The sequence below is a fragment of the Salvia splendens genome, chromosome 3, assembly GCF_004379255.2.
Source record: "Salvia splendens isolate huo1 chromosome 3, SspV2, whole genome shotgun sequence".
NCBI classification, from domain to species: Eukaryota; Viridiplantae; Streptophyta; class Magnoliopsida; order Lamiales; family Lamiaceae; genus Salvia; species Salvia splendens.
Window position 1 is genome coordinate 1,195,793 of NC_056034.1, and position 55,985 is coordinate 1,251,777.

A 55,985-nucleotide genomic window follows, 5' to 3' on the forward strand; every position below is an offset into this window, starting at 1 on the left:
CTTGGTCGTCCTAATTCGGCGAGGTTTATCGCGTGGATCGGACTTTCCCTTATTGCAGTTCGTTTCAGACGAAGTGCTTATTTCTTAAGCCGAATTGTGGTCTTGTATCTTCCTGAGAAGCTTGGACTCACAATCGTTGGCTTATTGCAGTTCGTTTCAGACGAAGTGCTTGTTAAGCTGAATTGCGGTCTTGTATCCTCCTTGGAAGCTTGGACTCACAATCGTTGGCTTATTGCAGTTCGTTTCAGACGGACTGCTTGTTAAGCTGAATTGTGGTCTTATATCCTCCTTAGAAGCTTGGACTCACAATAGTCTTTAATAATCGATCTAAAAAGGGGATCAGTCTTTAAAGAACGATATACCTTGGTACCATTTGTAAGAGACGACAAGCACATAGAGACAAAACACATAGAGAAAAAATGAAAAAGACGAAAGAAAAAAAACTTTAAACTTTTTATAAAACGACAAGTAAAAGGTACAAGTAAAAACAAACAAATAAAAACATGTACCCCTATGACCGAACTAGACACAAGACAGACTGACCGGACTTTGTCTCTTACAAGTGGAACTTCTTGAGGTTGGAGACGTGCCATGTTCGGGGTACTTGTTCTCCTGACATGTGAGTCAATTTATAAGACCCTTTGCCGAGGACTTCTGACACCCGATACGGACCCTCCCATGTGGGCTCGAGTTTGCCCAGCTTTTCTGCTCGGCTTACTTCGTTGTTTCTCAAGACGAGATCTCCCACTTGAAATTGAAGCTTTTTCACCCTTTGGTTATAATACCGGGCTACTTGCTCCTTATACTTGGCTGCTTTTATGCACGCCAATTCTCTTCTTTCTTCGGCGAGATCTAGTTCTGCTCTCAGTCCGTCGTCATTCATTTCTGAGGAGAAATTTAGAGTTCGGGGACTGGGTACGCCGATCTCCACCGGAATTACGGCTTCAGTGCCGTACACCAGACTATACGGAGTTTCACCGTTGGAGGTTTTGGGTGTAGTTCGATAGGACCATAGGACTTGAGGGAGATTTTCTACCCATTGTCCTTTGGCTTGTTCTAACCGAGCTTTTAACCCTTTCACCAGAATCCGGTTCGTTACTTCCGTTTGTCCGTTTGCTTGGGGATGGGAGACCGAAGTGAACCGCTGTTGAATGTTCAGCTCTTGGCACCAATTCTTGAACGTCTTGTCGGTGAACTGAGTCCCATTATCCGAGATGAGGATGTGAGGTATGCCAAATCGGCACACTATGTTCTTCCAGACGAAGTCCAATGCCTTTGAGCTCGTTATCGTAGCTAATGGTTCCGCCTCCACCCACTTCGTGAAGTAGTCCACGGCAACGATAAGGAATTTCATTTGCCGAGGAGCTTGAGGAAGTGGTCCCACTATGTCTATGCCCCATTGCATGAAAGGCCAAGGGCTTTGCATAGTGTATAGATCGGTCTGCGGCATCCTTGGGACATTTGCATGAATTTGGCACTTCGTACACTTCTTGACGAGCTGCACTGCCTCTTGTACCATGGTTGGCCAATAATATCCCCATCTCAGAACTTTTTTAGCTAAAGCTCTGGCTCCGATGTGGCTACCGCACGATCCTTCATGAACTTCTCTGAGGATGTAGTCCGTCTCTTCTGGTCCTACGCACCGCAATAACGGCTGGAGGTAAGACTTTCTAAAGAGGACTCCTTCATGAAGTTCGTACCGAAGTGCTCGGCACGTGACCTTCCGAGCTTCTCTCTTATCCTCGGGCAATTGTCCTTGATCCAGATACTGCAAGATCGGCGTCATCCAGTTCGGCGAGCTGGATACTGAATGTACCTCGGCTTCATCAATGCTTCGATGCATTAATTCTTCCGCCTTTGAGCTCGGATCTGAGGCCAACTTACTTAAGGTATCTGCTCGGCTATTTTCCGCTCTGGGAATGCGGATTATCCGAAAATAGGAGAAACTTCGGCTGATGCTTTGCGCTTTGTCCAAATACTTCTTCATTCTCTCGTCACGAGCTTCACTTGTACCCAACATGTGATTTACTATGACTTGTGAATCACAATGGACTTTGAGAGATTTGACGAGCAGACTTTGCGCTAGCTGGAGTCCGGCCAGGAGGGCTTCGTACTCGGCTTCATTATTAGTAGTGGGGAATAGGAACCGAAGTGAGTAGGTTACCTCGTGTCCGTCGGGAGCGACAAGTAAAATACCAGCTCCACTTCCCATCTTGTTTGAAGCTCCATCTACGAATCCGCTCCAGCAGTCCGGCGGCTCTACTTCGGATTCCAAGGGCTGTGCTAGTTCGGCATATGCAGAATCCTTCTGTTCGGCAATAACAGGAATTGTTTGATCGAACTTTGCCTCTGCAAGAAAATCTGCCAAGGCTTGTCCCTTGATGGCTTTCCGAGGTAGATATTCAATTGTGTGCTCTCCCAACTCTATAGCCCACTTGGCGATTCTGCCTGATGCTTCTGGTTTGGTCAACACTTGCCGAAGTGGCAGATCAGTTAAGACGCATACCTTGTGAGCATAGAAGTATGGCCGCAGTCTCCTTGCTGCATTTACTAATGCCAGAGCAATCTTTTCCAGAGGTTGATACCTGGTTTCTGGACCTCTTAATGCTCGGCTTGTAAAATAGATGGGAAGCTGCTTTAGGCCTTCTTCTCGTACAAGCACCGCGCTGATGGTTTGATCCGATGCCGCTAAGTATAAGAATATTACTTCGGCTTCGGTTGGAGCAGAGAGAAGAGGAAGCTCGGCTAGATAACTTTTGAGCTCGTCAAAGGCCTTTTTCTGCTCGGCTCCCCACTCGAACTTTGGTGCCTTTTTCAACACCTTGAAGAACGGCAGTTGCTTTTCGGCTGCTTGGGAAAGGAATCGATTCAGTGCGGCTAGACATCCGGTTAGCCTTTGCACGTCATGTATGGACTTCGGCATTGCCATGTTCTGAACGATTTGAACTTTTGAGGGGTTTGCCTTGAGTCCGTCCTTTGAAACCCAACAACCCAGAAACTTTCCCGAATCTACCAAAAAGGTACACTTTTGGGGATTAAGTTTGAGGTTGGCTTTCTTGAGCACGTTGAGAGTGGACTTGAGGTTGTGCTCGTACTCCGAAGTGCTTTTGCTTTTGACGACTATATCGTCAACATACACTTCGACCTCCTTTCCAATCAGGTGCCGAAAAAGCTTGTCTACCATCCTTTGATAAGTGGCTCCGGCATTCTTTAAACCGAATGGCATCTTTTTATAAGCGAAAATGCCGAAATCAGTAATGAAGGCCGTTTTTGAAGCGTCAATCTCATCCATTAAAACTTGATGGTATCCTTTGTACAGATCAAGAAAACAAAAAATTTCAAAGCCTATCAAAGCTTCTACTTTTTTATCTATGTTCGGAAGGGGATAGCAATCTTTGGGACAGTGCTTATTTAGATCGGTGAAATCTATGCACATCCGCCATCCTCCTTCCTTTTTCTTGATCATGACAGGATTGGCCACCCACGAAGGATACTTCACTTCGAATAACACATCCGCCTTCAATAATTGACGGACTTCGTCATGGATGACTTGACTTCGTTCTGCCGCAAAGAGTCTTTGCTTCTGTTTTATCGGCCGGACTGAAGGATCAATATTTAACCGATGAGTGATTACCTCGGGGGGCACTCCGGTCATGTCCAACGGAGACCATGCAAAGACGTCTTTATACTCCTTGAGGAGCTGGATGGTTTTTTCCCGAAGTAGGGGCGTTCCCGCGAAGCCGATCTTAACCGTTCTGGATGGATCGTCTTCGTACAGCTGAACTGTCATCGAGTTCGGCTCCGGTATGACTTCGGTCATCGCCTCTGACTCCGGCTGCTGTGATTGCTATGCTTGGTGGTGCCGATCTGACTGCTCGGCACTTCTAAGCGCAATTTGCAGACATTCCTTTGCTCTCTTTTGGTCACCTCGGATGACCGCTATCCCTCCTTTAGTAGGGATCTTGATGGTGAGGTGATAGGTGGAGCAAACGGCCCGAACTGTGTTGAGCCAGTCTCTTCCCAGGATGACGTTGTACGGGAACCGAGCTTTCACCACGAAAAACTCAATCATCGTACTGGAGCTAGTAGGCGCTTTCCCCACCGTGATCGGAAGGCTGATAATACCTTCAGGGCGGGTGTCCTCCTGGGTGAAGCTCTTCAGGGGAAGCGGAGCCGGACTGAGCCGAGCTGGGTCCACTTCTAGTTTGTCGAAGCACTCTTTAAAAAGAATGCTAACCGACGCTCCTGTATCCACAAACACCCTGTGGATCAGTTTGTTTGCCACTCCGGCTTGGATGACAATGGCGTCTTGGTGAGGAGAGATGGCCGGGACGGGATCAGCAGCCGAGAACGTAATCACTTCGTCCTGCTTCAGCCTTTTATGCGTTGGCTCCTCTCGATTGGAGCCTCTGCGTTCTGACTTTAGGGACGACTTGGTCTTCCCGGCAGGGAGCGCGTCAATAGTCTGGATTACTCCATCATATTGCGGCTCGTCATCGTCTTCGGGATCCGGCTGCCTTTTCGGATCCTGAGGAGCGCAGTTCGCACCACTCTGCTTTTTATTCTTCTTTGGCTGCTTGCTTCGGTATTTTTTCAATGTCCCTGCCTTCACAAGAACATCGATACCTGCAGCCAAGTTTCTGCACTCCTCAGTATCGTGACCGTGGTCTTGATGGTAGGAGCAGTAGCTATCCTGTGGTCGGCGCGCGGCTGATTTCGTCATCCGCTTTGGCTTTTCGAATAGGTCAGAGTGCAGTTCGAAAATTTCCGCTCTCGGCTTGTTCAGCGGTACGAACTGAGCGGGCGACTTCTCGGGATTGAGACGAGGTCCCAATCTGTCTTGCACCGGAGCCCTTTGAATTCTTTCAAATGGAGTCCGGCGAGGATGCCCCTGATCGCTATGATCGGGCTTCCTTCTGTCTCCTCGGGTCGATGAGCTGTCTAACGACCGTTTGCGACGGTCTGCCTCATCGGCCCGGGAGTACTGGTCCGCAATGTCCCACATTTCCTGAGCTGTCTGCGGACCGCACTCAACGAGCTTCCTGTAGAGAGCTCCGGGCAGGATTCCATTTTGGAATGCCGAGATGACAAGCAGATCGTTGAGATCGTCTACTTGCAGGCATTCCTTGTGGAATCTTGTCATAAAGTCGCTGATTTTTTCGTCGCGACCTTGACGAATGGAAAGCAGCTGAGCCGAAGTGATTCGGGCTTCCGCTTTCTGAAAAAACCTCCTGTGGAAGGCATCCATTAGATCTCGGTAAGATCTGATGCTGCCCTGGGGGAGGCTATCGAACCACCTTCTCGCGTTCCCGATGAGCAGCTCGGGAAACAGCTTGCACATGTGGACCTCGTTGAGACCCTGGTTCGCCATGTTATATTGATAGCGCCCCAAGAAATCGTGAGGGTCCACGAGCCCGTCGTAAGTCATCGACGGAGTTCGGTAGTTCTGTGGTAGGGGAGTTCGGGTGATGTCGTCCGAGAACGGAGTCTTCAGTGCTCCGTACACGGCGAATCCGATATCTCGTCGGTATGGAGGAGATTGAGTTCTCCTGTGATTCCGGTACCGAGGAAGAACTGGAACATGTGGGGGACGGGGATTCTTTCTCTTGGGAGATGCGACACTACTGCGGTAGTGACTTTCTTGTGCGGAGGGAGAAGGAGAATCCGCCGTTTTCGTCTCCGGCTGCTTTTGGCTTTTTCGCAGGAAGGTTAAGAATTCCTCCTGCTTCGCCTCCAAAAACTGCTTGACAGCCTCATTCAAATCGGGCTGCTGGGAAGACTCAGTGGGACGATTTTTGGAGCGGCTTGTTCCTTCGCCATGAGAACTGGTGGTGGATTTATCCCTAGGCTGTTTTCCAGACCTATGGGATGGATTGGCTTCCTCCTGGTTCTCACGGGCAGGAATACGGGTACTCTGCGATCTGGTATGCATTTTTTGGGCGGAAAAAATGGATCAAAAATTCGCTTTATCACAAATTTTGTTCTCTGGTTCCCACAGACGGCGCCAGTGATGAATCCGCGAATTATTGGGGATGATGAATGCTCGTAAAAATAAATTACGACACGGAAATTTTACGTGGTTCGATTTACTGAGGTAAATCTACGTCCACGGGGAGAAATGGGGGCAGGTTTGTATTGCTTGATCTGCGAATTACAGCTTACAACACAGACTTGCTATATGATTTTTTCTCTAGAGAGATTCTAACTCTTTTCTATCTGATCTAAGTTCTATTTATACATTGAACTAAGGTCGTGGTTTGCAGCCCCACTAACAAGATCGTGGGTGAGCAATAACTGCTCAATAACTGCTTCGTACCACTAAATAGATCGTGGGTATAGCGGAGGTCGTGGAGGCCTTTCATGAGTCCACTAACTCCTAGTTCGGTCGAATGCTGAGACCGAACTGCTGGACTTTACCGATCAGCTCTTGCCGATCTGAGAGGAGAGCTTGACTGGTCGGCTTTTACCGAGCTGTAGGCTGAGTCCGAACTCTTTGGTCGTGCCGAACTCTTTGGTGCCGAACAGATACTCTTTCTTGGGCTCTGGGCTGATGGGCCGTCACTGTTATTGGGCTTGCCATTAGGGTTTAGTTCGTACCCCATCAAATTATTAGGGATAACTTTTAAATATGTACATTGCTACGTGTAAGAGTTTCAAATGCCCAACAAATAAAGTTAGTGTATGTCGTGTATCGGTTTGAAGAGCCAAGCTAATCAAGTTGTACATGTTAGTATAATAATAATTCACCTAATGAAATGGAGGGAAAAAAAATAGAAGGGGCCGAGAGGAAGAGTGTTTTTGGAGAGGGAGTGTGAAGATGTTATAATTACTTTTAGTATTAATTTGAGAGACATTTTTGTAAGATTTCCATATAAAGGAATAGAGACTGAGAAAAAAACAGTGCTCGAGCTAATGTTCAAGTTCATGATAGTAGATTACGTGTTCTGATAAGGTGTTGATAAGGTGCACACTTTTAATTTTACATATTTTATATGATCGATTGCTATGTGTTAAATTGGAGTGAATATATGAATTACATGAGCTTGAAATGATTATGTGTTATTTGATATTGATGGTGTAATATGATGCGGATATATGATTTGTGCAATGGATATATTTATCTATAGTATTAGAGTTAATTGATGGCATATATGGATATGTAATTGGTGCAATGGATATGTTTGATGTATAGTATTGGAAATATTCGAATCATGGGATTAAAGAGTATATGTGACGGTCTTGCTCTGGATCTGATATGCAATGGTTATAGACCTACGGGTCATATACAATGATAATAGACCTATGGGTCAAAGAAAATATGCAAAGAGAGACTTTCATGGAAAGGTCAAATCAAAGAGGGGCCTTCGTGAAAAGGTCAAAATGCAAAGAGAGACCTTCGTGGGAAGGTCAAATAAATAAAAGGGACCTTCGGGTCGTATACAATGGAAATCCCGGGTAGATACTAGGCTTGATCAGTCACATAATATTAAAAAGAATCATAAAGGCATATGCATATGGATGTGAAATTGCTTATGATATTTATTGTTCTTGGTTATATATATATATATATATATAGGGAGATGATCAAAATAAAAATGCATTTAAATCCAGAAATGCAGTTCAAATCTTGGCCCTAGAATTAGATGATCTAATGGTCAATAATTAACCAAAAACACGGAAGGTCATAATTAAACAATTTTAGGTCATATTATAATATTTGAGTTTAATGTCATGCTAAGATCATTTTAGGTCATGCTTTGTTAGCATGACCTAAAAATTAACTAACTATGACCTAAAAGTGCCCTACGTATGATATTGTTCTGCGTTTCTGTATTTAAATATAGTTTTGCATAGATCAAAACTCATATATATATATATATATATACACTGAGTTGTGGCTCATATAAACCACTAATATTTTTCAGGCAAAGATATCGTTGATGTTTTGGTTGATATGAGTTTTAGAAACTCCACGTATTATCAAGGTCGACGGCTGATGCATTATAGCAACCTTCTCCTCCTCGTCATTTTGCATATAGACCAATGTATAACATATAGAGTGGTGAGAGAGTCTCAATACAATTTAAAATGTTTTGAAATATGAAACAGATTAATGTTGATTTCTGGGTTTATCTTATATGGGTGTTTTACAAATTTTTACATGTAGGTTATTTGCTAAACAATTTTCATATTTATATAATTAGAATATACGACAAAGGGGTTGGTTGGGGTGTGACACTATCAATCCGACAAAAGCAAAAACTAAATGAGCCTTCGTATTTACAGTTTTGCATATTTCGGAACCAGCATCGCTAACATTCTTGCACTACCAATATGGCTGTATGCAAAATGGGATCATGAGAGAGAGTAAAATGAGAATCGATACACTGAGAGTGAACCGAATGAAATACTTCATATTTCAAAATTAAAATTATTTTTACAATGTTGTGTGCTTATAATGCTATTTATAGGCGACCAATAAATTATTGTGCATTTTTATTCATTTCTAAAGATATTGATATTAATTATAGCATGATCACAACCCACGTGCTACTGATTATTTTAATTTGATAATTACTTTTCTATTTTGAAAAATTAAATTGGAGATATCAAATTTCAACGAGCATGTACATTTTTTATACAGTTGAAATCCACAATCTTATTCATAATACTTTATTAAGTAGAGTAACTAAAAAACCCGATATATTTCATTACTCTATCGACACATATTTTTCTTTCTTAGGTCTATTTCATAGTATAATATCGACACACGTATTATATAATTTATATACATTTATACTATTTAGAAATTAATTATTTGACTCTTTGTTGTTTTGAAATTCGACACTTGAATTTAAGAATAGTGTTAAGTTGATGGTGAATAAAGTATGAGAAAATAAAATAAGAGAAATGAAGAGAGAGAATTATTTTTTACTAAAAACGGAATTGACTCAATTATATTAAAACTTCTAAAAAAAAAGAAAATGATATGGAGTGAGTACTATTTAAAATACTTGTTTATGGGCCACGATTTAAAACTAGTTGAAATATCTACTCACGAATTCAAACAAAAATCATAGTACTATCAATTATATTGATGGTTTATTCCTTTTTTCATTAAAATTTTAATATTACACCTATTTCTCTTTGCAATATTCATTTTTTAATCAGCAATATAATGATTAATGATAGAACATGTATACGATGATATTTAAATTTGGAGGGATTGACGGGCCTTTGACCCAATAGCATATAAAACATTGGGCTTTGAATATTTCATGTCCCCATTTTGTATTTAACTAAATCCGGCCCAATAAATAAATTAACTCAAAAACCTAAAAGTAAATAACTAATAATAATAATAATCGTTCTCACTCTCTCTCAAGTCTCATCACTCCGTCTCTCTCCTTCTTCTCAAAATCTCCGGCGAAATTCACCGATCCACAGCCACTACCGCCGCCTCAGCTCCTGTTCTCTCCCCCATTCACTCGCGCCAGCACTACAGCTCACCACTGCTTCCACCGTGGAATTGTGCACGCTGCTCTCTTCTCCGCTCAGCAATATCGAAAAGCCCTAGTTCTATTTGTTCATCAGGTCAACTTCTTATTCAACGGTGTTGCATCTTCTTCTTTAGCCGCTTCTTGAGATTGATAATCAGCTCTTTCAAAAGATCGTTACTAGTAATTTGGATTTGTTGAATGCGGAACTTTCAGTGGAAATGGTGTTTACGGTGTTTGGAGCTTATAATGAATTGAATAACCGCAAAAATAGTTTGTGAATCTGTGTTGAAGGCTCGCTACTTTATGCTGTGACTCTTGATAAAGATCAATAGAAGGAATTATGTAGATCAGGTTAGCGCATAGATTTGATTGGAACTACTAGAAGATTTTAAATTGAATAATCATTATATGCTGAAAGCTTTAGTGAATGAGAATGATGCGAGCATTTCATTTATTTAGAGATGAGTTGGGATAAAAATTTGTTATAGCAATGGATTTTCTGGAAAATGCTAGTGATGAGTTGGATGTATGTGATTAGTATAATCATGAAGTGCTGATGAGAAAGAAACCTAGTCTGTCTGAGTTTGCAAAATGCCTATGTATTTGGAATGGATAAATATTATGGTGTGGAGAAATTGGCTTTAGAAGCTTAAATTGAGACTGAGTGAGGTAGTCATGACTCGTGATAACTGCTAGATTTCAATGTCTTTCATTGGTGGAACTGATCAGAAATTAGCTAATCTTCTTCCTGAATATGGCAAACATCTTGTTGTCCTATCTTCTTTTTTACTATCCAGTTGCATATAGTAGTTTATTCTTTGTTTTTGTGTGGCTGAGGTATAAATTATTGGATTGTTTGAATCTCATGGTATGATCAATAGCAAACAATGTTTCTTATTCTTGTCGATCTTGAGAATCATGTTGTCAATCTTCAATATATCACATTTTCAATACTGTTTTTTGTGGAACCAAAATAGGTGATTGTAGGTTCTAGTTAAATTGCCTAAATGTAGATTGAATGTTTGTGTGTGTGTGTGTTGGTTTAAGTCCCACCTCTTCAGTATCGTTCATTTACTAAATGGAACCATTTCTTGCTTGCGTTATATGCAAGCATGAACTAGTGCTTTTTTTGTAAAAGACTTCACCTGAGCTCTTGGCTAATGGACTGTTGAGATCTCAAAACAAGTGACCGAACCTAATCATTGCTTCTACTACTGGGCAATGCTGACTCAAAGAAAGACTGCCTGTGCCCACTTCATGTTATTGATTTTCACACACGAGTATTTTGGTCGAATTAGACAATTTCATGTTTGTAATACAAAATGATTCTCTCTTCCCTTCCCTTGAAAAAGTAATAGCTATATCTTCTTGTCCATGCTGAGTATTCTATACATGCTAGATGATCCTGGATGGTTACTACCGTTTCTTTAATCTTCAGATAATAGTATGGCCGGGGCTGAAGGTGACATCAGAGAACCAATGAACGAGCAAGCCATCGCAAATGTATATGCTTCCATGAGAAATGAAATCAACCAATTCTACTCCAAGATCACCGAGCTGGAAATGGAGGTCAGCGAGCACTCCCTTGTGATCAATGCCATAAAACCACTCGATCCGTCAAGGCGGTGCTACCGGATGATTGGAGGCGTCCTTGTTGAGAGAACAATCCGAGAAGTTCTGCCAGCTGTTCAGAGGAATAAGGAAGGTCTTGAAGAGGTGATTGCTCGGCTCAATGAAGCGTCCGAGAAGAAGAAAAAGGAGCTGGCTGAATTTGAGGCCAAGTACAAAATCAGAATCCGAAAGGGCGATGCTGAGATGAAGGACGAAAGCAAGAAGGAAGGGAACGCTCAGGGCGTCCTCGTTGGCCCTGCCGGTTCTAATTAACTGCAGTTGGAGTTTCTATGTTTCTATATCATCTTTTTTTCCTTTTTATATCTATGGTGGTGGTGCTCATTGTTAAGAAATATTGAAGCTTTTCTTGGTTAGGACATGACAACTTTGAACTTATTCTAGTGATTGAAAATTTGAAACCTTTTAAGTTGATAAATTCTGTTTTTTTGATGGGCATGTAAAAATTAATTAGACTCACAATTAACTGAAAAACAAAATAAAATAGAGAATACCCATATATCGTAAATGGGCCTGATTAGAAGTTTAGGCTAAATGGCCTTCTGAACTTTGGATTTTTAGCCCACCTTCAACCTGAAATTCCAACTATACCCCTGCAAAATTTTTAACCCCATACTTTTTTCAAACCATGCAAAATTTAGAAGGTTACGTTTTGATTATGATTCCATCAAAAAAGAAATAGTTGCCACTAAGACAATAGCCAATTGTACTTCACTTATTAAGAAGCTTCAATTTAATTCTTTGGAAGGACCACAGAAATTTCCATCTAAGTCAATATAAATACTAGTATTATGATTGCAAAATTGATGTATCATTAACAGCACAATCATTTTTTTTTTATCATAAACCCAAAAATATGAGGGGTAGTTTTGGAAATTGGAGCTAAGGACTATTGATTACCTCTCTATTTAATTTCCGTTTACGTGTTGTGATTTGAGCACTTTATTTTAACATTTCTTGCTCAATTTAGGAAATGCATTTATCTTATTGTTGCATGGTTTCCTTTGTTCTCTTCACAATGATGTAAAAAGTCAACCTTGTTTAATAATTATGCATGTCACTAAGATTGTTGTGTATTATTTCACTAAGTTTAATTTTATATCTAAGAAAACAAAGTATATAACGTAAATAGATTTAAAAATACATAAGACCATTAATTTATTTTTGAATTATTAAAAAAAATATAAGTGTATAGGAGTATTAACTTTTTTGGAAAAATGTCAGACCTACATTTTCTTTATAGGGGATAAATTTTGAATTCAGTCAGTATTCTCATCCTAGACTCGATTCTGGCTCTATGAGCATTGTATAATTCAAATTATGACCACAATTATTGAAAATGACATAAATTCCATTTCCTTGTCTTCATATATTTTGAATGTTTTTCTGAATATCCATAAAATGGAGAAAAAAACAAAAGTGATTTTCAGCCTTGTTCCCTTATGGCTCATCAAATAGAGCAATTGAGTTTGCTGCCATTAAATTAATACATGTGCAACAATTAGCTAGATCCATAGGATATCTTAATTTAGTGCTGTATATTTTTATTTCCATTTCATTGTTTTCATCTTTCATCACATGATAAGAAAGTACTGTATATATTAATTACATTGGTAATGTAATGTTAGCAATGGTGGTAGAAAAACTTTCTTGGCTAATCTATGACTAAAACTCTCTCTTTTCCAGTACTACTTAAAAGCCAAAGAGGCAAAATTTCAATTCAATGGGGACCAAAAAACACCTTGGCTAACAAACATATATATTCAAAACATGGCACAATAATCACTAATCATCATTATTCATTTTGCATTATTCTTGATGTTGATCCCATATTAATGTGAAACAATTAAGGGAAAAAAGGTGAGTTTAATGTGGTCCTTATCCCTAATCAATATATTTTTCTCCTTCCACAATTCAAGTCTTATTGCGGTATTTAATCTAATTAATCAGAAAGTCCATTTGTAGTATGCTGATTTATTTTCCACTATTGCAAAATCCATACGCTAAAAGGAATTTTTTTCAAAAAACAATAAACTTTTTGGTTCTTGTTTCGATCATATTCCAAACAGTTCCATACACAAAAACATATACACAACACTGTCAACACACACACATATACATATATGAATCTTGATGGGAAAATTCAAAAATTGAATGCTGTGATGAATGTATTTAAATGGCAAAAATTCCAAAATAAAAACCCTTCTTTTCATGTATCACATCTCTGCTAGATTCCTTAGCTAAAATTTTTTGTTCTGCAAATTTCAGAAAAATGATGAACACTTGCCAAAATTTCTTCATAAATGGAGCTACAAAAAGATTCCTCATCACAAGAATTTTTATTCTCATGATTACGATAAAAAGGACAGTCACTTTTAAAACCTTAAAACCAAGAAACAAGTAGAACTGAAGAAGAAAACATCTGCTGTATTTGGAGGGAGAATACATAGATGGACCACCTTGTACAACATAGACATACTTATTCATTTTGTAAGAAATCACCACTTATTTTGTGGCTAGCTTTTGGAGACTACCAAGTAAATATAAATCTAGCTTTTTTGTGTATTTCAGCTTGTTTATGTCGATTGTGATTGTACAAGGAATGATTATAATTTCAAAATTGGGCCAATGTAGAAAATTTAAATTTCAAGTCCCTTTGTCCATAGAGGTGAAGCCATTTGCAACGGCTTGTAAGATTCACTTCTTGAGCATACACTAACGCCAACGTGTAAGAGCACATCACTCCTCATTGCCTAATTATAGCCCGCCACGTGGCTTTATTTTAGTACTACTTGTGTTCAACTTCTTATATAGTGCTCAATGGTTGTGGGCAGTGTTCAACGTTGTAGATGTCTTGATAAATTCATTATTTTTCCAAGTGTAGTTAGTTGCAATGTAAGCTCAAAACATTGTTATAAAATCTACACATAATATCTTATCATCTTAAGTCAAACAAACTAAACGAAACTTTAATGCAAAACCAACCACATTTCTCTCTCTCTCTCTCTTAGCTATGTTTATGTGTGAGAAGAGGAAGAGCTATTTAGGTAAGTTACACACACTCAAACACACATAGACATACATATATATGTGTGCGTATGTATACATAGATATGCAGAAAAACTGCATGGATGGCTCGTGGACTATAAGCCAATTTCACAGCCCATAAAACCCTCACTATAAAACATCTTCAACGGTTCTTAGCAGCTTTTTCACCTCAAATTCACACTCTCTCTTCTCTCTCTCCACTTAAATTCCCTCTGCACTGTCAGCAGCAGCAGTTGGAGTTCGGAGCAATTAAGGATACAAATGTCGCATCACACCTGCTGCAATAAACAGAAAGTGAAGAGAGGGCTTTGGTCCCCCGAGGAAGATGAGAAACTCATCAACTACATCTCCACCTACGGCCATGGCTGCTGGAGCACCGTTCCTCGACTCGCAGGTTTTCTTCCTCCCTCTCTCTCTCTCTCATTGCATTTCATGTGAGAGATTATTTCATGTGTGTTTTTGCAGGATTGCAAAGATGTGGAAAAAGCTGTAGGTTGAGATGGATAAACTACCTTAGGCCTGATCTCAAGAGAGGCAATTTCACCCCACAAGAAGCTTCCCTCATCATTGAGCTCCACAGACTCTTAGGCAACAGGTCTTAATCCTCATCTTATCTGTTTTTTAAATGATGATTTACGTAGACATTTTGGAAAAAGTTGAGATTTTTTTCACAAAATGCTTAAAATTGGGGCACAAAATTAGGATTAGCCTTTTGATTGAATAGGAGAAGGGATAAAAATCAAATCTTTTTCTGTTTTGTGTAGATGGGCTCAAATAGCGAAGCATCTACCGGGAAGAACAGACAACGAGGTGAAGAATTTCTGGAACTCGAGCATCAAGAAGAAGATCATGGCCCATCACAACATGTCTTCAGCATTAATCTCTTCTTCCTCAAATCTCATGAGCGATTACATGGGCAACAATCTCATAATCGCAAATCCCCAAATCGAGCAAATAAACCCTAATTCCCAAATTGACCCTTTGATGAACTACGCCCCCAATTTAGCCCTAATTCACCACCGCCACCACACCCCAGCCTCAATTTCGCTCGATTCCGAGCTCCACTCTTGGCCGATCTCATGCAATCAAGCTACGAAACAGGATCACGGCGCTGCCGCGTTCGGATTCGAGGGTTACGATCATGATTCGGGGCTGCTGGATGCTCTGATGCCGGAGCTAGCTGAGATAGCGAAAGGGTTTGAATTTGGGGTTTCTGCAAATGCTGGTGATGTTATGCAAGATGGGCTTGATTCGGGCTTCGGGCCGCTGTATCCCAACCATATTAATAACATATCGTCTCTCATGGCCTCGTTCGTACCTCCGCCGCCGCCCTCAGCCGCGTCGCTGCCGCCGCTGCCGGGATGTTTTGCTTCATTTGAGATGGGGAATTAACCGTGATGATTAATGCAGCTAAGATTTTTTTTTAAAAAAATGTTAGCATTATGGCTGTATTAAATTGTTTAATGATTTTCGTAATTTATTGTTCATAATTATGTGTAAATTTATATGTTGAATTAATTGTTATTTTCTGCAGATGCTTCGTAATATACTGTTTCAAATATTTTTTTTGAAATTTGGTGGTTAATTATACATACGGTGTAAGTTGATGATTAATAAATTTACAAATTTGTAACGAGGATATGTAAATTTATGGTTTCAAGATTGTCCTTTTTTTAAAAAACAATAAAAAATTGTGCACGTTGTTATGTGCTTCAAGAAGCATGCATAAAGAATGTTCTACAAATGTATGGAGCACAAAACTAGAAAAAAAATATATGGAATTTATAAAAAGGAAACTCGGTTGGATTTAAAGTGTACTCTGAAAATGGTGATGTTATTTTTTGGATTGTATTATTGATTAATTATATATGTACAACTATAATAGGTAGAGAAATTTTATGCTAGATATCTTACAAATATAATATATTTGTGAACATCACTCTAATTTAATCTAGATCTATTATATTTGTTCTGTTTTATATATTCAGTTGAATTATAATATCTCAAAAAATATTGTTCACATTATTAATTGTATAAATTATGTGTAAAATCACAACATGATTTATTACTTTTGGCAGTAGTGAGTGAATCCTAAATTTGTAGTTCACATTTGTTTCACTTTACCTTTTCCCCTTTATTATATGGTCCTTTAATTAAAAAATTTGCCAAATGCCATTCAATTTAAAACTCTTAATCAGCCAGAGGAAATATATGACCCAACTACTTTTTTCTCACCTTCAATACTTAAAAGTCAAATCTAATTTTCTAATATATTCCATAACTTGGAACCCACTAATCATATAATTAAGTTGACCCCAACATCACATTATTACATTGTAATACAAAGCAAAACATTCAAAACCCCTTTGAAATAGCAACTACTACTATAAACAGCTTAATGACAATATGCATGCAACAGCTCATTTCACACACAAAAATAAGTGATCATTATTCCCACTTTATAAATCTCCAAATTTTCATAATTACAAAAACTAATCACCAGATTACTAATTGCACAAAATTAGATACAGCAAACAACCAACATAAAAAAGCATGAGCAAATTAGTAGTCTTAATTTGGACTTAAATGTCAAAACATCATCACTAAATGTAAGAAAATTTCATTAACTAAAAACCCTATTCTTTCTGGTAAAGCAAACCAATACACCAACCTCAAAAAAACCAGAATTTGAGGATAAAAACCAAAAAAAACACAAGATCAAGAAACCAAAAAAATCCAACCTATGATCCATTTTTTAGTAGTAACTGTTAAAAATAATGGGAAAGAAACTAAGTTTCTGCAGAAGAAATGAGGGGGAAAATAAATTAATACTGCCACATGGTATTAGAAAATACATGTGACAGATGATCAAGCTTGAGGCTTCAAAATGTACAGATAAGTTCCGACAGCTCGTCTTCCTATTGTCCCGCTAGTACTGCAGAGCTTATCCAGTTCAAAGCTGCAGCATCGGTCTCTGAATCCGCGGAGGCGTAGAGTGGAGTGAGTGAAACCTGTTTCGAGATATGCAGAAACCGTTAGCTCCCAATAGTCCGATTCTATCACTGTTAGAAGAGATTTTGCAAGAAAACGTAGCAAGGCCAAACTTACAAAGCCATTCTCAACCGCCCTGAAATCCAGATCCTCACCGTCTTCCTTATTGTCCTTGTGGAGCATCTGAACAATAACATAGTCGAGTCATTCATCGAGCCAATCAACAAAACACTGCTCAGTATAAGAACATGGGAAACAAGAACTAGTTTGTATGATATCCAGATCTATGTGGCACATGATTCGAATTAGCTAAAGTAAAGATTAGTTTTTTATATGCCAATTAATAGATCTTTTCAAGAAAGTGAATTGATAAAGATTAGGCTAGGGAACTCATGCTAAAGATCACTAATCACGAGTTTAAAGCATAGAAAAGACTAATGACAGTGCTACACTTTCTATATCCGAACACATAAAATTTTACCTCTGCGCGGAAGTACTTGACTGTCCTTTTGAAGTCAGATTTCTCTGATGCACCAACTGATTCAACGACCTCGATATCCTTTTTCTGAGTGGTCAGACGCCGAGCAGCACCCTGGGGGAGAAAGCATCAAAGTAATTATCACAATGAACACTAGTAATAGATAAACAACATGTTTGAATGTCTAAAGACGACTCACAGCAGCAGATGCATCACGGCTGAGTTGGGCAATATTCAATCCCATGGGTGGCTGACCACCAGCGAAACGTGCAGTAGCCTGTGCCCTGGTGTTTGAAACGGCTTGCCAGTTAAGGTTGGACCTCCACTGGCTTCTCTTGGTGACTTTGATTCCCTGTTGAAATAATATTGCAATGATGCGCATATTTTGTACTCAAACAAATGATTCGATCAGTTTTTACTGTAAAACAGACCATAGTCATCAAAGTAATGCAAAATATAAGGAGTCAAGAACTGCAGTTAACTATTCACATGAGCTGCAAAAGACCGATTTTTTCTCAATCCCATAATGAAAAACTTTGAATCAACAACTTTCTCAAATGGTTTAGAGTAGCAAAAGGATTATGTATATTAGCACCCCACATCAATCCATTGTGCTTCAATGGGGCACATTTATAAACTCTAAAACGCTACTGTGATTAAGACATCACCCAATGAACCAGGTCTGTTGACGTCAAGTATCAAAAATCGAACATAGCATTAAGAATAGAAATACTTATGCAACTATTTCAGTAATACTTCATCCCAGCAAGCTTTATATTTTATGAAAGAAACAATTAACCAAGTAATGCTGATATAACTAACAGTTCAATGACGATATAATTTCAGCATGACCGAGCACCTTAATAATCCGTCCTATTGCATAAACTGTCCTAGTTTTTGTCACCTATGAAATGAAATGATACTAATACTGAACCTTGTTTGCAGAGGGTGCTCTCGGAAGTTCCAAGTCCAACGAGAAGCCTTTAGGAAAAAACCCCTTCTCGATATCTCTCATGGCTGCCTTTATTATCGGTAAGCACACAGCGACAGCATCCTTGAAGTCACTTTCCTGACTTTCATCCTGCCTGCAATTGTTTGCTATCTAAGCAACACACACTCAGGAAGTGAAATCACAAACTACTTGCAAGGACAAGAACAAACCAGTTAAGTGATATAGAAATGGATGGCACACCACAAACCAGTGCTTCCCTAGCTCCAGCAACGACACTCGAATAAAACCTAGATTACCAGATTATCCTTTTAGCATCATGGTTCTCACAAAATCAACGGAACACAAAAGATTGAGTACAAAGGCAGCAACATACATGTGATGTCCACAGCTCGAACCCTTGTTGATACCACTTATCACCTACACGAAAAGAAACAAGATGACATCTTTGGAGAGCCAAGAAACACCTAACTAACAAAACTGCCTTCCTTAGTTAGGATTCAAACAAATATACCAAAAGAGGCTTAGTCCATGAAAACAGTGCACCGGACAATGCTAGCGACACACAATCCACCGGAGTTCCTGAAAGTCGCATACAGCACAACGGTTGATTCAATATGACACAGCCACATAACTAAAATACAATCAACATACAAACAAATCAAACCGCACCAGAAATTTCATAAGCAGTGGCTCCCTTAACCTCAACTGGGGCAACCTCAATAGTCTCCTTAAGCGACACCGAATGCGCCGACGTCGTTTTATCCCTACATTTTCCCTCTAGAAGATCAGCAAAACCCCCAAAAATCAACATAGCATAAAAAGGAGATGTCTTTTTAGGCCACATCAATTCCACCCCCAAATAATGATGGAAAACGCAAACATCATTCAATCAAATTGAAACAAATTCATGGTGCAATGAATCAAAATTGCGTCAAAATAGCTGCGCAAAGAGAAGGATAATTAATTACGATTGAGGGGCAATGACATTGACACTGTAAGCGCCTTCGGTGACGAGAGCATCGAGGAGAAAAGAGAGCCCGGGAGATTCGATTCCGTCGCTGTTGGTGAGGAAAATCACGGGTTTCGACGAGTCATCGTCGCCCTCGGAGGAGAAGGGGCGGGCGGAATCGTCGTCGGCCTTGGACGAAACGGCGTCGTCTTCGTCCGGCTTGCGATTTGCGAGAGCTTGCTGGAGATTGGAGACGAGGCCGGGTGGGAGGAAGTTGTTGTTCAGCGCAGGAGTTGTCATTTTCAGAGTGAAAAGAGAAAAAGGAAGTGGAATCTGACTGGAATTATTACGATGGTGATGATGAAGAAAGCGGGGTAGGATTGGGAAAGGCGGATTTGAAAATCAAAGCTACTGTATTGAGAGAGGGAGAGAGATAATGAAGAAAGGGGAGAGAGAGGGAGCGCGATTCAAACGGTGGTAATGTGGCCTTTTTGGTGTTTGCAGAGAAGGAATTTGAGGGCTGCCATTGGCGCGTGGTGAGCAGTCGCTTGAGGAGGTGGTTGGGATTTAATTGATGAATTCGGTTGTTAAAAAAAAGAGAAATAGTAATTATTTTGACAGTTAAAAGCTGGAGTGGGTATAAAAAAATTTACCGCTAGGTCAAAATTCTATAATGGAGCTTATAATCCAATTTATTCTTGAGTCAACCTTCTTAGTCTTTATTGACTCGAAGCTCTTTAGTTTTTCTTCTCTTCTAGAAGAAATTAATTGAATATTTCATTATGTATGAATCAATTAGTATTGATAATTGAATATTTCATTATGTATGAATCAATTAGTATTGATGCTTTATTACACTGTCTTTTATGAGATGACTCATAGACCTTCCATATTGGAATTCTATATCATTGATATTCTTTTTCTCTCTTTCTCTCATCCTTCCATTTATCCACACCTTCTGAAATTTTGTTTTAAAAAATTTAAAGTGTAATTATTTCCGTTGCTACAAAGATATGACTTATTTAACATATCTTGACTGGTTCTTTAGATCCAGATAATATGAAGTGATGAATTGGTTTTCACACTATCGGGCCGGTCTTTTGTAACCCTAACCCTAAAAAAAACCAACGAGACGCACACTAAGCATAGCAATTATATCAAAAGGTCAATTGAATTTTTATTCAACCCTATTGAATTAAGAATTAGTTTGATTGGTAGAAAAAAGAATGAATGAGTTTCCCTTTGGCAGCGTAGAGCCATGGTGACCTTGAGGTCACGGGTTCAAACTCCGCCACCCGCTGGGGAACTTTTGGTCTTAATCCGCAAGCCCGGTCAAGTAGGATTAGTCGAGGTCACAGGTTCAAACCCCGCCACCCGCTGGGGGACTTTCGGCGGGTGGCGGACTTTCGGTCTTAATCTGCAAGCCCGGTCAATTAGGATTAGTCGAGGTCAAGGGCAAACCCCGCCACCCGCTGGGGGACTTTCGGCCTTAATCCGCAAGCCCGGTCAAGTGGGATTAGTTGAGGTCACGGGTTCAAACCCCGCCACCCGCTGGGGGACTTTCGGCGGGTGGCGGACTTTCGGCCTTAATCCGCAAGCCGGCGGGTGGCGAACTTTCGGCCTTAATCCGCAAGCCCGGTCAAGTAGGATTAGTCGAGGTCAGGGGTTCAAACCCCGCCACCCGCTGAAGGACTTTCGGCCTTAATCCGCAAGCCCGGTCAAGTGAGATTAATCGGATTCCGCCAAAAGGCAGATTCAGTACACCTTTGATTAAACCAAAAAAAATTAATAATAGTGTAAAAATTTATATTGCTAAATGATCAATTTTTAGAGAGAGCGTAATGTAGTACTACTCCATTTGCTAATCATCCAAAAAATGCATCTTTTCCTAATGTCCATTCTAAAATAATTTAAAATTAAGTGTGCTTAACCTGAAATAATCTAAAGATAGGTGATTCTGACCTTGATTTCATTGGGATGGGATCCTCTACTGTGCTGAAATGCACAGCAACCCGTGCAGTCTCTCATGATGCAATTAAATAACCATCAATCTAAAAATTGGATTAAAAAAGTTGGATTATTATAACTAATATCCCTTCGTCTCTTAAATATAAAGATCCAATTAAATAACCATCAATCTAAAAATTGGATTAAAAAGTTGGATAATTATTAATAATATCCCTTCGTCTCTTAAATATAAAAAGAATATGAACGAAGGATATAATATTATAATCACACCCTTAAATTAGTAGTACACAAGAAGTTTGGTAAAATATAAGTGTACGACTTATTTCGTACACAATGATAAGTGAGACAATGATATAATATAGTCTAACAAGGGGGCAAAATCATGTTATGTGGGCACAAATGTAGGGGTGGGTCGGTACGGTATACCGCATACCGTACCGGAAATTACGGTATGACAAAATTTCATACCGATACCGTACCGAATTCCCGGTATACCGGAATTCCGGTATACCGGAAATTCGGTATGATAATTTTTGATGCCGTTACCATACCGTTATTACGGTATACCGTACCATGTTTCGGTATACCGTAATAACGGTATGCGGTATGGTAACGGTATACCGCGGTATACCGTGGATTAGAAAATTCTATTTTTTAATTTTTTTTAAATATAATATATATAAATGTAATATATATATATATATATATATATATATATATATATATATATATATATATATATATATAAATGTATCGGTATACCGAATCCACGGTATATATATAAATGTATCGGTATACCGGTATACCGCGGTATACCGAATCCACGGTATACCGCGGTACAGAAAAATTGATACTGTTACCGTACCGAAACACTGCGGTACGGTATCATACCGTACCGGAAACTCCGGTATACCGAAAAATCGGTATTTTCGGTATTTTTCCGGTACGGTAAGTCCGGTATTTCGGTATAATTTCCCACCCCTACACAAATGTACCATAAGTTTGAGATTCATTACACTATTAATTACTCCCTCTCTTTTTATCATAAATTCTACGACATATACATTAAATATCACATCTTTCCAATTTATTTAGGACACCTAGGGAGTTTGTTTGTTGAACTAAATAAATAACATAGAGGGAAATGATCATTCAAATTGAGTATAAATCGTAACACATCATTATAAATTGAAAAGTACTATAAATGACTACATAAATTAGCACGTGCACGTTTGTAGTCTAACTTATCTAAAGCTCCAAATTTAATGAAACTTATTTTAGATCTAATTATTTTATGCACGAAGTTCTTTTAAAGTAAAATAGCAAATAATATAATTGACTAATTAACAAAAACAATAAAATTTGAAATGACTTATTACATACAAACATTAATAGTGAAACTGCTCCAACACTACTTATCTATCAAATTAAAATTCTATATCCACTCCAACTTGAGGCTGTCAAAATACAAAATCTATTTGTTGTAAGAAATTGTTTCTTCCTCAATCATGTCCCCCAATTTTAGGAAATCCAGGCAATATGGTATAGTTATTCCTTCTCCAAACATATTTAATTATTATATCTACAACCACTCCATTTATTTTTATATCTAATCTTAAAACAATTTAATACTACTAAATGTTTTTCCTTCAAAAAAGAAAAGGAAAAAGATAAAGAGGAAGGCTAATGGGCCCCCACCTCGAATCTATAGTTTACAAAATCACTTTTTGACTGGAGCGTGAATGCGAGCATTCATGGTGGCGCGTGAGTTTGTCAGAGATGTTTGGACAGGACACCACGTGCCAGAGGCCCATTGGGTGTCCTTTCTAATGATGTTTGCAGGGATTATCATAATAAATGATGTTTGCAGGGATTATCATAATAAATGTGTTACTAGTACTATAGTAATGTTTCTAGTAATATAAGGTGCATGTCCTAGTCATTGTCACCTCAGTATATTTCTTCTTTGTGCAATGGTGGATTTCTAGTGGGAGCCCCTGTCCTATCTATTATCCATATTTCATTTTAATTTTAATTTTATTATTTTTTAATTTTGTTTTTAATTACTAAAATACCAAAATATATTATATTAAACCCCACAATTTTTTTTTAAAAAAACTACATTACTTAATTAAAAAAAACTACATCATACTTAACCAAAAAAAAGTAGAGTAGAGAGTATTGGTGTGTGAAAAACGAATGAAGATTGGGTATTTATAGTAGTTTAATTAGGGTTTAAAGAATAAAAAAAATTAAAAATACAAAAACCGAAGTGATCGGGCTCGGGCTCGACGCTGCAATGGATGCCCGATCGGGCGCGAGATCGGGACGACCGATCTTTCGGTCTCGCGGCTCGGGCTTGGGCGCTTGCAGTGGATGCCTGAGGACGCCCGAGCCCGATCTTGGGCGATGGGGCATCCATTGTGGATGCTCTAAGGAAAATTTTGATTTACTTATTTTACCATGCTAGTAGCTGTAGTGGTTTGTGTCCATTTTTTCGCTACTCATCCTCCTTGACCTAAACCACTCAATTTATGAGTTGAATTTCTAGTAACATCAAATAAAATCATGAACTGAACGTTGGATTTTATAAAATTGTAAAATTAAAATGTTAATAACAATTCAGAGCACATATGTTGTGGATATTACTACAATTATGCATAATGTTACAATATTAACAAAATATAGTCGCTAAGGGAATTTTTTTCAGCAAATGCCCTCTATTTATTACAAGTACAACTTCAAATATAAAAAAGAGATAGGGAAATGTAAGAGTGAGAAAATGTGTTATTTTTTGCTAAAATAGGAGATGACTCAACTACTATAGAACATTCTAAAAAAATGACTCAACTATTATGGAACGGAGGGAATGATATTTATTGGGTGGAGTAAATATTTTAGATAGGTGATCTGGTAAAGTTAGTTGTTCACAAACTCACAAACTTTAGCCTAATATAGTATTTCCATAAACTTAAAATTTATTCAAAAATATCATAAACTTATACTCCCCTTCTAATGAATTTCTAATGAGTTGGGAAAAAAATTGTATGAATAAGAATAGAATCATGATTTTACTTTCATCATTATGAACTACTCCCAGATCAAGTTCCAGACAAACAGATCGAATTTTAAACCGACAAAACTTTAACAATGAAAATAGCACCCTCATTGGTGAGATTTTATGAGCAAATGGCCAAATTGAAATTTGTCATTGCTATGGGAGTCTATGCAATTACGAGGTGTTTATTACTGATTCTTATAGTACAAGTTTAGATAATTAATATCATAGTATAAATTAATACAATTATGTGACTCTTAAATTGATTGTTGGAAATTATGAGTTGTTGGATTTCAGACTCATCATCAAATAAACTTACTGAATTTCTGACTCATCATCAATTGCAAATATCTTGCAGAAATTCATACTTAATTTGTAGAAAATGAAGCACGATACAAAGCTTATGCTCCTATGAGAAGAAAAGAAATCTCAAAGCATAATTTATGAGCTCGATTTCTCCATAAATGAAATACGGAGTAGGAGTAATAGATTGGATTTTTATTTTTATTAAAATTGTAAAACTAAAATTAATTAAAATGTTAATATATTAGAATCAAACTAATTATATAAACAAAATAAATAACGCCAAATAGCACTAGTACTTTAGTGTGTGCATCCGATATTTAAAATAGGAGATTTGATAAAGTTATTTGGTTTATAAAATTACAAACATATATTCATTGAATTTAAAATTTGGTTGGAAAAATCATGAACTTATCTTTGTAATAAATTTTCCACAAGTTTAAAAAACTGATTTTGTGAAAAAAATCACTATAAAATCAAAGTTCATGATTTTTGTGACCAATTTTAAAATTTGTTAGAAACACCAAACTTCGTCATAACTTTTATTAGAGTATATCTATTCCACTACTGTTTTATTGTTGGAATATAATTTAACAGTAATTAGCTATAACCATTATTCATACCATTTTTTTAATTTATTTATGTAATGTTTTGGGACAATGATTTTGTGAATTGATGTGTATAACTATAATAGATAAAAGTTCAAACAAGGTTGAAAAAAACATCTGCAAACATGTTGTAAACGTAAGGTTAAAACAAAACATTTTCAAAAATACTGTAAACGTGTATATAGATTTTTATCTTATTCACAAAAGTGACATAAACTAAGAACAAGAATAATCTTATATAGATAACCATAGTCCATAGCCGTATTCACGTAGGTGGATATTCATACAAACTATGCATAAATATTTGAAATTTGTGTTGTGAATATAACAACCTTTCATTCAAGTTTATGAGGTTGATATATGTATAATTATAAAAACATCTAGTAAATTGCTTCAGTTGCAATTTTGCAATCATCTTGGAGAAATTTACATGATTTATAGCATGAATGCATGATATGCATCTCTAAGAAAAGAAATCTGATACAGAGAGATTCTGTATCTGAACGCCGATGACGGGAAAGACCAAGGGGGAGGTTCGTTCGCGGAGTCTTCCTCCGTCGAGCAGCCGCCAACGCCTAGGGTTTCACGTGATAGAGATGATATCTTGTGTGGAAAGAAAAGATACGATAAAATAAAGGGAAATTCTGGTAGATTGATTCTTGAGGTTTCAATGTACAGAATCCCTATTTATAATTCTACGGACCCTAGGTTTGGTTTGGTTCGACTCGATCATTCCGGGAAAGAACCAACAAGAAGAGGTGCCGCAAGTTAACATACCCATTCACATGATAACTCATGCATCTTTCGTCCTTGAAAGTACGAAATTTGTATGCATGTACTGTCCTCAACAATCCAATATTCCGACACGATGGAACTTTCCCATGCTCACAAATGATGGAACGAGCATTTGACATATGTTGAACGTCATCATCAACTGAAGTGTTCCTGCGTATAACAATACGTCGATGGCTATTTATGCTTCGAGGACTAGACTCTCCTATCACATGGTAAAACCCTTCTTTCTTGCCTTGGTTTAGGCTCAAGTATCTTACCAGATCATGAACTTTGACTCGTTTTATTTTTCCAGTACACCCTAATCGATCAACTAGAACGAGATTTCTGTCGACTAGGTCCTTTAATAACTCTTTTCCTATTGTTTCCAAACTTGTACCATCTATTGGTTTAAGAAATCCTTCTGAAACCCATAGCTTGATTAACGTTGAGACGCTAATTGCTTCATCTTCCTCGAACACACCCATGTATAAGAAACAAGGCTTCAAGTAGACTGGTAAATGATTATAGCTCTTTTTCAACAAACTTAAGCAATGCCTATTATTGTCTAAATTTACTACTGAAGTTAAGTTGTTTCTTATTGACTCCCAAATTTTTTGGGTGTGTTCCATATTTTTTAAAAGACCTCCCACTACAACAATTGATAGAGGAAGTCCTCGACAATTGTTTGTAATTTCCTTTCCAACTTTCTCCAATTCAAGAGGAAATTGTTCCTCTCCAAACACAGTTTTGGAGAACAAGACCCAACTACTACTCTCATCAAGAAATTCCATTTGATGGCTATATTGATTGTTCAACTGAGAACTCAATTGTGATAGCCTAGTCGTCACCATTATCCGACTGCAATTCCCATTGTTAGGAAAAAAGTGTTGTATCTCGTTCCAAGACTCAATATGCCACATATCATCCATTACGATTAGGAATCTCCTACCCCACAAACACTGATACAGCTCTAATCCTAATTCAGCTTCACTCCTTTCACTAAGTTGTTCCTTGTTTTTCTTAGTGGCTTGAGAAACAAGTTCAAATAGAATTTCTCTTGTGTTGTATTGTTCAGAAATAGTAGCCCAAGCACAAATATCAAACCGCTCCTTAATTAATCGTTTCGAATAAAGAGTTTGAGCAAGAGCGGTCTTACCTATCCCGCCCATTCCTGTGATCGGGATAACTTGGCAACTGCGTTCGTCTGAAACAAGCTTTTCCAGGATCCCGTGCATGACATGATCAGAGAACACCATCACGCCACTACTCTTTTTCCCAGTGGAAGAAGACGCAAATCTACACGGTTGATCACGCAGCATCACCACCTTCTCCGTGTTGGTCTGCATGGCCACTCTCTTGATCCGATCCATTTCTTCAATAACGTTTTGTACACCTTTTGACAAAGCATCTGATTTTAGTTGCTTTGATGGGAATTTTAGGATGCGTCCGATTTCGGTTGCTATGGATACACCGGGGAGAGTCTCGTTGCTAATATGAGATTCAATAAAATCTCCAGCAAGATTAGCTACATTCACCATGGATATAATGGGACGATTCTTTTCCACAATATCTTTAATGGGTCTACCGAACGGAACATTGTCGACTATACAATATTCGATAGCATCTTCAGCCGCGTAAGCTGCGTCAGCAATACGCATCTCCAATGGATCTGCTACGTCACTGTCAGAAAACGGGGGCTTGTAAGCTTGGAGAAATTCTTGCAGGAAGATAACATATTGAGTGAGAGACTGAATTTGGTGTTTGTGGGGAGAGATTGGTGGGGAGTGATGGTGGTCGATGTCTTCTATGAGATTCATTAGAGAAACCAAGGCTGCATAAGCTGCCATGATTCTAACCAAAATAGAGTGTTTTCAAAGAATGTTGGATAAGAATTTGAGAGAATAGCTACTTCAAACACAGTGATGATTGAAGAAGAACACACTTGTGAGTTATGAAAGTTGAAATGATGAATTATTCTAACATAGGTCATTGTTGCTGACTTTTCTTGCATGGTCAAGTTGTTTGCATTTAACACTCTCAACCACTATCGGTTATAATTCTCTCTCACATAAATATAAAATTTATAATTTCTCTCACCACTTAACACATAAAATAAAATCTCCTAAAATCCCGTGCCGTCTCACAAGTGTGACATCTTTTGTGGGACGGAGGGAGTACCGTAATTAGTATTTGTGCTCTCTTATTCAATCATTTCAGTGTGACCGACGGTGGTCAAAATTTGGTTTTGAACAAGTTCGAATTTGATTCCAGTGTAACATAGCATATCCAATTTTGTAACATGATTTTGGTCCGTTTCCATGTATCTCACTTTTAATGTATTGATAATTCCGTTTATTTACGCATGGTGAAATATGTTAGGAAAACGACACAAATAATTACAAACATAAATGAAATAAATTCAATAATTGTTTAAGTTATCGATATGATGTGCATCTACATCCGGATGATATCAACCTAGATATTTCACTATATAATTTTAGAGATAACGTATTACGTACAAAGCAATTAACATAACCCTAGTAACAATAAAAATCTGATTGGACCAAAATAGAGTATTTTCAAAGAATGTTGGATAAGAATTTGAGAGAATAGCTGCTGTAAACACAATGATGATTGAAGAAGAACACACTTATGAGTTATGAAAGTTGAAATGATGAATTATTCTAACATAGGTCATTGTTGCTGACTTTTCTTGCATGGTCAAGTTGTTTGCATTTAACACTCTCAACCACTATCGGTTATAATTTACTACTCCATCCCATTCGTCCTTTTTAGTTTGTCCCACTAAGAGTATCTATAGAGGTGCGGATATCCCGGCGGACATCCCCGCAAACATCCCAAAAACACCTCCTGCCACGTCATAAGGACTTCCCACTGCACAGTGGCGGACATACCCAAGGACATCCCGACTGACTTTCCACAATAATAGAATTTTCAGAAAAAATATAAAATAATCGGGACGTCCGCGCGGACGTCCGTGACGTCAATGCAATGGCGGACGTCCGCAAGGACGCCGCGACGGATGCCCCGGGAACACCACGGAACTCTGGCGTCCGCAGCGGACGTCCGTATCCGCGTCACCGCTGCGCAATGGCGGACGTCCCGCGCGGAACTCCGGCACGCCGGCCGGACGTCCGCCGGGATGGGCGCCATTGTGGATGCTCTAAAGATGTCACATTTCCACCTTTGGAAAAAATTCTCTCTCACATAAATATAAAATTTATAATTTCTCTCATCACTTAACACATAAAATAAAATCTCCTAAAATCTCATGCCGTCCCACAAGTGTGACATCTTTTGTGGGACGGAGGGAGTACAATAATTAGTATTTGTGCTATCTTATTCAATCATTTCAGTGTGACCGACAGTGGTCATAATTTGGTGTTGAATAGGTTTGAATTTGATTCCAGTGTAACATAGCGTATCCAATTTTGTAACATGATTTTGGTCCGTTTCCATTTATCTCACTTTTAATGTATTGATAATTCCATTTATTTACGCATGGTGAAATATGTTAGGAAAACGGCACAAATAATTACAAACATAGATGAAATAAATTCAATAATTGTTTAAGTTATCGATATGATGTGCATCTATATCTGGATGATATCAACCTAGATATTTCTCTATATAATTTTAGAGATAACTATTACGTACAAAGCAATTAACATAACCCTAGTAACAGTAAAAATCTGATTGGACCTAAATATATAGTATTTTACAAAAACCTAAACTATTGTTTCGTGGACGTGGACTAAGTCACTCCTCCATACTCCAACAAAATAAGATACCATTGTTTTTCAATACTGTGATACGGATTCTGTAGAAAATGTATAACATGGATTCATATGATCCAAGAAGAAAGGAAATTCAATCTTATTGATTGAGAAATTCAATTGATACAAAAGAGCTAGCTACTCTATTTATACAAGAGCTTAGACTAAAAATATCAGAGAAAATATCTTCTAACAACTCTCTAACTAACTTCTTAACAAACTTATTCACTAACTAACTTCCTCCAAAATATCTAAGCTGACATGGCAGTCACGGCTTGCACGAGGAGTGAATTATGAAGCTCTGTGTTGCTGGCTCGAACCTTGTGTGTACATAGAAGTTTCCACGTTGATTCTATCATGTGCATGAGTGAAACTTCACGTAGATTCCATCATCTTTTACATGCCTCTTCAAGATGAATTGTATAAGCTTTCAAAATTCATCTTGTCCAATATTGAATGAAAAGACAACGCTCCTAATGCTTTAGTGAAGATATCTGCCAAATGCAGATTGTTTCTTATATGTAGGGGCTTTATCATATTTTCCAAATACCTTTTTCTCACCGTATGACAATCAATCTCAATGTGTTTAGTTCTCTCGTGGAAAACTGGATTTGAACAAATGTGGATTGCGGATTGATTATCACAATATAATGGCACAACCTTTTCGACCTTTATTCCAAAGTCTTTGAGGAGAGCAATGGCCCATACTACTTCACACGTTCCTGAGCCATGGCTACATATTCAGCCTCGGCTGATGAATGAGCAATGGTGTTTTGCTTCTTTGCCTTCCACGAGATCAATGAAGAACTAATGAACAAGCAATAGCCAGTCATTGATTTTCTGGTGTCTGGGCATGCTGCCCAATCAGCATCAGAGAAGATGCTTAAGTTGATCTTGCTACTGCTTGAATAGAACAATCCATGACCTGGTGTACCCTTCAAATATCTAAGGATCTTCTCAGCAGCTTCCCAGTGCTCATCACTAGGATTTGAGACATACTTGCTGAGCTTATGTACAGCAAAAGTAACATATGGCCTTGTGATGCAGAGATAGAGTAGTCTTCCAATAAGTCTTCTATATTTTGAAGCATCTTTCAAAGGAGTTCCAGAATCCAATCTCAGCTTTTTAAGGGGATCCATGGGTACATTAGAGGGCTTGCAGCCAAGCAACCATGTATCTTTCAGCAAGTCTAATGTGTATTTTCTTTGAGAAACCAACAATACTTTCTTGTTTCTTGCAATCTCCAATCCCAGAAAGTATTTAGGTGCTCCAAGATCCTTGAATTTGAAGTATTGTGATAGAAATGACTTAAAATCCTCAGTCATGTCAGGATGAGTGGTGGCAACTAAAATGTCATCAACATATAAGACTATTCCAAAGAAGCCACTGCCACTGTTGTTGTTCTTGAAGAAAAAGGAGTGATCATAGGCAGACTGTTGCAAACCAAAGCCTTTCAATACTTCAGATAATTTTAGGTACCATTGCCTTGATGCTTGTTTTAGGCCATAGAGAGATTTCTTTAGCTTGCACACAAGGGTCGAATCTGAGTTTGCCCCTTCAACAGACTGCCAATCAACATCATATCCTGGAGGCAAGGTCATATAAATATCCTCTTTTAAATCACCATAGAGAAATGCATTGTTGATATCAAGGTGAGATAGGGACCAGCCTTGAACAGATGCTAAAGCAAGGAGCATCTTCACAGTAGTAAGTTTGGCTACTGGAGAGAATGTGTCCAGAAAATCCAAGCCTTCAAGTTGAGTGAAGCCTTTTGCAACTAGCCTTGCTTTATATCTTTCTACGGTTCCATCTGGATTAAATTTTACTTTGTAGACCCATTTACAATCAATGGGAATCTTGCCAGGTGGAAGCACAGTGACAAACCAAGTATCAGTTCTTGAAAAGGCTGCTAGTTCATCTTGCATTGCATGCTGTCACTCTTTGTATTGAGAGGCTTGTTTGTAAGTGGCAGGTTCATGAACAACGTACATGAGTATGGTGTATTTTAGGTAGGCAGGAGAGAGTTTGGATAGATTAAGATATGAAGATATTGGATATGGAGTAGATGATGCAACTATGTTGCAGATGAAGTCTGTGAGATGAGAGGGGGTTTTTATTGGTCTGCTATGGCTGGAAGTGATAGTTTTGTTTGAAGAAGGATTAGAGATATCAGGATTTGGAGTGGAAGAAGTATATGGAGGTGGTTGAGGAGAAGGCTGAGGTGGAGCAGAGATAGGAAGATCAGAGGGAGATAGGTGAGAAAAGGGAAAAATATCTTCATGGAAGGTGACATTTCTGGTGATAATTTCTTGCATAGACTCTAGATCAATGAGTTTGTACCCTTTATAGTCAAAAGGATATCCCAGTAGAGCACATTTGGTGGCTCTAGGTGAAAACTTATCCCTACCCCGTTCTAGAGTTGAAGCATAACAGAGGCAACCAATGACCTTCAAATGAGAATATGATGGGGGTTTTTGGAAAAGAACTTAAAAGGGAGTCTGATTGTTTGATAAAACAAATGAGAGGATTCTGTTTATCAAATAGGAAGCTGAGAGTATGCAATCACCCCAGAAATGAATGGGCAGAAAAGATTGAAATAACAACCTTCTAGCAACATTTAAAAGATGCTGGTGTTTTCTTTCTACCCGGGCATTTTGTTGGGGAGTTTCAAAACAAGAGTGTTGGATGATGGTTCTAAAAGATTAGAACAATGAATGAATGTTTAGTTCTGGAGCATTGTCACAACGAATGACTTTTATTTTTGTGGAAAATTGAGTGAGAACTGTGTTGAAAAACTGGGGAAGGATAGTTCCTACATCAGATTTGCTGTGCATAAGGAATGTCCATACAAATCTGGAGCAGTCATCAACAATAGTTAGGAAATATTTATAGCCTTGGGTAGTTGAGGGATTGAATGGACTCCAGACATCACAATGGATGTGATCAAAGCATTTGGTGACATGAGAGTCAGATTTAGAGAATGATAGGTGTTTTTGTTTGGCAAGTGGACAAATGTCACACAATGAATGAGATTTATTTAAAAATTTCAGAGTGTCAGACATGGTTTTAAGCTTCCCAAATGATACATGTCCTAACCTCTTATGCCAAATATCTATGCTAGTGACTGAATTAGCATAGGAAACATCAGGAGATATAGAAGATGAAGAAGGAATTATAGAACCTTCCACATGCTTTGGATCAGAAGAAACATCAAGTTTGTACAGGTTGCCCAATCTGCTACCCCTCCCAATCACAGTTTCATGAGAGGCTGCCTGAATTTCAATAGCATCATGAGTGAAAATGACAGTACAAGGCAAAGATGAAGTCAAGGAGCTCACAGAAATAAGGTTGAAGGAAAAGGTAGGCACATAAAGGACAGAGTAGAGAGTGATTGATTTGGTTAAATGCACAGATCCAATGTGTGTGACAGGAGCTGTAGCCCCATTAGGTAAGTTTACAGAGGCATTTTGTATAGGGGATGAAGAGGCATTTTGTATAGGGGATGAAGAATGAAACATGGAAAGATCACAACACACATGATGTGTGGCTCCGGTGTCTAATAACCAAACAGATGGAGACTTTGAAATGGAATTAATGAAAGGATTGGTGAAGAGAGTAGTACCTGAGAAAGGAGGAATGTGAGGAGATGAAGGCATGTTTGGTGCGGCAGAAAAGGATTGAGATGGAGAGGATGGAGTGAGAGTAGCAGCAGTAGCAAGTTGAGACTGAAGCAGACTGATCAATTGCTGACATTGCTGCTGAGTAGGCAGATTCAAGGATGGAGGAATACTGGATTTGTCACAAGAATCTTTGAGATTATCCTCCACAAAGTTTACAGACTTCATCTCGTTGCTGCTAGCACCAAACTTGCTTTTGTTTTTATCAAAGCCTGGTGGAAAACCGTGAAGAACAAAGCATTTATCCACAGTATGGTTAGTTTTACCATAGTGTGAGCAGACTCTTCCCTTATTATATGAATGAGAGGTTGCAACATTAGCTAAGTAAGGTTGCTCGCTCATAGGAGAAGAAATAACTGGAGAATATCCATCAATGTTCCTTTGTCTTTCTTCCTGCAAAACAAGTGAGAAAACTTTTGCTAGAGGAGGAATTGGAACCATAGAAAGGATATTAGATCGAAATTGAGAGAATGTAGGATTCAATCCAATCAGAAATTGCATTGTGCATTCTTGCTCCTAATACTCATGCCATTTCAAGGCACTATTGCATCTGCAAGTTGCACAAATGCACCAAGCAACCGGTTGAGAATGCTTGTACTCATCCCAGACAATGCGAAGGTTGGTGAAGTAGGCATTTGTATCATCTTTTCCTTGATTCAGAGACATTATTCGTTGCTTTAATTGATAAGCTCGAGCAGAATCAAGTTGAGAGAATCGAAGCCGTAGATCTGACCAGCTTTCATGAGCATCATCAAGGTACATGATACTAGAGCATATCTGAGGAGAGATAGAGTTTCTGAGCCATGAAACAACCATGCTGTTACATCGCAACCAAGCTGAGAATAACAGATCATCAGCATGAGGTCTGCGCAAGTCGCCATTGATGAAGGCAATTTTATTCTTCGCTATAAGAGCAGTGGTTACAGATCTACTCCAATGGATGAAGTTAGATCCGGTGAGTACATGAGGAACTAATTGCAGACTCAGATTATCACTTGGATGAAGATAATATGGACTGGAATTGTCTTCCATCGGTGAAGAATGAGTGATGTTTGCGTTGGAGTTTGAACTACTACCACGCACCATCATGAAAGTAAAAAGAAACAGAGAATGAAGAAGAAGATAAGGTGATTGAATCAGCGGAAGGAATTCAAATCATATCTGATACCATGTAGAAAATGTATAACATGGATTCATATAATCCAAGAAGGAAGGAAATTCAATCTTATTGATTGAGAAATTCAACTGATACAAAAGAGCTAGCTACTCTATTTATACAAGAGCTTAGACTAAAAATATCAGAGAAAATATCTTCTAACAACTCTCTAACTAACTTTTTAACCAACTTATTCACTAACTAACTTCCTCCAAAATATCTAAGCTGACATGACAGTCACGACTTGCACGAGGAGTGAATTATGAAGCTCTGTGTTACTGGCTCGAACCTTGTGTGTACATAGAAGTTTCCACGTTGATTCTATCATGTGCATGAGTGAAACTTCACGTAGATTCCATCATCTTTTACAGATTGCATAAATGTTTGAAACTTTGTTGTTCTTTGAATATAGCCAACCTCCATTCAATTTTACGAAATTGATATATTTGTAGTATTTGTTTGGACTCGGTTAATCTAGTTGTTCCTATCTCTGCTAGCACTGGATTTGGATGATGGGCCTGTTTTTGAAAACATTTATTGAGAGGGATTCGGGCCTCTTGGCCCAACATGCCTACTCATTGATAATAATAACTCAATACTTAATTGCTAACTATAATTAAATAATAATTATTAAATATTTAAATTAAGAGCTTAGATCATCAGTCTTGGAATGTCAATACGATCAACAAAAAACGTCAATAAGGATATTAATGTCAATTTACAACAAATTAGTTATAACTAACTTTTGAAAAATATCTCATAACTTTAAAACGCATATAACTTTCTCGATTCACGCACATCATATATCAAATTAAAAATAATTTCATAAGGATTCTAACGAGATCTCACCTGCATATGTTCCGATGTCAAAATTTGAATTTTTTTTTGAAAATTTTCAATTTTTTCGTAAAGCAACAAATGTCAACATAGTATATAAAATATGTCAATATAATACATGTAGAATGTCGACAAAGATTACTTATGGGCCAGGGAATTTAGAATAGTGAAATATAATTATTCTACATTTTACGGCATTGCCATATGTCCCTGGCTAACAAAATTAGGAATTTAGAATAATTAAGGGTATATTTGATAGAAAAAGTTAGCCATATATTAATTAAATTAAGTCACTGATCAAATATAATTAATTTTAGAAAATTTCAAACCCAACCTAAAAGGTTATAAAATTCTGTTAAAATTTATTTGAGATAACTTATTAAATCGAACTCAACTAATTTTCAACCATCAACGACGACTCACGAATTGATTTGAATTTTAGTACAAGTGTAGTGTAGAAAGATTAAAAAGTTAAGAACCAAGCATAAAATCCACGCAATATTTAATTACTATAATAAAATTCTGTTAGTAGAATAAATTTCCAGCTAATCCACAGCGGTCCAATTACAGCACCTTTTCCCCTCGTTAAATCTTCAATTTCCCCCTTTTTCTCTTTCTCTCTCTCTCTCTCTAGGTTTTCGTTTTCCATTCTTTTCTTCTCCTCTCTCTCTCCCCGCAGTCATGAGTAATCCAGAAAAAGACAGCTTCGATACTTCCGAGTTGGACGCATCTCTTCCCGCCACCGCCGCCGGTAATTCACTCTTCTCCCCGCCCTACTTTACTTCGTACTCAGTGTGCGTGTAGAGCTCGTGCGAATTCGTGACTAATTTTGTTTTCGATTTTTTATTTATCTGCAGCTTTGAGCGCCGAGGATCGCGCGGGCTTAGTAAATGCCCTTAAGGTTTGTGATTTTCTCGTTTTCCGTTTCGATTTCTGCTTCGTTTTTGAACAGTACAGCGCGATTGAAGCTTTTTTTTTTACTTCGTTATGTAGAATAAGCTGCACGATTTGGCTGAGCAGCACGTTGACGTGATGGAGTCGTTGCCGCCTAGAGTGCGCTCACGCGTCGAGGCGCTGAAGAGCATTCAGGTTTTTTGCCCGATTCTCTGTGTTTGTGTGTGTTTATACCGAAGTTTTTGTAGTTTGGTTTTTGTCATGCTTTTGTAGGCTCTGCTAATAATGAGTGTTTTTGTTTTCATCATTGGATTATTGGATATATGTTAGTGTTGACTAAAAATTGAAGTTTTAAGTTATCCATTGGTTGTTAGTAGGGGTGAATAATGTTATTTGATGTTTTTGTAGTAGTTCATTGTGCCACTAAGTTGTGATAACATTGTTTTTTCTTCTTCGTTGTGCTACTGATCAAGGTGTTAATCTAACATGGTTCGTAATTGCAGAGCCAACATGATGAGCTAGAGGCGAAGTTTATCGAGGAGAGAACAGCACTTGAAGCTAAATACCAGACACTTTATCAGCCGTTCTATACGAAAGTAGTCAATGTTTTTTAGCATTTTCTTAGCTTCTTCCGTGTGCGGTTGTGAAACTCCTATTAATCTCTTTTCTAAACATTCTACAGCGATTTGAGATTGTGAATGGTGTTGCGGAGGTTGAAGGAGTGGCTGCTGAATCCGAAGGTAAAGCAAGCTTTTGTTTCCCTAGTCAGTTCAGGGTTTGATTGTGCCGTGTTATTGTTCGGGACTGCTTTAGTTTTTCATGACCGGCTTAGCTAATAGTAGAACCTTCATCTCAGTTAAAGGTGTCCCAGACTTCTGGCTGATAGCAATGAAATCTAATGAGATATTGGGGGAGGAGGTTGGTATTTGTGTGGGAAGTTTATTAATCTGTCTGATAATTTACCTTCAGTTGAGCTCTAATTGACATGTCTGTTCAGATAACAGAACGGGATGAAGAGGCTCTAAAATATCTTAAGGATATTAAGTGGTCTAGGCTTGAAGATCCCAAAGGCTTCAAGCTTGAGTTCTTCTTTGATACCAATCCCTTTTTCAAGAATTCTGTTCTCACGAAAACATACCATATGATTGAAGAGGATGAGCCTATACTAGAGAAGGCAATAGGGTAATTTTGTTTATTCACCTTGCTAATCCTTTTTGGTTTATTGTCCACATTTTAGTCTGCAGTATTTTTCATCTGTTTATAAATTTCATACTGGATTCTTGCAGGACAGTGATTGAGTGGTATCCTGGCAAAGGCTTGACTCAAAAAGTTTTGAAGAAAAAGCCAAAGAAGGGGGCAAAAAATGCGAAGCCAATTATTAAGACTGAAAAGTGTGAAAGCTTTTTCAACTTCTTCAGTCCACCAGAGGTGCCAGATGAAGACGATGATATAGATGATGATAAGGTATGTATGGCCATTCCTTGTACGGCTTATCATCTGACCCTGAAGCTCTGTAATATCTTCAAACCATGCTCATGTTTTCTGCTATTATTTGCAATATGTCCCAATAGGCTGAAGAACTCCAAAATCTGATGGAGCAAGACTATGACATTGGGTAAGTTTTTATCCCGTTTAACTACAATTACGAACCCAGAAAATTATGAATTTGCCTCTGCCATGGATCGTTAGTAGCACATGCTTTCTCATGTACTATTTGGCAAAAAATATTTCTGTATGTGGGTACAACGTTTACCCATACTTTTACTCATTGCAGCTCCACGATTCGTGATAAAATCATCCCTCATGCTGTTTCCTGGTTTACTGGGGAGGCTGCGGAAGGTGAGGAACTCGAATTATCAGATGAGGAAGATGAGGACGATGATGATGAAGAAGATGACGAAGATGAAGAGGAAGACGAAGATGAAGATGAGGACGATGAAGAGGAAAAAGTGGAAGTGAAGAGCAGGAAGAAGGTGAACGACGCAACTTTAAAGATTAGAATATAAGTTTTGATTTCAGAATTCTTGCTCATATACTCATTTTATCCTTTGGTGCACTTGGTCGGCCTGCTGCACGTATGGAATGATCATAGTTTTGACTTTGTTTTGTGGTTTATTTTGGTTTACTTGATACAACTTACCTAGCAGTCGGATGTTTCTCTATTAACAGAAAGGAAGCCGAGCACCTGCTGGGGAAGGTCAACCAGGCGAACGCCCTCCAGAATGCAAGCAACAATAGAATGGCTGAGAACATCAAAATGACCATGAAACTGATATCTGCTCTCTTTGCAACCGTCTCCATCAATTTCAAGTTTTCGACTCATTTGCTTGCCTCTTTCTGTTTTTGTGGCCTTGGTATTGCTTAGTTAGGTGAAATCATTCAGTTTTCAGTTGTTACTTGAGGATGTATCTATATGGTTTTTGCTCATCTTCTGTAATACACTGGCCAACGGTATTTGCCGAAGGTTTATTTATTTATATACCAGTGGACTTTGCTTTCATCATATTTTGTCCCAATACTAAGAAACTTATACATTGTGTCTAAATATCCATTTTCTGTGATACTATTGTCTGGCTTTGTCTTGTGACGTTTTAAAAAGTGAAAGTTCATGTGAACTCGACTTCCCTTTTGGACGATGAGGGAAACTCATGGCCGTCGTGCTTGATTCTACCTTAGTTTCAATGCCGATGAATCTACTCATGTTCATGTTATAAGGAATCATGAAACATGAATGTACAGAAAAAAGTACTTATTTTATACCATCAAAATCTAATTGATTCGTCTGTAACAAATGGATAAGCTAAAGTTTATTCATTTATGGATTCATAAAATGGAGTGGAGGAATGACACATCACCACCTTTGCTTGTTATTCCATCAATTGATTTGAGCTGCCTTCATGCTCCAGGCAGCCAGTTTCGAGATCTTAACGCTGTCAGTCCCGTTGTTGAAGGCATACAAATGTGCTCCTCCATCAATGGCCAGTGAGGGATAAACTCTAGCTGTGATGCAAGCCTTCCCCTCCCCACCAAAACTTTCCACAATCGAACGATCAATCTGCAAAAATGTAAGCAATTATTTTTCGCAGAAATCCCATTAATGATCAAGCTCTTTCTCCATCCTCGCTAAACTAGAAAGGAAGAACTCACCAAAGTTCTCAGGGACAATTTCTCCTTCACAGGATCCACATCAACGAAAGCTCCATACATGGGCTTATCGTAATCTAGGTTCAACGAGGACCTACAAATCGAACCAAAAGAAAAATAAAACAAAATATAACTCAAATCTTGAAGTATATTATAGTAGATACATACCTGCTTTGGTCACTGCACATGAGCACAACATATCTGGTTTTGGCTTTGAAAACTCTAAAGTAAACTGCTGTGTATTCTTGAATATCCTTTGAAGCCAATACTAGTAGACCATATGGCCCCAACCCACCTTTGCTTGCTCCATGACTACAAATTTCATGTGGATCAGTCAAGCTTGGCTCCAGCACCTCTACATTCTTGAATGTAGAGATCTCAAATGAAATCTCCACATCAGCCTACAAGGTAAATATCATCATCACTTCATGTGTGTGTGTGTGAGAGAGAGAGAGAGAGAAAGAGAGAGAGAGAACCTGAGAGGCTGTCACTCCTGATATTTCAAGAACTGATCCTCCTCTGAGCTCTTTGGCAGAAGAGATCACTTTACCTTTTCTCAACTTTTCAATTTCTTTAACTGGCCATTGCACCAATTGGTTTCCTGATTTGTGAAGCCAGATCTTTCTAGGTATTGCCTAAACATGTGGGGAACTGGAACATTTGAAAACAGACTTGCAAAAATGAAACAAACTAATGGTATATAAAATCAAAACAAGAATCCACCTGAAGGCCAGACCAGCCCTTGCTGATATCAATGGCAGCATCTGTGGATTCATTGATCCAACCCCACAAGACCCTCCTCTTTGTTGAGCTATCAAAGAAGGTCTTTGAAGCATAGAACTTGCCATGATCATATCTCATCTTCGAGTCGAGCCTCAACGAGCCTTTCTCCGGGACAAACACATCTCTCCGAAGAGTGTAAGTCCCAATAGCATAAGAGTCAAACAATCCATCATTTATGCTAGCTTTCAGCACATGCTTGACCCCTTTCCCTACATTCGATGTGTCAACTCCATCCTCGCCTCTAGTCGAGACAGGATAGAAATCCGGGCACTCCCACATGCCGGTACCCCTCTTTGAGTACAACGGGTGCTTAGCTTGAGTCCAGTGAACAAAATCTCTACTCCTAAACAGAAGTGCTCTCCCCCTACGGCCAATCTTGTTCCCAACTATCAATCTCCACCGCCCATCACGGCCTAACCAGGCCGTGGTGGGGTCCCTAAACGAGCTGGGATTGATCAAGTTCTGCTGTGTTGGTGCCATGAGAGGATTATATGATGGCTTGATCCACTCTATGAGGTATGGATCAGAGAGATTCTTTGGCATTGCTAGATTCTGTAACTGCTGGTTCCGTGCATTGATACCTGTGTAGACAATGACTGGTTTGCCCTTGGAAAGGATCGTGGCTGAGCCCGACCAGCATCCGTTGATGTCGGATGGGGTGTCCGGGGAGATTGCTGCGGGGTGAGGCGTCCAGTTGATGAGATCCTTCGATGTGGAATGCCCCCAAACTATGTTTCCCCACACTGCCCCTTCAGGATTGTATTGGTAGAATAAGTGGTAGATTCCTTTGTATATCATTGGCCCTGTCATTAGTAGCTAGTTAGATTGCCACATACTTTGTTATTGCAACATAGTGTGTTAAGTTCCTATGTTGTGAAACTCACCATTAGGATCTGAGATTCCACAGTTGTCCATACAAAACATGTCCAAAAAAGATGAAGAAGATTAGCCAAAGATTAAAGAAGCATAAGTTTGTAGTGATGAAGAAAAGAGTTGTTACCATTCATCCAATTCTTGGGAGGTTGGAAGTGATATGCAGTTCTGTAGGGCTGATCATCTCCTTGAGTACTAACACAAGAGTGAAGTTCAAGAACTGATATGAAGCAAAATATCAGCCAAACATTTAGATAATATGCCATTTTTTTTCAAGTTATGCAACAATGAGCAATGAAGTCTATTTATTGCTCTCTCTCTCTCTCTGTATTTATTGTATAGATGCAAGCTTCATGACTTGGAATTGTCATCTCTAGTAAGAGTCAAGGTCAATGTGCATTCTTGAACCTTGGAATAGGAGATAAAAATATCATTTTTTTCATAGGGCTTATGTGTTGTGTAGGAGAGCTATTTTGGTTGGCCTGGGGTAGTTTTCATTCTTGTTTTTCCTCCTCTTCTAGCATGTGTAGAAATTTCAAAACATGCTAGAAGAGGAATAGTGTAGTGTAGGAAGACTAAAATGAAGTTGTAATTAATATTTTTGTTGTTTCTTGCTACACTTAACTCTATAAAATTCTGTGTCCCTAAAGAAAGTTCATTTGCAGTATCATTTTCATCACACTACACCACAATCTTAGTAGTATCTTTTTCTACCATATGATCCCATCATAGAGAAGAAAAAACTAGTTGGATGTATTAAATTGAGAGAGAGAAAAACGTTAAAATTGCTTTACTGTTTTAAAAATTAGTAATTTATTATTTTATTTGGGATAACATAAAACGGGAACTACGTATTATTTTTTTCAATTTGGAAGATAAACAATTAAACATAGTACTATAGCATGTGAGATCAGGCAGTTATATGCGCCAGAAATTCAGGCAACAAACTCATTTTTTTAAAAATTAAATTGGTGAGAGAAAATTTATTTAAAATTATTGCTCTTTCATTTGTACTCATTTGATCAATCACGTGAAAGTTTATACTACACAGTCATTTATAGTTATATTCCATATTAAGGATTTTTCTATACTAAGTTTGTGTTACTTGCAATATTCAAGTGAGAGTTATTTTAGCAAGAAGTCTGATGGGGTACGAACTAAACCCTAATGGCAAGCCCAATAACAGTGACGGCGGCCCATCAGCCCAGAGCCCAAGAAAGAGTATCTGTTCGGCACCAAAGAGTTCGGCACGACCAAAGAGTTCGGACTCAGCCTACAGCTCGGTAAAAGCCGACCAGTCAAGCTCTCCTCTCAGATCGGCAAGAGCTGATCGGTAAAGTCCAGCAGTTCGGTCTCAGCATTCGACCGAACTAGGAGTTAGTGGACTCATGAAAGGCCTCCACGACCTCCGCTATACCCACGATCTATTTAGTGGTACGAAGCAGTTATTGAGCAGTTATTGCTCACCCACGATCTTGTTAGTGGGGCTGCAAACCACGACCTTAGTTCAATGTATAAATAGAACTTAGATCAGATAGAAAAGGGTTAAGCTCTCTAGAGATAAAATACCATATAGCAAGTCTGTGTTGTAAGCTGTAATCCCAGATCAAGCAATACAATCTTGCCCTCCCTTCTTCCCGTGGACGTAGATTTACTTCAGTAAATCGAACCACGTAAATTCTTTGTGTCGTAATCTTCATTCTCTACTAGCATTTACTAACATCAGAAATTCGCGGATCCATCACTGGCGCCGTCTGTGGGAAACAGAGAACAAAATTTGTGATAAAGCGAATTTTTGATCCATTTTTTCCACCCAAAAAATGCATACCAGATCGCAGAGTACCCGTATTCCTGCCCGTGAGAACCAGGAGGAAGCCAATCCATCCCATAGGTCTGGAAAACAGCCTAGGGATAAATCCACCACCAGTTCTCATGGCGAAGGAACAAGCCGCTCCAAAAATCGTCCCACTGAGTCTTCCCAGCAGCCCGATTTGAATGAGGCTGTCAAGCAGTTTTTGGCTGAAAAGCAGGAGGAATTCTTAACCTTCCTGCAAAAAAGCCAAAAGCAGCCGGAGACGAAAACGGCGGATTCTCCTTCTCCCTCCGCACAAGAAAGTCACTACCGCAGTAGTGTCGCATCTCCCAGGAGAAAGAATCCCCGTCCCCAACATGTTCCAGTTCCTCCTCGGTACCGGAATCACAGGAGAACTCAATCTCCTCCATACCGACGAGATATCGGATTCGCCGTGTACGGAGCACTGAAGACTCCGTTCTCGGACGACATCACCCGAACTCCCCTACCACAGAACTACCGAACTCCGTCGATGACTTACGACGGGCTCGTGGACCCTCACGATTTCTTGGGGCGCTATCAATATAACATGGCGAACCAGGGTCTCAACGAGGTCCACATGTGCAAGCTGTTTCCCGAGCTGCTCATCGGGAACGCGAGAAGGTGGTTCGATAGCCTCCCCCAGGGCAGCATCAGATCTTACCGAGATCTAATGGATGCCTTCCACAGGAGGTTCTTTCAGAAAGCGGAAGCCCGAATCACTTCGGCTCAGCTGCTTTCCATTCGTCAAGGTCGCGACGAAAAAATCAGCGACTTTATGACAAGATTCCACAAGGAATGCCTGCAAGTAGACGATCTCAACGATCTGCTTGTCATCTCGGCATTCCAAAATGGAATCCTGCCCGGAGCTCTCTACAGGAAGCTCGTTGAGTGCGGTCCGCAGACAGCTCAGGAAATGTGGGACATTGCGGACCAGTACTCCCGGGCCGATGAGGCAGACCGTCGCAAACGGTCGTTAGACAGCTCATCGACTCGAGGAGACAGAAGGAAGCCCGATCATAGCGATCAGGGGCATCCTCGCCGGACTCCATTTGAAAGAATTCAAAGGGCTCCGGTGCAAGACAGATTGGGACCTCGTCTCAATCCCGAGAAGCCGCCCGCTCAGTTCGTACCGCTGAACAAGCCGAGAGCGGAAATTTTCGAACTGCACTCTGACCTATTCGAAAAGCCCAAGCGGATGACGAAATCAGCCGCGCGCCGACCACAGGATAGCTACTGCTCCTACCATCAAGACCACGGTCACGATACTGAGGAGTGCAGAAACTTGGCTGCAGGTATCGATGTTCTTGTGAAGGCAGGGACATTGAAAAAATACCGAAGCAAGCAGCCAAAGAAGAATAAAAAGCAGAGTGGTGCGAACTGCGCTCCTCAGGATCCGAAAAGGCAGCCGGATCCCGAAGACGATGACGAGCCGCAATATGATGGAGTAATCCAGACTATTGACGCGCTCCCTGCCGGGAAGACCAAGTCGTCCCTAAAGTCAGAACGCAGAGGCTCCAATCGAGAGGAGCCAACGCATAAAAGGCTGAAGCAGGACGAAGTGATTACGTTCTCGGCTGCTGATCCCGTCCCGGCCATCTCTCCTCACCAAGACGCCATTGTCATCCAAGCCGGAGTGGCAAACAAACTGATCCACAGGGTGTTTGTGGATACAGGAGCGTCGGTTAGCATTCTTTTTAAAGAGTGCTTCGACAAACTAGAAGTGGACCCAGCTCGGCTCAGTCCGGCTCCGCTTCCCCTGAAGAGCTTCACCCAGGAGGACACCCGCCCTGAAGGTATTATCAGCCTTCCGATCACGGTGGGGAAAGCGCCTACTAGCTCCAGTACGATGATTGAGTTTTTCGTGGTGAAAGCTCGGTCCCCGTACAACGTCATCCTGGGAAGAGACTGGCTCAACACAGTTCGGGCCGTTTGCTCCACCTATCACCTCACCATCAAGATCCCTACTAAAGGAGGGATAGCGGTCATCCGAGGTGACCAAAAGAGAGCAAAGGAATGTCTGCAAATTGCGCTTAGAAGTGCCGAGCAGTCAGATCGGCACCACCAAGCATAGCAATCACAGCAGCCGGAGTCAGAGGCGATGACCGAAGTCATACCGGAGCCGAACTCGATGACAGTTCAGCTGTACGAAGACGATCCATCCAGAACGGTTAAGATCGGCTTCGCGGGAACGCCCCTACTTCGGGAAAAAACCATCCAGCTCCTCAAGGAGTATAAAGACGTCTTTGCATGGTCTCCGTTGGACATGACCGGAGTGCCCCCCGAGGTAATCACTCATCGGTTAAATATTGATCCTTCAGTCCGGCCGATAAAACAGAAGCAAAGACTCTTTGCGGCAGAACGAAGTCAAGTCATCCATGACGAAGTCCGTCAATTATTGAAGGCGGATGTGTTATTCGAAGTGAAGTATCCTTCGTGGGTGGCCAATCCTGTCATGATCAAGAAAAAGGAAGGAGGATGGCGGATGTGCATAGATTTCACCGATCTAAATAAGCACTGTCCCAAAGATTGCTATCCCCTTCCGAACATAGATAAAAAAGTAGAAGCTTTGATAGGCTTTGAAATTTTTTGTTTTCTTGATCTGTACAAAGGATACCATCAAGTTTTAATGGATGAGATTGACGCTTCAAAAACGGCCTTCATTACTGATTTCGGCATTTTCGCTTATAAAAAGATGCCATTCGGTTTAAAGAATGCCGGAGCCACTTATCAAAGGATGGTAGACAAGCTTTTTCGGCACCTGATTGGAAAGGAGGTCGAAGTGTATGTTGACGATATAGTCGTCAAAAGCAAAAGCACTTCGGAGTACGAGCACAACCTCAAGTCCACTCTCAACGTGCTCAAGAAAGCCAACCTCAAACTTAATCCCCAAAAGTGTACCTTTTTGGTAGATTCGGGAAAGTTTCTGGGTTGTTGGGTTTCAAAGGACGGACTCAAGGCAAACCCCTCAAAAGTTCAAATCGTTCAGAACATGGCAATGCCGAAGTCCATACATGACGTGCAAAGGCTAACCGGATGTCTAGCCGCACTGAATCGATTCCTTTCCCAAGCAGCCGAAAAGCAACTGCCGTTCTTCAAGGTGTTGAAAAAGGCACCAAAGTTCGAGTGGGGAGCCGAGCAGAAAAAGGCCTTTGACGAGCTCAAAAGTTATCTAGCCGAGCTTCCTATTCTCTCTGCTCCAACCGAAGCCGAAGTAATATTCTTATACTCAGCGGCATCGGATCAAACCATCAGCGCGGTGCTTGTACGAGAAGAAGGCCTAAAGCAGTTTCCCATCTATTTTACAAGCCGAGCATTAAGAGGTCCAGAAACCAGGTATCAACCACTGGAAAAGATTGCTCTGGCATTAGTAAATGCAGCAAGGAGACTGCGGCCATACTTCTATGCTCACAAGGTATACGTCTTAACTGATCTGCCACTTCGGCAAGTGTTGACCAAACCAGAAGCATCAGGCAGAATCGCCAAGTGGGCTATAGAGTTGGGAGAGCACACAATTGAATATCTACCTCGGAAAGCCATCAAGGGACAAGCCTTGGCAGATTTTCTTGCGGAAGCAAAGTTCGATCAAGCAATTCCTGTTATTGCCGAACAGAAGAATTCTGCCAATGCCGAACTAGCACAGCCCTTGGAATCCGAAGTAGAGCCGCCGGACTGCTGGAGCGGATTCGTAGATGGAGCTTCAAACAAGATGGGAAGTGGAGCTGGTATTCTACTTGTCGCTCCCGACGGACACGAGGTAACCTACTCACTTCGGTTCCTATTCCCCACTACTAATAATGAAGCCGAGTACGAAGCCCTCCTGGCCGGACTCCAGTTAGCGCAAAGTCTGCTCGTCAAATCTCTCAAAGTCCATTGTGATTCACAAGTCATAGTAAATCACATGTTGGGTACAAGTGAAGCTCGTGACGAGAGAATGAAGAAGTATTTGGACAAAGCGCGAAGCATCAGCCGAAGTTTCTCCTATTTTCGGATAATCCGCATTCCTAGAGCGGAAAATAGCCGAGCAGATACCTTAAGTAAGTTGGCCTCAGATCCGAGCTCAAAGGCGGAAGAATTAATGCATCGAAGCATTGATGAAGCCGAGGTACATTCAGTATCCAGCTCGCCGAACTGGATGACGCCGATCTTGCAGTATCTGGATCAAGGACAATTGCCCGAGGATAAGAGAGAAGCTCGGAAGATCACGTGCCGAGCACTTCGGTACGAACTTCATGAAGGAGTCCTCTTTAGAAAGTCTTACCTCCAGCCGTTATTGCGGTGCGTAGGACCAGAAGAGACGGACTACATCCTCAGAGAAGTTCATGAAGGATCGTGCGGTAGCCACATCGGAGCCAGAGCTTTAGCTAAAAAAGTTCTGAGATGGGGATATTATTGGCCAACCATGGTACAAGAGGCAGTGCAGCTCGTCAAGAAGTGTACGAAGTGCCAAATTCATGCAAATGTCCCAAGGATGCCGCAGACCGATCTATACACTATGCAAAGCCCTTGGCCTTTCATGCAATGGGGCATAGACATAGTGGGACCACTTCCTCAAGCTCCTCGGCAAATGAAATTCCTTATCGTTGCCGTGGACTACTTCACGAAGTGGGTGGAGGCGGAACCATTAGCTACGATAACGAGCTCAAAGGCATTGGACTTCGTCTGGAAGAACATAGTGTGCCGATTTGGCATACCCCACATCCTCATCTCGGATAATGGGACTCAGTTCACCGACAAGACGTTCAAGAATTGGTGCCAAGAGCTGAACATTCAACAGCGGTTCACTTCGGTCTCCCATCCCCAAGCAAACGGACAAACGGAAGTAACGAACCGGATTCTGGTGAAAGGGTTAAAAGCTCGGTTAGAACAAGCCAAAGGACAATGGGTAGAAAATCTCCCTCAAGTCCTATGGTCCTACCGAACTACACCCAAAACCTCCAATGGTGAAACTCCGTATAGTCTGGTGTATGGCACTGAAGCCGTAATTCCGGTGGAGATCGGCGTACCCAGTCCCCGAACTCTAAATTTCTCCTCAGAAATGAATGACGACGGACTGAGAGCAGAACTAGATCTCGCCGAAGAAAGAAGAGAATTGGCGTGCATAAAAGCAGCCAAGTATAAGGAGCAAGTAGCCCGGTATTATAACCAAAGGGTGAAAAAGCTTCAATTTCAAGTGGGAGATCTCGTCTTGAGAAACAACGAAGTAAGCCGAGCAGAAAAGCTGGGCAAACTCGAACCCACATGGGAGGGTCCATATAGGGTGTCAGAAGTCCTCGGCAAAGGGTCTTATAAATTGACTCACATGTCAGGAGAACAAGTACCCCGAACATGGCACGTCTCCAACCTCAAGAAGTTCCACTTGTAAGAGACAAAAGTCCGGTCAGTCCGTCTCGTGTCTAGTTCGGTCATAGGGGTATATGTTTTTATTTGTTTGTTTCTTACTTGTACCTTTTACTTGTCGTTTTATAAAAAGTTTAAAGTTTTTTTCTTTCATCTTTTTCATTTTTTCTCTATGTGTTTTGTCTCTATGTGCTTGTCGTCTCTTACAAATGGTACTAAGGTATATCGTTCTTTAAAGACTGATCCCCTTTTTAGATCGATTATTAAAGACTATTGTGAGTCCAAGCTTCTAAGGAGGATATAAGACCACAATTCAGCTTAACAAGCAGTCCGTCTGAAACGAACTGCAATAAGCCAACGATTGTGAGTCCAAGCTTCCAAGGAGGATACAAGACCGCAATTCAGCTTAACAAGCACTTCGTCTGAAACGAACTGCAATAAGCCAACGATTGTGAGTCCAAGCTTCTCAGGAAGATACAAGACCACAATTCGGCTTAAGAAATAAGCACTTCGTCTGAAACGAACTGCAATAAGGGAAAGTCCGATCCACGCGATAAACCTCGCCGAATTAGGACGACCAAGTTCGGTCAAAGAAGTTTACCTCATAAGACCGGGGACGACCATGTCTAGTCAAAGAGGTTTACTGCATAAGACCACTTCGGTTAACTGGGAAAGTCCGATCCACGCGATAAAACTCGCCGAATTAGGACAAGGGAAAGTTCGATCCCGGCGACAAAAATCGCCAAATTAGAACACAAACCAAGTCCGGTCAAAGATGTTTATTTCATCAGACCAAAGACGAGTCCGGTCAAAGATGTTAATTTCATCAGACCAAAGACGAGTCCGGTCAAAGATGTTTATTTCATCAGACCAAAGACGAGTCCGGTCAAAGATGTTTATTTCATCAGACCAAAGACGAGTCCGGTCAAAGATGTTTATTTCATCAGACCAAAGACGAGTCCGGTCAAAGATGTTTATTTCATCAGACCAAAGACGAGTCCGGTCAAAGAAGTTTACTTCATAAGACCGAGGACAAGTACGATGAAATTTTTTCGCTAAGCTGTAAATACAGTGTTAGAAGCGAAAACAAAATTTCATTTTTCAAATCTTGTTCGGCATACAACTCCGCTACCCTACAAAATGGCGTTACGCTATTACAAAGGACTATTCTACTGTCCAGGGTTGCTGAAGTTAAGCCACCTATCTGCAAAATCCTCTGGAAGCCGAGTTCGGTTGTTCCGAGCAGATGAAGAATAAGCAGGTCGACGAGATGCTATCCTCGACCCAACGCCTCTTCCCCGAGCCCGAGAAGTCCTAACACCTCGGCGATGAAGAGTCTCTGCAATAAGCATCTGCTGATCTTGCTCGCTCATAGTCACAACTCCTCGGCGAATTTCAGTCCGTCCCTGTCTTGACGATTCCGGTTGCTCCTGAGCCCGTTCTCGTCTTGACGCTTCCGGCTGTTCCGGAGTTCGTTGTTGACTGGGAGTAGGATTTTGAACAAGGGAACCAGAGGTTTGATCTGGAGTGCGAGCATCTGTTGCCACGATATGCCGAAGGAATCTTTCTATGGAGGGGCGCCGAGAAAGAACAATGTTGTACCGAGAAGCCCAGCGCCGCAATGATTTCACAACTTGTTGGCAAGCCGAGCTCTCCAGCGCATTGTTCCTCCGGAGTACATGATATTCCTCCCACAGTTCGTCAACTCGACTCTGAACATCTGATATGGTCACTCCCCCGCGCACACGGATGTAATCCTCGTACGCAGTCCTCTCAGCAATGGTCGTATTCAGCTCGGCCTCCAGATCCTTCTTATCGGACTCTAAGTCCTTATTATCGGCCTCCAGCTTCACTAAACGAGCCAGAAGCTCGTCATTCTTCGTCTGATCGGCTATAGCTCTTTTCTCAGCTTCGTCTAAAGCCGAAGAGTACAGCCGTTTCCAGTGAAGTATCTCCATCTCCTTGAGTACAAAGCAGCTATATTAGTTCGGCAGCTGTACCGAGCAGATAGTAAAATACAACAGGAATAAAGGCGAGTACGAAAAGCTATACGAAGACAAGTGTGGAGAATTTTTCATTCACAAGGAAAATTTTTACACTAGGAGGGCTTCAAGGCCATTTTACAAGGAAGAAACTAGACTAAGAGAAGGGAGACGAAATCATACTCCGCCAGCTTCGTCTCCGGCTCCTCGGTGAGGTTCAGCTTCCTTCTCCTGAGCTACCTCAGCCTCGGCCTCGCATCCTGCCGGCCTCGCCTCCGCCTCCTGATCGGCTTCCTTCTCCGGATGCCCGGCCCGCTCGACTTCGGCCTCCAGCTCCAGCGACTCGGCCTCACCCTCTCCGTTGTAAGTCGAAGCGGGTGAAACGGGTCCCACGGAGGCAAAGATAGCCTCCAGGTTCTCGTCCCGATCAGCTCGACAACTCCGGACTCGGTCTGCAGAAAGCAGGACCGAGGATGAAGCGAGCTCCTCAAGGAGCGGCAGATTCTGAAGCCGAGCTGCTATCTCACGGCTGTACAGAGGCAGCACGACGTCGGCCCCCTGCTCGCCCTTATCGGTAATTAGCCTTACCAGACTACCGACAAAGGCCGAGAACTGGCTGCTCAAAAAGAGTTTCTCCGTGTAAACACGGAGAGCCTCCCCCTGGGCAGCCACGGCGGCAGCCTCCTTCTGAGCCTCCCGGTGCTTCGTCTGCTCTTGCAGGATGATGAGCTGGTTTTTGGCTGACCGGGCTTCATCCTGAGCCGAGATCCTAGCAGCTCGGGCCCTCTCAAATTTGGCCTCAGCCTGTTCGGCCAGACTACGAGCAAGATGCAACTTCTTCTGCATCTCCTCGTAGTCGTGGGATGCTTTGGAGAGCTCCACGGAGACGAGCTTGGCTCTCTGAAGATGAACAAGGAAAAAACTCAACAGAATGGCCATCAAAAAATGTGGAAAAGAAGCCAAGTCAGAAAGCTTACCTCCACAAAATTTGTCGGCCATTGAAAAGGCTCAGGGACGTGTTCCGGGATGTCTGCAACCACCTCGGAGATGACCAGGTCTTTCCCCGGCACTCTTGGGGACTCATGAAATTTCCCCTTCCCTTTAGCCGAACACTGCTCCGGCTCTTTCGGATCCGAAGAAGAGGTTTTTTGCCTCTTCGGATTCTTCTCGGCTTCAGACGCCGAGCGAGGGGCTCTCTGCCTCTCCGGCTCCACAAGCTCGGAGGACTTTCGGATAGCCTTATTCAACATGTACACTGCCAAAAAGCAAGAAAGCCAGGTTAGTTTTCTTCGTTAAAGCAGTAGAGCATAAAGATAAAGAGAAATCCTCACCCTCGGCCTCTTCGTCCGAAGACGAGATGTCGAACACGACGTCGCCCTTGACGAGCTCAGACTCCGTGTATTGTTTCCTAACTATGGGAATCTTGTTGAGCTCGCCATCGAGCTCGTCCAACGGTTCAGGCCGAGGATGACGGATAACGGACTTCGGCCCTCTCCAGGGAAAACTAGGAGCCGCGGTCCTATCATAATAGAAGAAGCGGTTTTGCCACTTCGGCCACTTCGTTTTACAAAAGGCCCTAAAGGGCTGTACAGGGATCAAGTAAAACCAAGACCCCTTCCTCTTAAATTGAAAGAATTTAAGGATCGCCTTCAAAGACAAATCCCTTCCTAACCTACGGAGTTCGGCAGCGAAGGCCGACAAGTGCCTCCAAGAGTTCGGAGTCACCTGGCCTAAAGGAAGCTGAAAAAAATCTAGTAAATCTATAAAGGCAGAAGGGAGGGGGAAACGAAGCCCGCATTCTAAGCAGGCCTCGTACACGGTGGCGTAACCCTCCGGCGGGGAGTCAGCCCTATGATCACCGTCAGGTACCACCGCCCTCCCCCCAGGAAAAAAGTATTTTTCGGGTAGGGATACCACAGTATCCTTACTCAAAATACTATGGAAATACTCTACGGTCTTCTCCCCGGACTCTTTCCGGCCAGAAGACCCCTTACCGCCTCTCCTACCGCTACCCGACTCCGAAGAAGAAGAAGAAGACATTTTTCTTACTTTTTGAAGGTGAAGAAAGTCTGAAGAAGCTCTTGAAAGCGGAAGAAAATTTCTCGAGAAAGAGAGAGTATAGAAGACGCAACAGCAAAGGTGTTCAAATGAGGAAGAAAGAGCATATTTATCAGATTCGGGAAAGATTTCGAGATCGTTGCGCTGTTTCGAATCCCACCTTTTCAGGATTCAACGGCCGGATTTTACTGTCGCATTTAATGCAGGCACGCGCAAGGCACGTCCCCTGACGTCAGCCTCCCCCTTACCATTATCCAGAATGCCGAAGTGACTCACCTCGCCGAAGTGATTCACTTCGCTTTTCGGGGGGGGTAGTGATGGGGTACGAACTAAACCCTAATGGCAAGCCCAATAACAGTGACGGCGGCCCATCAGCCCAGAGCCCAAGAAAGAGTATCTGTTCGGCACCAAAGAGTTCGGCACGACCAAAGAGTTCGGACTCAGCCTACAGCTCGGTAAAAGCCGACCAGTCAAGCTCTCCTCTCAGATCGGCAAGAGCTGATCGGTAAAGTCCAGCAGTTCGGTCTCAGCATTCGACCGAACTAGGAGTTAGTGGACTCATGAAAGGCCTCCACGACCTCCGCTATACCCACGATCTATTTAGTGGTATGATGGAGTACGTACTAAACAAGCCCATCAGCCTAAAGCCCAAGAAAGAGTATCAGTCCGGCATGACTAAAGAGTTCAGTTCGGCACAACCAAAGAGTTCGGCCCCAGCCTACAGCTCGGTAAAAGCCAACCAATCAAACTCTGCTCTCAGGTCGGCATCAAGCTCTACTCTCAGATCGGCAAAAGCTACTCGGCAATAATTCAGCAGTTCGGTCTCAGTATTCGACCGAACTGGGAGATAGCGGACTCATGCATGACCTCCACGACATCCACGACATAATTACTGATGATGTAAGCCACTGCCTAGTTAGTGGCCACGCAGGATCTCATGACCTCCACGACATCCACGACATAATTACTGATGATGTAAGCCACTGCCTAGTTAGTGGCCATGCAGGATCTCATGACCTCCATGACCTCCACGACTTAGGGTGGTGATGCAAGCCACAATCTCAGTTCAATATATAAATAGAACTTAAATCTGACAGAAGAGGCTCTCTCACTCTTTCGTTCTCTAGAGACAGAATAGATTATATAGCAAGTGTGTATTGTAAGCTGTAATCCCAGATCAAGCAATACAACTCTGCCCTCTTTTCTTCCCGTGGACGTAGATTTACTTCAGTAAATCGAACCACGTAAATTCATTGTGTCGTGATCTTTATTCTCTACCAGCATTTACAAACATCAGAAATTCGCGGCTTCATCACTGGCGCCGTCTGTGGGAAACAGAGAACCAAATCTGTGATAAAGCGAATTTTTGACCCTTTTTTCCACCACAAAAAAAAAAAAAAAAAAATGCATGCCAGATCACATAACTCCCGTGCCTCCGTCCGTGATGACCATGAGGAAGCTAATCCAGCAGCCCATAGGCCTGGAAAGCAGCCTCGTGAGAAGTCTGTCTCCAGTTCTCACGGTGAAGGAACAAGCCGCTCAAAAGGTCCACACACCGAGTCTTCCCAGCAGCCTGATTTGAATGAGGCTGTCAAGCTGTTCTTGGCTGAGAAGCAGGAGGAGTTCTTAGCCTTCCTGCAAAAGAGCCAACAGCCGAAGACGAAAACGGTAGATTCTCCTTCCTCATCCAGACATGAAAGTCACTACCGCAGTAGTGCCGTGTCTTCCAGGAAGAAGAATCCTCAACCCCGACATGTTCCTGTTTCTCCTCGGCACCGGAATCACAGGAGAACTCCTTCTCCTCCGTACCGAAGAGATGTCGGGTTCGCCATGTACGGAGCATTAAAGACTCCGTTCTCGGACGATATCATCCGAACTCCTTTGCCGCGGAACTACCGGACACCGTCAATGACTTATGACGGGCTAGTGGATCCTCATGACTTCTTGGGATGCTATCAATATAATATGGCGAACCAGGGTCTCAATGAGGTCCATATGTGCAAGCTGTTCCCCGAGCTGCTCATCGGGAACGCCAGAAGGTGGTTCGACAGCCTTCCTCAAGACAGCATTCGATCCTACCGAGATCTAATGGATGCTTTCCATAGGAGGTTCTTTCAGAAAGCGGAAGCCCGAATTACCTCGGCTCAGCTGCTTTCTATACGTCAAGGTCGCGACGAAAAGATCAGCGACTTCCTGACGAGATTCCATAAGGAATGCCTACAAGTAGATAATCTCAATGATCTACTTGTCATTTCGGCATTCCAAAATGGAATCCTGCCCGGAGCTCTCTACAGAAAGCTCGTGGAGTGCGGCCCGCAAACAGCTCAAGAAATGTGGGACATTGCGGACCAGTTTTCCCGTGCGGATGAGGCAGACCGTCGAAAACGGTCTTTAGACAGCTCATCCCAAGAAGAGAAAAAGAAGCCCGATCAAAGCGGCCAGGTGCTTCCTCGCCGAACTCCTTTTGAAAGAATTCAAAGGGCACCGGTACAAGGCAGATTGGGGCCACGGCTCAATCCTGAGAAGCCGCCCGCTCAGTTCGTACCATTAAACAAGTCAAGAACGGAAATTTTCGAACTACATTCCGATATGTTCGAAAAACCAAAGCGGATGACGAAATCAGCCGCGCGGCGACCTCAGGATCAATATTGCTCCTTCCATCAAGCCCACGGTCATGATACCGAGGAGTGCCGAAATTTGGCTGCAGGTATTGATGTTCTTGTGAAAACAGGAACGTTAAAAAAATACCAAAGCAAGCAGCCGAAAAAGAACAAAAAGCAGAGAGGTGCGAACTGCAATCCTCAGGATCCGAAAAGGCATGAAGATCCCGAAGACGACGACGAGCCGCAATATGATGGAGTAATCCAGACTATTGATGCTCTCCCTGCCGGGAAGACTAAGTCGTCCCTAAAAGCAGAACGCAGAGGTTCCAATCAAGAGGAGCCGACACATAAAAGGCTGAAGAAAGACGAAGTGATTACATTTTCAGATGCCGATCCCGTCCCAGCCATCTCTCCTCACCAAGACGCTATTGTCATTCAAGCCGGAGTGGCAAACAAACTGATCCACAGAGTATTTGTGGATACAGGAGCGTCAGTCAGCGTTCTTTTTAAAGAATGTTTTGATAAAATGGAAGTGGATCCAGCTCGGCTCAGTCCGGCTCCACTTCCTCTGAAAAGTTTCGCCCAGGAGGACACCCGCCCTGAAGGTATTATCAGCCTTCCGATCACGGTGGGAAAAGCGCCTACAAGCTCCAATACGATGATCGAGTTCTTTGTGGTAAAAGCTCGGTCCCCGTACAACATCATCCTGGGGAGAGACTGGCTCAACACAGTTCGGGCCGTTTGCTCTACTT

The 55,985-nt window shown here is 40.9% G+C and overlaps 6 protein-coding genes across 6 annotated transcripts; 3 read left to right on the plus strand and 3 right to left on the minus strand.

The window, feature by feature from the left end:
• The first annotated feature begins 9,370 nt into the window (after positions 1 to 9,370).
• On the plus strand, positions 9,371 to 11,547 carry LOC121797113 (probable prefoldin subunit 2). Its single transcript, XM_042195837.1, has 2 exons — positions 9,371 to 9,594; positions 10,939 to 11,547. The coding sequence occupies exon 2, from the start codon at positions 10,947 to 10,949 to the stop codon at positions 11,382 to 11,384; it is 438 nt and encodes a 145-aa protein (XP_042051771.1). The 5' UTR covers positions 9,371 to 9,594; positions 10,939 to 10,946; the 3' UTR covers positions 11,385 to 11,547.
• A 2,797-nt stretch (positions 11,548 to 14,344) lies between these two features.
• On the plus strand, positions 14,345 to 15,710 carry LOC121794149 (transcription factor MYB26-like). Its single transcript, XM_042192190.1, has 3 exons — positions 14,345 to 14,571; positions 14,643 to 14,772; positions 14,942 to 15,710. The coding sequence occupies exons 1-3, from the start codon at positions 14,439 to 14,441 to the stop codon at positions 15,567 to 15,569; spliced, it is 891 nt and encodes a 296-aa protein (XP_042048124.1). The 5' UTR covers positions 14,345 to 14,438; the 3' UTR covers positions 15,570 to 15,710.
• A 1,021-nt stretch (positions 15,711 to 16,731) lies between these two features.
• On the minus strand, positions 16,732 to 20,084 carry LOC121797171 (5'-nucleotidase SurE-like). Its single transcript, XM_042195911.1, has 10 exons — positions 19,567 to 20,084; positions 19,268 to 19,362; positions 19,110 to 19,177; positions 18,972 to 19,015; positions 18,808 to 18,885; positions 18,581 to 18,731; positions 17,846 to 17,998; positions 17,650 to 17,760; positions 17,286 to 17,351; positions 16,732 to 17,188 (listed from the first exon to the last, which is right to left on the minus strand). Exons 1-10 carry the CDS (start codon positions 19,845 to 19,847, stop codon positions 17,096 to 17,098), a joined length of 1,140 nt encoding a protein of 379 aa, XP_042051845.1. The 5' UTR covers positions 19,848 to 20,084; the 3' UTR covers positions 16,732 to 17,095.
• A 6,104-nt stretch (positions 20,085 to 26,188) lies between these two features.
• LOC121795336 (putative late blight resistance protein homolog R1A-10) lies at positions 26,189 to 28,105 on the minus strand. Its single transcript, XM_042193860.1, has one exon. The coding sequence runs from the start codon at positions 28,103 to 28,105 to the stop codon at positions 26,189 to 26,191; it is 1,917 nt and encodes a 638-aa protein (XP_042049794.1).
• Positions 28,106 to 36,315: 8,210 nt separating this feature from the next.
• Positions 36,316 to 39,122, plus strand: LOC121794201 (nucleosome assembly protein 1;2-like). The gene is made up of 11 exons (XM_042192263.1): positions 36,316 to 36,476; positions 36,583 to 36,626; positions 36,719 to 36,814; positions 37,123 to 37,215; positions 37,302 to 37,359; positions 37,476 to 37,537; positions 37,617 to 37,801; positions 37,906 to 38,083; positions 38,191 to 38,234; positions 38,394 to 38,592; positions 38,789 to 39,122. The coding sequence occupies exons 1-11, from the start codon at positions 36,407 to 36,409 to the stop codon at positions 38,855 to 38,857; spliced, it is 1,098 nt and encodes a 365-aa protein (XP_042048197.1). The 5' UTR covers positions 36,316 to 36,406; the 3' UTR covers positions 38,858 to 39,122.
• A 231-nt stretch (positions 39,123 to 39,353) lies between these two features.
• LOC121794200 (beta-fructofuranosidase, insoluble isoenzyme CWINV1-like) lies at positions 39,354 to 41,727 on the minus strand. Its single transcript, XM_042192262.1, has 7 exons — positions 41,547 to 41,727; positions 41,431 to 41,439; positions 40,487 to 41,349; positions 40,240 to 40,398; positions 39,932 to 40,164; positions 39,767 to 39,857; positions 39,354 to 39,674 (listed from the first exon to the last, which is right to left on the minus strand). The coding sequence occupies exons 1-7, from the start codon at positions 41,683 to 41,685 to the stop codon at positions 39,495 to 39,497; spliced, it is 1,674 nt and encodes a 557-aa protein (XP_042048196.1). The 5' UTR covers positions 41,686 to 41,727; the 3' UTR covers positions 39,354 to 39,494.
• Between the last annotated feature and the right edge of the window lie 14,258 nt (positions 41,728 to 55,985).

Excerpts from the sequence above, each read along its gene's own strand:
- LOC121797113 (XM_042195837.1), top strand. The coding sequence starts at position 10,947 with ATGGCCGGGGCTGAAGGTGACATCAGAGAACCAATGAACGAGCAAGCC.
- LOC121794149 (XM_042192190.1), top strand. The coding sequence starts at position 14,439 with ATGTCGCATCACACCTGCTGCAATAAACAGAAAGTGAAGAGAGGGCTT. Across the intron at positions 14,572-14,642 it reads CACCGTTCCTCGACTCGCAG|GATTGCAAAGATGTGGAAAA; the intron begins GTTTTCTTCCTC and ends GTGTTTTTGCAG. Across the intron at positions 14,773-14,941 it reads CACAGACTCTTAGGCAACAG|ATGGGCTCAAATAGCGAAGC; the intron begins GTCTTAATCCTC and ends TGTTTTGTGTAG.
- LOC121797171 (XM_042195911.1), bottom strand. The coding sequence starts at position 19,847 with ATGACAACTCCTGCGCTGAACAACAACTTCCTCCCACCCGGCCTCGTC. Across the intron at positions 18,886-18,971 it reads TCGAGCTGTGGACATCACAT|GTTTTATTCGAGTGTCGTTG; the intron begins GTATGTTGCTGC and ends CTGGTAATCTAG. Across the intron at positions 17,761-17,845 it reads GCCGTGATGCATCTGCTGCT|GGTGCTGCTCGGCGTCTGAC; the intron begins GTGAGTCGTCTT and ends TTTCTCCCCCAG.
- LOC121795336 (XM_042193860.1), bottom strand. The coding sequence starts at position 28,105 with ATGGCAGCTTATGCAGCCTTGGTTTCTCTAATGAATCTCATAGAAGAC.
- LOC121794201 (XM_042192263.1), top strand. The coding sequence starts at position 36,407 with ATGAGTAATCCAGAAAAAGACAGCTTCGATACTTCCGAGTTGGACGCA. Across the intron at positions 37,360-37,475 it reads AGTGGCTGCTGAATCCGAAG|TTAAAGGTGTCCCAGACTTC; the intron begins GTAAAGCAAGCT and ends CCTTCATCTCAG. Across the intron at positions 37,538-37,616 it reads ATGAGATATTGGGGGAGGAG|ATAACAGAACGGGATGAAGA; the intron begins GTTGGTATTTGT and ends ATGTCTGTTCAG.
- LOC121794200 (XM_042192262.1), bottom strand. The coding sequence starts at position 41,685 with ATGGCATATTATCTAAATGTTTGGCTGATATTTTGCTTCATATCAGTT. Across the intron at positions 40,165-40,239 it reads CAGGAGTGACAGCCTCTCAG|GCTGATGTGGAGATTTCATT; the intron begins GTTCTCTCTCTC and ends TTTACCTTGTAG. Across the intron at positions 39,675-39,766 it reads AATTGTCCCTGAGAACTTTG|ATTGATCGTTCGATTGTGGA; the intron begins GTGAGTTCTTCC and ends ACATTTTTGCAG.